General features: G+C 42.7%; 4 protein-coding genes across 4 annotated transcripts; 2 read left to right on the top strand and 2 right to left on the bottom strand.

The window, feature by feature from the left end:
• Window positions 1-11,449: 11,449 nt before the first annotated feature.
• On the bottom strand, window positions 11,450-32,392 carry hic2 (hypermethylated in cancer 2). The gene is made up of 2 exons (XM_088935805.1): window positions 32,331-32,392; window positions 11,450-14,197 (listed from the first exon to the last, which is right to left on the bottom strand). The coding sequence occupies exon 2, from the start codon at window positions 14,165-14,167 to the stop codon at window positions 12,479-12,481; it is 1,689 nt and encodes a 562-aa protein (XP_088791931.1). The 5' UTR covers window positions 14,168-14,197; window positions 32,331-32,392; the 3' UTR covers window positions 11,450-12,478.
• LOC148818939 (uncharacterized) lies at window positions 23,203-38,392 on the bottom strand. The gene is made up of 4 exons (XM_088935959.1): window positions 37,542-38,392; window positions 27,587-27,685; window positions 27,206-27,340; window positions 23,203-23,317 (listed from the first exon to the last, which is right to left on the bottom strand). The coding sequence occupies exons 1-4, from the start codon at window positions 38,390-38,392 to the stop codon at window positions 23,203-23,205; spliced, it is 1,200 nt and encodes a 399-aa protein (XP_088792085.1).
• Window positions 38,393-46,636: 8,244 nt separating this feature from the next.
• Window positions 46,637-48,971, top strand: LOC148818938 (uncharacterized). The gene is made up of 2 exons (XM_088935311.1): window positions 46,637-47,502; window positions 48,902-48,971. The coding sequence occupies exons 1-2, from the start codon at window positions 46,637-46,639 to the stop codon at window positions 48,969-48,971; spliced, it is 936 nt and encodes a 311-aa protein (XP_088791437.1).
• Window positions 48,972-52,473: 3,502 nt separating this feature from the next.
• LOC148818937 (uncharacterized) lies at window positions 52,474-53,343 on the top strand. Its single transcript, XM_088935291.1, has one exon. The coding sequence runs from the start codon at window positions 52,474-52,476 to the stop codon at window positions 53,341-53,343; it is 870 nt and encodes a 289-aa protein (XP_088791417.1).
• Window positions 53,344-55,628: the final 2,285 nt, after the last annotated feature.

The following is a 55,628-nucleotide window of genomic DNA, read 5'->3' as shown; positions in this document are numbered from 1 at the left end:
TTTCCCTAATAGATGCACTTTAGAACTATACAATATTGCAAAGAAAATGCACTTTAAGTATTAAAAAATACTTAAAATACTTTTTCACTTTAAGTGAAAAAATGCACTTTAAGTATTCATATGAGCAATATAGTTGGTACCAGGAAATGTCCTGACTACACTTTTGCTTTAAAGGGGCACGACTTAAAAATGACAGTGAAAATGAACCTGTTAGAAAAGGTAACTAGTTGCACGTGTTCGTAACTGGAGACGTACAGGTTACGTAATGCATTTCAGAACAGCGATACTTGATCCCAATCCCAGCAGGGATCATCTGCCCCTAGCTTTTGTAATAGTTTGGCTCTAAATCTAGGTTTGGCTTATTGCTGTTTTTAAATAGTCTGCTTGCTTGTTTTGACTTAGATAACTCTGTATTCAGACCTGAGCTTCAAAACTACTTTCACTTTATTAACAGTTTCCACCAGCTTCAGCATACAGGATGTGAAACAGCCTCTCCTGGACTTGTTTATTCCTATTTCGGACTGAACAGCTCTTCACAGATTAATATCTGATCAACAGACACAGGTGGGGATGAGACACTTCCACTGTGAAGGTTTGTTTCTCCTATAGGTCCGATTGATTAAATTCCAGACTATACACTCTTGAGGGAGGGAAGCAGCAATACTCAGAAATCAGGTACAGGGATGATACCAATTCCAAATCCCATTTGGTCTGTTAAGAGAGAAAAGCTAATTTAAAAATATGCCCCAGCTAGAAAACTGAAATCAATTAGTGCATTATTAAAAATTCAGCTGGAGCAAAAACCAGAAGCCAGTGTTCTCCCAGGAGTAGGGCTGGGAACCACTGCTCTAAGCTGAGGCAATTAAAGAAAAATATTGGTCTGACTCGCTTATTATTGTCTCTTGTTTCTCCGATTCAACGGAGACTTCAAACACTAGGGCCATCTCTGTCTGGAGTGCAGAATTCTGGCAGGAGTAGCTACAGGCATTAAAAAAACATTTTAGAAAAATTTGCATGTGCAGAGATGCACTGCTCTGATCTCCCGAGAATAAAACATACCCTTGTTTCTAAGACTTAATAAATGTACAACCTAGCAATGTATGGGGAAAGTACACTGCAGGATGTCCCTGCTTCAGCAGAACTGAAGAACTGGCAACTTTGAAAAAAAAAACATCATTACACTCCAACTGAGCAAGCCTCCAGAACTCTTGGGCACTGTGGGTTTGAAGTCTGGCAAATTCAGCTTCAGAGTTTTGGGCTTCTTTGAACGATGCATTCTGGTGGTCCACATGGGAAGGATTTTAGTGGAGGATCTTCCAACAGTCTTAATGCAAGGCCACTCTGAAGCTGTCGAGATGGGTTCACAGAAAAAAAAATTGCAAAGCACTGATCCGACGAGAAACATTCCTTACAGGTTTCAGAAATACAGGGAAACTTTTCGTAAACGCTTTCCCTGATCCGCAAAGCCTGTGCCCGAGAATAACCTGAGCAAATAAGAACAGCTACTGGGAATCGTTGCGGGTCACATTTTTCAATTGAACAATTCAAATTTTTAAGTGAGGTCTGTTTACTGCAACACTGTAAAACACAGTTAAACACACATTTACTGCAGCGGGACCTTGACCAATGAAAACGTCTTGCCCAACGGGAACTTTCGGAAGAATCCTGATCAAGCACTCACAGGGACAAATGCAGCTTCATTGACTGCCTGTCAATACTGATGTTTTATTTATTATTAAACCCTTCCTACATAAAAAAAAATGAAAAGCTTTGATCTGCTTTGACCCAGTGTGTTGAAATTCAGTCCTTGGTTGAGTGTGTTGAAGTGGGGGAAAAACCCCAATTCAAATGCAAGGTACATTGAAGGAACACATACATGAAAGCAGCTCTTCCCTTGAACTAGCAGGAGAGGACCCTACAGAGACTCTGTATGCCTACCGTGCTCACCTGGGTTGCAGTCGATTGTATTTTCAGATGCACACCCTAACAAAAGATACCTCACAATCCCAGTCAGCTAACCAGCCCGCTGGTTTGTCAGCTGTTGTGAAATTGTCATTTTAACCAGCTGCAAACTATAATTTACCAAGTTTCTGATTATTTGCCTAGTGCAATATCATGCACCAACTCACGGGAGGGTGCTGAAACTGTTTAGTATTATGTACAAAGAAATACTTCAAGTCAGTGTTAAACAACTCCTAATTAAGCACACGTTTCAGATTTGAACAGAATTCTGGGCACTCTAAAACCAGCTGAGGACAAAGACAGGCTGAAGTAAAAGATAAAAGCTACTTTGTTCCCATCATCTGCAATGGCCTTTTCAGAAAGCTCGAAATCTTTCAATAACTGGGTGGCCAACCTTGGTGCTGGAGAGCCACAATCCAGCTGGTCGTACTGTGCCCGTCAGCCTTAAATCACCAATTTAGAAGAACGTGTGGGTTGGGATCAATTTAGTAAGTTAATTGGTCCAATCAGGTGACGAAAAGCTTCCTGTGGTTCTTGAGTTACAGAGTGAGATTTTCATTTCCAAGGATTTCTAAACTACGTGCTTGACCAAACCTTTTCCTTAAGTCTTTGAAAACAAACTTGTTTTAAGAGAGTAGAACAGGGCCTGAAACTGCTTGCTAGAACAGGCGCAGTTGAACTACAACGATGAGCTGTACAGAAAATGCTCAACATCTATCACTCCAGAAAAAAAGAATGTATCTCCACAATGACCACAATTCTTCCAGTGTTTCACATGGTGCCTGCCTTTCATCAGGATTTTACCAGCATGAATTTTTGGGCTTATAACTCATGTTAAAAAGGGTTTCTCAGAAACACCAAAAGCCAACAGAGCCAACTCAAAGTAGTAAAATAGTGAAGAAAAGTGCCAGAAGACGCAACAGTGATCCAGTTGACTTAGCATATGAACACAGCCGTGTCCCATGGCTGGAATTATTAAAAGCAGATTTAAATCAGGCAAGCAGAAAAAAAAATCACCAGGGCTAGAACAACAATGCCCACACAGAGCAAAACAAGCAGAAGCATCACTCCCAACACAAAAAACACCTGGTCAATTTCTGTGGCGTTTAGACTACTGGAAACAGGGGGGGGAATTAGTGTTCGACTTTTCTGAAGAAAGAGTGTGGGAAAAGGTTGTAAAGTTTATTACCAATATTCTCCATTGCTTTTTATCCATTTCCAAGCTCGACTGCTTGAGGCACAGTGAAGCAAGCACAGGCTAGTCTATTTGTCACTGGATGCTGGTGGGAAATTCCCACTGAATGTCTTCCTTTCCGCAGACTGCTGTATAATATACATCCTCAGCCCAGGCTGCTCATATTCCTCTCGACAATTACTGGCAAAGGATACATTGCCGGGAGATTTGAGCCTTTGGCCTTGATATTCGCATTTTCAGTCCAAACACATGTGAGTAACATGCACCACAGCTTATCGAGTGGGGGGAATTTTTCAACTTTTCATTTTGCTTATTTCTTCTGTGCCTCACACATAAATGCAATATTTTTTCCCCGACAGAATCAACACAGAAAGAACTGCTTTAAGTTCCTTTCTGCATTAAAATCCAATATTTCCTAATTATACAAAAAGGCAAAGAACTCCGACACTCTACTGAATACTATCATGCACAGTAAGATCTATGTTACTGTAGGTTTCCTAGGAGAATTTTACAAGAAAATAAAAAAAAGGCTTAAACCAGCCTCCATTAGGAATTTATTTCAGTTTTCAACCCATGACAGTCCTGTACCAGTACAAAGCATCTTTCTGACCGCTGGCTTCCAGGAGGTGTGGGGGTGTGTGTGTGAGGAACAGACCGTCCACACCCTGCTCATTGTTCTTAAAAGTGACCCTATTCAGGGTCATTTGGCATGTGACACCACTTGGGGCACGGCTAAGGGGTCTGCACTGCACACTGCAGAACGAACCACAAAAATGCCAGCTCGCTTCTCCCAAAGATAACCCCCCCTCCCCGAAACACACACACACACGCCTCCTCCACAACACCAAGGCAAGTACAAACAAAGAAAATCCTGCTTCTCTGGGTTCAGCACCTCCAGGCAGGAGCAGGGCTGTCTGCACGCTATCTCGCGGGGAGCTCTGCTCCAGCTATCTCCCCAATGTGCCCCCGTTGGTACAGAGCAGAGGCTCTGGGAGAGACAAGCCCCTGTGGCACAGCCCACACCCCCGGCTGGGAAGGGGCCCCACAGCCTATCTTCATCTCATCAATCACAGGCAGGCCAGACACAAGTGCCCCAGTGGATAAGACTGCAGAATCTCTTCCCAAATTGTACACCGAGGCGAAGCAAGGAACGCAGTGAGATTGGAAGGAAATGCATACTGTAGTTTAGTAGGGCCACAGCTTTTGACCACAGCTGGTCTGCAGAGAAGTGCGCGCACGTCCAGCATAGTGTATGGATATATACTCCTGGCATGATTTATAGCCATGTATATCGTTACTGATTTTAAACAGCACATATTAATATTGGCTTCCAAACAGAAGTCCATAGTATTTCGCTCAGAAGCAACAGTATTCAGATAAGGAACAGTGTCTCATGATGTGGAATACTTGTTTTAGAATTCCCACATTTTAAAGTTAAGTGCACCAGCTTACATTCAGCTGTAAAGGGGGAACTAACTTGTATAAAGTAGGTTTTGAATATAACATTGCAAGGAGAAACTCTCCCCCCCATAAAAAAATGCTGTTTGACAGCTGCTACACTCCAGCTTTCCCTTGTGTTGGCTCTACCCAGAACCCAGAATTCAGTTACCAGCCTGAGCCCCCAGCAGATACGAGTGTGGTGTCCTCTTCTCGTTTTTGGTCTGTTTTCAACTCTGTTCAAACGCATTCCGCGTAGAAGCCTCACATTTTTCTCCCACATGATACGTCGGCAAAAACAACAACTTTTCAAAAGCAACGAATGAAGACCTACAAAAAAACCCCACGGTTTAACAAAAGCAGCAGGAATGTTAACTGCACAGACGCACTCTCACAGGTACAGACAAATGTGATGGGCATTACAAAAAAGCAACAGATGAGTGCTGGAACCAATAGGGTTAGCTCTAATGTCTCGCAGTGTATTGGGGTGTTAGGCTACATGTGTGGAAGACCTTTTCTTTGGCTGAAGAGCTGATTCATTGTCTCTTCTCACCCCGCCCCGCTGGTACACTGCAGAATGTGTGTGTGTGGGGGGGTGAAATGACTCTGGGCAGTGCAGCAGACATTCCACTGTTTGAAGGGGCTCATGAGGCTCTCAGACTTCGTGGTCTGAGAAGCACGGGGGCTCATGGTGTCTACAGGTTTTTGCTCTTGATTCTTTTTAAGGATGGGATTAAACACGCTCATCCCTTAGATATATTTCGTCAAGGGTGAGCCGCAAGCTCACAAGTCGGCATCACGTGATGAAAAGCAAGCAATCTGTAGCTAACCTTTCCCAAATCGAACAGCAGAGTTAATCACTTCAGGACGGAACCGAAAAGCTGTACCTACCTTGTAACTCACAGGCCTATCCCATCCTTGAATAGCAAGATTAGACTGGTGTTCTTTATCTATATAGAAAACAAGCATTGACAGACCTCAGGGGTATCAATCACTAACTGAGGTAATCTCTAAACAGACTTTAAACCACAATTTAAAACACTTAAATACCCCAGAAACATTTACAAAGGCCGAGAGACAGTCAGTTCACCCAGGGGGACAGCCACGTTAAAAGACATTTTTGAGCAGCAAAGACTCACCGCAACTGAATTAAAGCACATTCTCATGTGTAAAAAAAAAATTGTGACCAGACATGTCATATACACATTCACATCTTTCAACAAACACGCTCACAGGATACGTCCAAAGCACACTTTTTTTTTAATAAAAGGCTGGTTATTCCTCCCCACACGTATCTCTGTGAACAAAAGCAATAACAACGCACGCATACCAAGGAGAGGATTCTACACGTTCTGTTTTCAATCAAGCTTTTAATGAAAAGATCATAAAATAACAGTTTTTTTTCTCATTGCTGTACATTAAGACTGCAAGACTTTGAATGCTGAGATCAGCACAATTCTTATACTGTACTCTATTTTTATGACACGTTGAGTTGTAAGCCACACGCAGTATGCAGCTCTGACCTGAATATAAGCTCTCTTAGGAGTTGGAACTGAACTTGAGCAGCTTGGGTGTTGCCAACAGCAAGTCTACTTCAAGGCTTAAGAGTCGTCTTTTTTCCTATTAAAATTATTTATGGTCAAAATACCATCCAGTTCTGTGCTTCCGAACGACAAAATCTTCATGCATTATTTACATTCTGATCTTTAACTTCAGAAACGCACTTCGAACCAACACAACTCTCTTCCCTCCAGACGAGTCGGTCTTTTGGATCTGCCTTGCGATTCGCAATTCTTCAAGTACAAAGCTAGCAGCTCGGTTTGAACCAGTGTGCGTTTCGCAGATCCCACCTTTTCATGACCACGAAATAACGTGCGGAGGGACGTAGCTAAAGGTTTCAACATGCTTTTCTTGCGAAGAAGACCAAAACGACCGGCTTAAAAAAAACAAACCGAGCATGGAAACTCATAACCAGCTGATAATCTGGGAAATTCCAACGGTGACACACAGGTCTATCATTAGTTCACGTTCAGAATATGTGGATGTGGCAACATCCAAGGTTTCTGAATACGAGATTGGCACAAGGCTTGTGCAAGATGCGCAGTGCACTGAAGAGAACCCTGGTGCTATCTGGGAAGTCTGAACACTCAGAATGGCTGACCAAGGATAGGTAGTGTGTTCATGGTGGTGGGGGGAGGGGAGGAGACAGTCTTGAGCAAAGCAACAGAACAGGGAAGGGCGAGGTCAGAAGGCACCTGACGTGTCCTAGTCTTTGTTTTTTGTGGCGACTCCGAAGCCAAACAGAAACCTGCACTGTTTGCGCTGCATGGTGAAGCTGGCTTTGGTTTTATTGGACAGGTTAAACAGGGAAACAGGGCCACCCTTCCACTTGGGATTCAGGATTTTCATGAATGCAAGGAGGCAGGACTCCAGTTCCGAAAATTCCCGGGGTTAAAGAAATGATATGCAAATGGCTCAAAAGGAAAACAACAACAACAAAAAAACACTGCTAAGCGCACAGGCGAACCAAAACGTCCTATGAAGTCCAAAACGCAAACGCAAATGAACTTGATGTGGATTCGCTTTCGTCAGTAAGTGAAAGCTACAACAGAGTCCCTGCTATCTTCCAGGTCATTTAAAGCTTTGTAACACTGAACGATGAGACAAAAAACAACATAACACACAGACACACACCTATAACACTAAAATGAGGTAATGAAACATTAATTCATGAAAACAGGTAGATGTGACTTGGGGACTCGTTCCAAACATAAAAAGTGCAATTTATAAAGCTATTTCAATCCACATCAGTACAGGGAAACAGAACAAAAAGGTTTTCATTTGGAAAGCACACAAATTTAAGACCTAAAGACGGCATTACTTTTAAAGAGGCTTTGGCTTTCTGAGGGAAAGGCTTGTTGAGATCGCCTTCATTTTTGTTTTGTCTTTTGTTTTCATCACAACCCATCTTGGGCAGCTATGCTGTGGCAACACCCCTGCTTCTGGTTTAGAAATCGCATACAGCAACCTATGTTCGGAGTCAGCATCTCGTTGCCTCACAGTTCCGACTCGGATGATGGAACACTGGCAGTGACAACTTAATTACAGGATTCGTCTTGGTGCCGATTGTAAGAGCACAATTTGTTTTACAGAAATCGACAACAGAGAGACGCCAAACGTAGGTTGTGTAGTTTTAGGCTATAGTAAAATACATCAAAACCGTACAAAGAACGTCGTTTATCTTCTTTGAGAAAAAAAAGATACAAAAAGGTGCATTCCTTGTACTAACTTCACAGGTTATGGTTTATGGCTATGTTTTGAGTAACAGTTTATTTTAGCTTGAAATCCTGTAAAAAAAAAAGTTACAAAATAAAAAGAAACTGACCCTGCGAACACCTTATTTCACACACTGAGTGAATCGCTAGCAAAAGTGAATACAGGATCTGAGAAATAAATACATTCATTACTGACAATAATAGACATTTGATAAAAAAAACACTGTCAACAAAGTGTTTGCACCATCTTGGTTTGAAGTGAGGCCAGCCAGGACACTGCTGCTTTTCCTAGGAATACCCCCCCAAAACATCACAGAACACAGTGAGCGCAACCTACCAGACTAGAGGAGAAAATCACTTCTAGTTTAAAACCAAAAGCTATCAATACGAATTCCCATCTGATACATATTCACATAAGATGTTACAAAAGATCAACTACCACTGAATTACCCCTCCCCCCACCCCAAAAAATATTCCTAAATAGATTAATTTTAGGTATCATTTTACCCTTTAAATAAAGCATCTGGATACAACTGTAAACATTTAGACGCCCATACGTATGTACTACATATGAAAGTCAAACAGGCGTTTGGGTGGCCATAGAAAAAGACGTGACCCTTTCTTTAAAAAAAGACGCAGCTCTCTGCCAGATCCTCGGCCTTCAATTAGATCACTTGAGCCAGGAAATGCTGAATGACAATAGAGCAGGCATCTACAAAGACGCCACAGCCAGCTGGAAAGGGGTCCTTAGAGAGATCCCACTCCCATTTCAAATAGGATCCAACCTTTCTCAGGGTCACAAAACCATGATAATAATGTCTTCACTTTGGCAGCAAAGCCGCAGAAAAGCAACAACTCTGGCTGGTCTCACTCCTGCTGAGGTCTGAAACTGTAGAAGTTTATGTAAACAATGAGATAAATACATAAGTATCTTTTTTTAGAGCCACACGAGGTTCCATAATTATTCAAATGTGCTTTGGTTTAAAAAATAGTTTGTGGATTTGGGTATGAGCTTTTTTTAATTCTTTATACAACTTTGCTACTATTTTCTGAAAACATTCTGGAACTAACGACTAAAGTATAACTTTTTTTCTTATTTTTGAGCTGCCCCACCTCTTGTTGAGGTTTTTTTTTGTGTTAATTGAAAAAAAGTACCCCCCTCTTAAAATCTTAAATATGAAACTAGTGTTTTGCTTTTTCATCATTAAAATACAGAAATTGATACAATACTATGTCTTACAAATGTAGCTGATGGCTCCATGCACAGAAGAATGGAACCTTCCCTGAAGTTTTGAGTAGTACTATTACTGTCACAGTTTGGAGTTTTTTTTTCTTTCAAAAGTTCACCCTACTGCACACGTCTACTTGTTTACTCAGAAAAAGAGAGATCATGCCGCACAATAAACCCCTTGCTTAACACAGACATTATGCTGTACTGATTAAGTGCTGACAAGTACAATGGTTAACAGCTATACATCATGGATTCCTCAATGACTCTACTGAAAATAAAATCCTGCTAAGTAAAAAACTATTAACGTAAAACACAAAACACAACAAAGACAGCACCCATCTTGTGTCCTTAGATATTGAAAAAACCCCCGCAAACGATGCCTTCCATTTAAAGCTAGATTCAGCAGAAACCGAGAAGGGTAGGGAAAAATCTAGTCTTAAAATGGCTGTTCACACAGCGCAGTTTGCAGCAGATATAGCTGGTGTTTTTTAGGCCCCAAGACCACGAGGTGCCACATGAGTTTTTCATTAACCTTCTCCTGTGTAAGGACACATCTGGCCCAAAACTACAAGAGTAAGGAAATTCAAAGAAAAAAGAGGTCTGAATTGCACCAAATCCAGTGTGGTCTTTGAATGCAACTAAATCTTTTACTAAAAGCAGCAATGTCAAATACATATATATGTCTTATTGAAAAACAAACTAAAATAGTATCCTCTGACAAAAAAAAAAAGTCTTCAACATGCTTTGAACTTTTGCAAAGACGGTTTGGTACATAAGGAATCCAAGATGCAGATGCCTCAAACTGCACTTGTTAGTTCAGAATCTGACCATAGCTGCATCCCAACACTGACTTTACATGCGCAGAAAAAAGGACGAGGACTTCGGGAGAAAGACAAAAATAAGGAAGGAATGCCTACACCAAGACTTGCACTGAAGGTCCCTCTATGGTCAACACCTCATGTGATTTAAGACAAACTGGACGATGTCTTTACCTTCCGTCCAACAACAAAAATGTCTGGTCAATGACTGGGCACAAGGTTTTATTATTCTTTGTCTGCTAACAGCCACCCTTGCCCAGTAAATTTCAGTAATTTGCCTACAAGAGGGACAAGTGTTTACTATCATCATTGCTAATATGTTCATATAAACTGAGAGAGACTAGCTCCAGTGTTGTAATGAGGCAAGTGAACTCAGTGGTATAGCCACTGGCAGAGGATGCAGATCCAGTTCAAAAGGTATAAACCCAGAAACGAGAGAACACTTGTCTTTTTTTTCCCCCCCAGAACTGATGTCCAGTTATCCTACACCTATCTCTTTCAGGGCTTCACAAGTCTAACCCAAACTAACAAGCAAATGTAAAACTTCACATCTTTAAATTCAATTACATTTTTTTTGGTCTGAACTGAAAAATCAAATAAAATTCTGATAAAGACATGTCAATAAATTCATGACAAGGACCCCTGTTAACAAAGCAACAACGGTTTGAGGGAAGATTGTAAACTCTTGAGTATTTGAAAGTTTACAGTTTTCACCAGCCCACCTAACAACAGAAGGTTTTACTTACAAATCAAAACAAAAGACTTTCATTGGTCATAAATACAGTGGTTAGCTAGACTCCCACCAGGCCTCACTGTAGAGTTCTTTGATTAGAAGTAGTATCGAGTCCATACAGGAAAACAAAACAGCTAAATAACTCCGCTACATTGAGCATTTATGCACAGTTTAACTTTGGTTATGAACTTCTCTAGTAAGTTTGTTGTTAGTCAGTCCTCTTCTCCTTGGAAATTGGTTCTTTGGAAAATACTTCCACACACCTAGTCCAGTGTTACCTATTTGTTTCAGACAAGGTAATTACAGTACTTTTTGAGAAGGGCGCCCTGACCCAAAAGCTATATTTTCCTTGAAAAAAAAGCCTATCTAACAATGAAAACCTGTGGTGAAAGATGGGCGGGATAAAGCATTATGTTAAGTTCACTGTACTCTACAAACTTTGTACATTTAATTACATTAAGGAACCCCTAGTCTTCCACTAACCAAAGTATTGTTCATAAGAATAATAAAGAGGTAGCAAGGTTACAAGCCTGTTTCAAAGGACTTGTCTGTTTTTGTTTTTTTAGTGAGGGGAGGAAAGCGATACATACACGAAAAATGCAGAACAAAAAAAAAAAACTGTACCTACAGAACTTGCAGCAAGTCCAACCTACACCAAATAAAGCACCCCCCCCCCCACCCTAACCCCCCCTCCCCCCACAAGTAATATCCCAAGACCTTCCAGTTTAAACATTCACATAAACATTACAACAAGTTTTCTTTTACTAAAACAAGTACCTCTAGGCTCTCTTTTTTCTTTACTTTAAGGAAATACCCCCTGTCAACTACAAAAAGAAACTAAGGACCCCCTTCTCACTCTCAGAACTCCTGTAGAAGGAGAAGTCAGCAGCTTCTAACCATGGGCAAGGTGAACGGTATCGTTCCTGGGACACAGAAATAACCATCAGGCCAGAGCAGGGAGTCGGGACAGTACTTCTCTTCAACACCCCTGAGGGAAAGAGAAGGCAGGCCAGGCCACAGCGGACCGATATGAACCTTTCTTCTCGGTCTGCCAACAGATTCGCTCACCTGTCTGTTCGAACTGCCAGGTGGGAATCTCTGAAAAAACATCATGTGGTTTTAGCTTAAATCAATCAGAAATTTCTATCATGGAATCGACATGCATACAGCTGTCCCTTCTCGCACTGACTGCCGTGGTAATGGGCCCCTTCCTGCAAACTGCCGTGCTGTTTGTCAATGGAAACCTTCTCCGCTCTCTACCACCCCTCCTGAAAGGCCACAAGAATGGCCAATTTCAAGCCCTGTCCAAGACTCTACGGCAGTGAGGAAGGGCGATATGCATGCACAAACGAATCAAGGTACCAGAATTAAGTGACGCCATCTGAAGAATTATCTTCAAAACTGCAGTAAGTTGCATCTACCAAAAATTTGGGCAAATGAGATAAACTTTGCTTGATCTCCATTTTGCTGCCGAAAAAAGAAAGCAGCAAAATGAAGAACAAGGTTGCTTTCTTTCAGATGTTGGGGATCCGACAGACGTCTGCCTACAGTGGTCATGATGCAATTTCAGTAACCCAGTCACTTTCACAGCAAGTATTAAATTAGAAGAGTTGCTGCTCCATCGCACCCATGGTTATTTCTGAAGCAAGACAACCCCTTTAAGAACTCTTTCAAAAGCTTCTCGTCTTGTTCTGTTGGTTTGTTTCATCTTCCTGCTGCAGAAAGCAGAGAAAGCACATTCTCTGGAAACCTGCATACACCCTTGATGGGCGTATGGACGCGTTTATTAACTTAACTTTTTGTTATTAGCAAACGAAAGTCTTTGGCTTATGTTGGGGAGGTATGCATTCGCAGGTGGCTGATCAGGTTGCGCTGCTGGGTGAACTTGCCGCCGCAAAGCTGACATTCGTACGGTTTTTCGCCTGAGTGGACTCGCATGTGCTCCGTCAGTCTGTACTGCCGCGTGAAGCGCATCCCGCACTCCTCGCAGGCGAAGGGCTTCAGGCCCAGGTGGCTGCGCATGTGACGCGTCATGGTGCCCCGCTGGGTGAACATCTTGCCGCAGATGTTGCAGGGGAAGGGGCGGGTCAGCCAGTGGGTTTTCTCGTGCTGCCGCAAAGTGGCGGGATCCTTGTAGCTCTTCTCGCACACGGAGCACTTGAAGGGCCGGGACTCGGTGCCGAACGCCGAATTTTGGGTGGACAGGTCCTCCGCCTCCTCCTTCACGTAGGAATCCTCCTCCTTTATGTAGAGCTCCTCCTCCGTGTGCGTCTCCACGTGGGCGTTCAGCTGCTCCGAGCTGGGGAAGCCCTTCCCGCAGGGGATGCACACGTACAGGTTGTCCCCATAGGCCACCGGCTCGAAGCCCTCCTGCCGGTACACGTAGTTGGCGCTCGTGTGCCCGCTCTCGTTCTCGCTGTGCCCGCTCTCGTCGCTGTTCTCCTTGCCGTTCTCCGCGTCCTCCTCCTTGCACTGGAAGGAGTGCTCCGAGCTGTAGCCCGCGCTGCTGCTGCTGCCCCCGCTGCCACTGCTCGACTTGGGCCCCACGATGACCCCGTTGGGCACGGGCCGCTCCTCGTCCGCCGCGCCCTTGCCGTCGAAGGCGGCCTCCTTCTTGGGCCACTCTTTCTTGCGGGCGACGTGGCGCGAGCTCTTGCGCGGCTGTCCCGTGTCCGGGAGGGGCTTCGTCTCCTCGCCAGCCCCTCCCCCCAGGTCCATGGGCTCCCCGCTGTCCAGGCTTTGGGGGTTCGTGGTGGAGTCTTCAAAAGAGGCACTGTTGGCTGTGGACACTGAGGCAGATTGGGGGGATTCCTGTTGGTGGTTGTTTGGGCTGACCTCGTCCGGGGCAGGACACACTGAAGGGCTCTTTTTGGAGAGGTCCAGCCCCAGCTCCTGATCGCCGACGCTGCTGACGTTGCCGTTGCTCCCGCTGTTCCCCGCCGCCCTCTTCAAGGCCTTGGCGCTCTCGCGGTTGGAACTGCCGACGTAGACCTCGTCGTCCGACAGCTTGTCCTTCATCAGGTCACCGTGCTGCTTCTTCCCGCCGTCCCTCGACCCCGAGTAGCGGTTCTGAATGACCGGCGTGGAGGACAGCCGCTGGTTGCGAAGCGGTCTCCCCGCGCTGGGGGTCACGGGCTTGCTGGGAAGAGGTTTGCCGTTGCGCTTCAGTTTTTTCCTACAGAGGGCGGCCAGGTCGTGGAGTTGGAGGTAGCTTGCTGCCGTCAGGAGGGCGTTGAAGTTCTGGTCGCTGGTCTGATCCGTAGATAAAAGCTTGCCGGTGTAAATGAAGTCCAAAATCTGTCGAAACACGGACGGGTTGACCATGTCTGTGTCCAGGTTGATTAAGTTGTCGTGAAGGACCAGGGATTTAAAGTATATGCTGCTGGCCGCCAAAATGTTTTTGTGTGCCCGAAAGAGGGCATTTTCTACCACTATGATAACGTCACAGAGAAAACCTTTGGCTCTTTGTTGGTTCAGCTGCAGCAGCAATTGTTTGGCATGATTTGGCAGTTCCATTTCCACCCTCTCTTCACACCCCTGTGCTACCTGGAGGACAGAAAAACAGAAGAAAATCAGATCTCGATATAACCTTTCATGAGCAGCAATGACGGTATAAATGACCCTGCCAGACTGTAAATAGCTCTTGATGTACGTACAGTTTTGTGCACCTCTACCTTCACAAAGTGGACTGACAACAATGTACAGAAAGCATGCCTCTCTCCTTTTGCCATGACTTTGTCTTAACCTCCCTGCTGGATAACAATAGGAGGTAGACAGAATCCGGTTTAATTCCTAGCTGTGCCAAGAAAAAACTTTCAGTGAATCGTTCAGTGAGGAAAGACACAAGGGCTGAAGTTCTACAATGACAGCGCCCAGATTTACAACTACTCCACCACCCCACCCCTCCATCTCAAGGGCCAGGTTGTCACGCTGACCCAATCGAGACAGCCTCCTCTAAATCACAAAGGCATCTCCTGTCCACAACACGAGACCTGCTGCCAAACAAAGCGTATTAATAAACGTGCCCCTGCACAACTGAACACTAACGGGGAAAAACTCAAGAATCACTGTTAAGCATCTCTACACAGTAGCCTCTCTTCCTTGATTCATAAATGTATGGTGGCAGCAGAAATCAGAAGTTAAACATTTACAGAAATATTGAAACATTTGAGTGCTCAATCAATAAGGCCAGAGAGGACGCTGGAATCAAATTAGCTACTTGATCTCTGTGCTCCACAGAACGTGGCACTCAAGATTAATTAGGATATTACAGTACTGAAGGAATTAAAGCTATTCACTAGTGTGCCAGGCTGAAAGGGAGGGCACCGTAGTATAGACCGAGTTTCAAGAAAGGAACAGATACAACAGAATTTAAAAAACCTGAAACTTAACAATGAATGGGTAAAAAACAACGGAGACAGACATCCAAGGTTGGGAAAACATAAAAAGAGTCAGAAAAATATGGATAAATCCTGAAGAATAATTATGTTTATAATTGAGGCATCTATTGTACATTCTTACAAATTACACAGCTTAGTTACTACTTTCTATGCTTAAAGTGAGACAAAATTCCACTTTCTGTGGGTTCATTTCAAACGTGTGAATGATATTGGGATCACTTTCTAAGTTTAGCCACTATACCCTCTCGACCTCGAAGAAAAGACTTTACTCATGTTTGACTACACTCGTGTTTTCCAGGCTGCTAGTATTGTTCTTTTCTACAACGTGTGTTCGGAATGCTGCTTGTGCTATCCATTAGCTGGAAGAAACAGCAGCCCGAGAACTAGCCCATTGTTTGCGTATGGGGGTGGGCACAGCTCACAGGCGGTGTTCAGGATTAGGTGTAACCTGATCAGGTAAACCCGCTACAAAAGACACAGCTGGGTGTGGCAGAGAGCACTGACTCCGACCTGATCCTGTGACAAGTGCCCCAGCAGGCCTCAGCTTGTTGCTTGCTTCCCCACTGCCATACAGCCGTACAGCGATCCTGAGAACTGCGGGGCCTTTAGGAATTCTTGAGAAAACCTCATTCTTGTGAAAAGTGACTCGACAAGAGCAGTACCATCTTCTCTTTCCTACTTTCTCCAGTCAGCACAGAGCACAGCTCTTCCGTTCCGGGTTCAATTCTGGCCTGGCGCACCTTGTGTGTGGAGTTTGCACGTACTTCCCTCCTGTCCATGTGGGGTATCTCCAGGTGCTCTGGTTTCTTCCCACCTCCTCAAGACATGCTGGCTGGGTTGACTGGTGTCTCTTAATAGCCCCAGTATGTACACGTGCCCTGTTTTTCACCGACGTCCTGCCCAGTGAGCAATCCTACAATGTTTTAAAATATCTACCTGTGCTATAGTATGCAGACAGCGAAACAGATTGCAAACCCATTAAAACATCTCCCAGATTTACTGACCTTTTACCAAAATGTTCGTGAAACAGAAAAAAGCTTCTGAAAATGAATCAATCTCATTTAACAAAATGTCATGGGCAGCACAAGAAAGCCATCTGTAAATCTATATAGTTGTAATCAATCTATTAACAGTGGTTTGACTTCAAACTACAGAAGCAACAGGCCCACCGTGATCCAGGAGAACCACAGTCCACAGAAAACCCCAGTTCGGAAATCTGCAATTTCCAAGCCCTCAGAACAACTTCCGTTCAGCCACATAACCGATTTTAACGAAGCTGTTTCACAAACATTTGAAATTAACATCCAAATGTCCTCCAGCTCTCCCAAGAATCACAGCTGGCCACTTGTCACCCATCAGAAAAAGTTTACACACTTTTTTCTTAGCTTGATTTATGGACCTGCGTTTTTACAAAATGATTATTTGAGGGCCATGGATAAGACCCACTGGAGTGTGGCTCTGAAAGCACAGAGCAGGTCACCCCTGCAACAGGTTAATTCTAATCACTTTCTATTTACATTATAAAGAAGACAGAAATGTTATATCTGTACCATAGAAATAAGGTCTATAACTCTATAGAATACTTAAAACTTTGGCTATTCAGGTGGGTTTAAGTTCCCCTCGAAGCCATATTAAAGGAAGCAGATAAAGGCACCCCTTTAGCTTGCAAACAGCGCAGAGCAGAGCTACAGCAGCGAGGACAGCACCTGGGATCACAACCTGACCACAGCAGCAACAGACGCCGGACGTGGTCAGCTTCAGCTGCAGTAACACACCCAAAAAATCTATTTGAACATTCAACAAGGGCAGCCTAGCACACAACGAGCAAAGTCATTTCGGCAGAAAACAAAAACAAAAAACATTACTGGAGGACCCAGTCAGGAGAAGCACAGCTTCTCCCTTCCCCAAATCGTTTTTTTTTTTATTGTCTGCCTTCTCTCTCAGTGAACTCGCCCCCACAATCATTCGCTTAGTACAGGCATGACCCCAGCATCCCCTGAGCTCAAGCCCATCCTTGTGTGACAATCGGGGCAAGTGCATTACAGCCCAGCTACCAGCTGGGACCCTACCCAATGCACAGCACAGTCAGCCAGGGGAACAGGCAGTTAATCGGCAGCAAAGCAGGGGATGTGTGGTGTGCATTGGATGGGCACAGATACGTCTAGCTCAGATTTTGTTTTTGAGGACAGTATTAGAAAGTTATGGCTCGATTTCAAAAGATTCTTATCAAATAGAGAAAACAGGGGTATGTGTATGTGCTTGTATGTGTGTGTAGGGGGGAAACTGTAAAACAAGCTCTCCTTATCTCTCTGAATACAATCACAAAACATCACAGCAAATTTTAAGCTGCCAGGCTACGCGTTTCATTCTGGGAAACTGGCAGTGCATCTCCACATCATTTCAGTGACACACTGAACCTTCATTGTGCAATCCGTGAACTGTTCTTTGTACAGCGGTCTCCATTAACACAGGGAAGGACTCCATTAAGAAAAAAAAAGGGGGAAATGAACAAATCGAATCCCGATCTATTGTCCGTGCAAGGTTTGGAAAGCCGAGCGGTCCTGTCAGGCAACACGGATCGCATCCCTTCACATGTGGCCTCTGGCAGCCTTTCAAAGGAAACAGCGCGTCTCAGTATCTGCCTGCTCCTGCCATCCCACACGACACCGAGCCGGAGTGCGGCTCTGCAGGAAGACCGATAGCAATCGGTTCATTGTCTGAGCAGCAGGCTTCAAACAGACCTGCTAGTCTGTAAACAGTGTCTTCTTTCGACTCCAGTTAGCCTTATCACCGCCGTTGAAACAAGAGAAACAGGTCTTGGGAGATGGCCAACAGTTGTGAAAAAGAAGAATTCAGGGAACAGGCCCCGGTTTTGTTTTTTTTAAGGAAACGGGCCTATTTAAAACTGACACACACACCCTCCGAGCGTCGGGCTTGGCCTGTCAGCTGCCACGCTCCCTCATGGTTAGGAACAAGCACTCCGCCGAGTTCAGCTGGAAATCAAAATCCCCTGGACAACACCGTGATGCGCTCACCGCCGAAATACCCCCCTTCCCCCCCAGAGAGGAGAGCAGGTGAAGGGTTAACATCGTTGTGATAGCTCCTGCCTTCACCTGGGGCCTCTTCACACCTGATTCAATTTACAGGAACAGCAAGTGAGCGAGTCCGCACACCCACAAGGGGACTCGGTAGCTGCGAGCTTGTGGAATTAATCACTCCGGCAGCGTACCACCGGGTCAGAGGGCTGAACACGGGTCGCAGAACGGATAAAAAAACCCAAAACATTGCTGCATCTCGGAGACACTGCTGTTGCGCAATAGGTTTGTGGGCACTCATTTTTGTATTCGTCGTTCCTCGTTCATATGGAAGGAGGAAAAAAAACAGAATTAAGCACTTACAGCAAAGGCTTTCGAGCAGGGGTGTGCGTTTGTCCCAAAGGCGGTCCTAACTGTCACACGGGGTACGCAGAACCAATCAGTAATGCAAAAATAATCCAATTTCTGTGAAATTACTTTTTAATTGTATTGTATAGTCTATTATCTCTACATCACTGCACATTTATATTTAAATTAAACAGTAATTTAATTTACTGTATATTCAGCAGCTCATAGTTTCATTCTCACTGTGTACTTTTAAAATCAGTATTCCGGGGGTGTGCACAGCTAATTTTGTCTCAGGCAGTTTTCCACCCAGGCAAACTGGCATATTTAAATCACTTGAATAGAGAAAGCAGGTGGTTTGTTTTTTTTTTAAGCGAAACTGGATAAACTCGTGACAGACAAAAAAGGACTAAGAAAAGAAAATTCAAAGTGACAAAGTTCGTTAAGTACAGTGGAGTCTACTCGCATTCTGGATTCAAAGAGGTGGGTCAGGAAGATGAACCTTTATGCAAATGTGTTTCTAATTGAACAAACCTTCTAATTACGACAGGGAACCATTGTTACTAAAAAGACACGTATCTGAGCAACACTGAAACGTATAACGCTTCCCAGATGACTACAAGTGGTCTATAAAGTCGTACATGTGATCATCACTCTAAATGGCAAAATCCAAGAAAGACAAAAAAGTCAAATCTTTCTTCCTCCTGCACCCAGGCATGCGCAAATCAACTTCTGATAGCAGCTGGAGTTGGAAAGATTTCAATTTCACAATCCAAAGCTTGTGGAAAAATATCCCAAAAAAAGAGGAACAATATGGAAACTTTGTGCTGTGCCTAACGTCAATTTCACCCCAGAACAACGAAGCTGAGAACAACGAAATCCACAGATGAGCAAAACAGCTCTTGGCTGTTCGTATTTCTCCTACATTTAGAAAAAGTAAACCACTGTTCATGAGGGTTTGGGGCAGGAAAGCCCAACTCCAGGCCTCAAGAGCCACTGACCAGCATGTTTTATAGTTTTCTCTGAACCTCCAACTTCTCAAGAATAATGTGCGACTTCAGTTTCTCCAATAAAGCAAAAATTTTAATTAGGCATTTAAGGGCTCGCATGGAATGATAACCAAAACGTCTTGGGCCCTCCAGGGAAGGAGTTTTGTACCCCTGGTATCTATAAATTAAGGAGATTAAATTTATTGAAATGCAGGCTATGTTAAAAGGCAGACATACATAGAGAGAAGTCATTACATTAAACACCATTTTGAAGAGTATCTCCGCCATATGGAAATGTTTTACACCCGCAGACCTAGATAAGAACAAACGGCAAGTAAAACATATATTTAAATAAGTACTTGGACTGTTCTATCAATTTTAAACTACAGCAGCTACAGTAGGTTATACTCAAGATGACACCTTGAGACAGACCGGGGCACAACGTTACAAAAAAAAGTTGAAAACCACCAATTTACATTACAGAAGAGCAACACCTAATCTGGGCTTTGTGCGCTGAGCACAAATCTTGCGAAATGTCCAATCTATGGGCTTTGTACTGTACAGCAGAGGCCAAAACTGAATATGGCTGTTTAACTTCCTGGAGTACATGTAGGAATACAAATCCGGATGGTCTCTGGAAAAGTTCCAGAGTCTCTTTATACAGTCCTCTTAATCTCTATTGCTTGATCTCTTTCCTTCTTTCACTCTTTGTGTGCATTTTAAATGCAAATGGTGAAAGTGAGATATGAATCATTCACATCCTGAATGTTGCCATCACTCCTACCCAGGCTAAACACAGCTGTGACCGCCTAGGACTGAACTATTGGACTGAGACCTCCTAGTGTCCCTGTGAGCAGGAATACTGAATATAAGTGGCAGCGTAAACAGCCTGAAGTGCCCTCTTTCAGTCACAAGAAAGCACAGAGCACAAGGCGAGGCTTTTAAACTCACAAAACACACTTTGTATACAAGCAAGTCAGCAGCAAGAACCGTGTGACCTCTCCCTGTGAGTTTAATGCAGGGCAGCGACAACGCATTAGGGCTTTTTCAAGAGACCAGAACGCCAGCAAACGCGAGCTGGAGATTAAAACTCTGAGGACTGGAAGGGAAGACTGGAGCCATCTGTTTCTTCCAAAGCCATCACAGGACACGCTACACACTATGAATCTAACCCGTCACCCATTTTCCTAAACAAGCAAGGGGAGTTTTACACTTGATGCATACAAGTCCTTAGTCAGGAGCAGAACTGTGGACTTACTTGGTGATTAAAGTGAAAGGACAGTAAAAGCTGAAACTAATGCGCCGCATGTGATTTGATAAAGAAGGTTGCTAACAGTTTAGACAGTTGCAAATTGTTATGACACGTGAAGAAAGTGTGCACCACCATTAGTCAGCTACTCATGTCCAATAAATATTTTTGAGTTAAGTGTCAATTGGATCCTTTGCCCGACATCTGCTTGAAGTACAGGTGGAGTTAAGGGGGCTCAGATTGCCCTCTCTTTCAGGAACACAGTCCTTTGTCCTTGATGCATTTCAGATGGGAAAGGGTTAAATAATCCTTCAAGGAGTGCAGACCCAATGACATGCTGTTACTGAGGCAGTGCAATCCTAAACAAGACAGCAAGGACAGGGAGAGACCAAAGGCTTTTTGCCAATTTGTACTAATCAGGCTACACTCGCAATAAACCCTGCTTGCGGTTCTGAGCTGCTACTAAACTCCAGTGTGGTTTTCTGCCTGAAACAGGAAATGATTAATACTGCATCTCTTAGCAGGCTCTCAATTCAAAAATGAGAAAGGCTCCCAGAGTTGCCCTTTTCTCCAAACCATTCAATTTGGAATAGTCAAGTGCGCAAGTTTCTTTACAGGCAGTCGGCTCACAGTTGTAAACCTCACCTCCGCACACGGGGAGAGTGAGGAGGCACAGACAGGCTCCTCTGAGCCCTCGCAGACAGCACTGCCCCGTGCTGGAGGGTCAGAGCTGATCTGAGGGGGGTGCGTGTCCCCACACTGAAAGAGCCGTGAGCCTGCAGGAGCCGAGTGCACCCTGGGTCAAATAGACTATTCCCGCCACAGCCTCTAGGAGAATCCTCGACACAGTCGGCACAGTCGAACGTGACAGGCTCGAACCTGCGACACCTGGATCACAGTGCTCAGTTTCACTTAAAAAGAATGAGATGCACCTAGACTCAGGACAATGTTTAGCTCTGAGTGGAACATGCTATGCAAACAATGACTAAATATCTCCCTTCTCACCAGTAACTATTCAGCAATTGAGGTCGGAGCGAAGCTTGAAGAGGCTTCATGAAGAACTTGCTGAATCTTGATATACAGAGGCAAGTAATTCTGACTGTTTGGAACTAAAAAGCCTTTTGAAAAAAAAATCCTCATCCCTGTTATCTATTTTAAAGCAAGAATCTGACAGGCTCTCAAGAGGGACGTTCCTGCTGGCAATATAGAGGAGTGCAAATCACCACAGTAAATGTCCACAGGGGTGTGAAGAACAGTTAAACCCAAAAGCAAAACTCACTGTTGATTTCTCACTATATAGCGGTGTACTGGTGCTCAAAACCGCAAAGGTGGGGAGCAGTGTTTTTATTTAAAGCACCAGCATAAGTTTAGACTGAGTGTAGCTGGACACAACCGAAAAAACATGGAGAGATATCGTGCTTGTCGCTGGAGAACGACTGACCACTCCAGATGATAACAAAGCCTGTTATATTTGAAAGGAAGTGTGACAGGTCAGTAGAACATCTTGGCGATCTTAATTCCCTGCACGAGCAGGATGACAAAGTCTTTGCCCGATTATATCAAAACAATATCACCAGTGTTTTGATGGTGAGGCAAAGAGCAGAAGTACGAAATCACAAGAGAAAAAGGCTAAGCTATAGGCAGCAGACAGGCAAGTTAAAGAACAGACGATACCAGCTGTTAATTGGAAATTGACTAGCTCAGGGAAAACAGAAAGGAGGTTTTACTGCAGGGATGGACAGTGCTAAACAACATTGTCTCTGCTCAGACAGAACACTGAGGAGCTGCCTGAGTGCTGAACTACATTCCTGCTCCTAAACACAATTGTATGAGCAATTAGAGGCAGGAGAGATTTGGATACACTGATAAGGGATAAATGTGCCCACTCAGATTTATGACAATGGAATTAAGATGAGTTTTTCTTTTAAGCCAACTGACCATTTTTATTGGCAGTAGTTCATTCATAATTCATGAATTCATGAATAGTTCATTCATAATTCCCCCGTATGTGAAGTAGGAAAACAAAATTCCTAATGGGTTAAAGCACTGACCTTATAACAATTTGAAAGGCTTTTAGATCCTGAATGAAAACATACAGGAAAGGTAGACTGGACATGCTAGGAGCAAGAAAACCATGAGGCTAAAAAAATGCTTGGCAATACCACTGAAATGAAGAGACCATGAGTACCAATAATAAAGGGAGCAGAAACGAAAAGGACAGTCCGAAAACAACTTGGAGAATTAGTCAATCCTGACAAGAATTCCTTCTTGATGATCAAATCTTGGTTGCTGGTGCATATGACCATATGGTCAAGTAGACTTTATGCCTTAGATAATACTGCGTTTTTCTGGATGTATCCCCTGGGTTACATCCGGAGCAGCCAATGGATCTGCTATACTGGGCCCAACAGGAGAACACCAGCTCATTACATAGCTGTACAGCAGGCTCTGACTCAGCTACATGAGCAAGCAATAGCAGAAGTTTAACAGGACCAGCACTCTAATTAATTTCTTCACGAATTTAAATGCCCGATCAATTTGGAAGCTCCAGTCCCGTCTTCGCATCCAGGCTCATGACGATGACCCCTGCAGCGCCTCGGAACGGCATGAGGAGGTGCCGAGGGGCTCCTCCCTTCACTTTTGAGCCACTGCCAGCAGGAAAACAGGGGGGGGCAGCTCTGGTTGCAGGAGAGGTTGCTCCCTTATCGATGTTGCTGCCACGCCCACCTGCCCAGGATGGTGCTGGGGGGGTTCACCGGACCACCGAGAGCTCAGAGAGCCCCGGCCGACTAATCACAGTCAGCTAGTGACATGTCCCGGGTTCGACCAGCTGGGTCACAGAATTCAACCTGAGTTCGGAACAAACATCTGTACTAGCTCAGCCACCCAGGAGTCGCCCCTAAATTCACCAATGTCAGTTTGGGATGCATCTTAAACCCTCAAGTTTGCTTAAAGAACCTTACGCAGTGCGTGGCACACTGGTGTGCACTTCTAACACAGGCTATATATAACTGCCAGCAGCTCTGGGATTAGAGCTTTTAAATGTTTCCAGTCATTTTTTAATTAGCCATTTCCAAAATTGACTGTAAGTTATTATTATGCTTTAAATGACGTAAAGGGGATCTGCACTTCTAACAGCATTCTAAAATTGCTGTAATTAAAAAAAATCTGTCATGCTGCAACAATTTAGCCCACCAATTCTCTGACTGACTCGAGGTTTAAGCGGAGAAGAACAGGCTGTTTCGAAGACAAGAAAAACTGTTTCGAAATCAGTCTGTAGGACGGGCCCTCTTGTAGGTCTTTTCAATTTCAATGAGGTTCTTTTTGGTCGTGCTCAGGCTCGCTCAGACGAGTTCAGGGGCTTTCCCTGAGTGCAGAGATTTCAACAAGTCTTGGCGTTCGGCATGGCTTGATCAGAAAGCATAAAAGACTTCAAAATCAGAAAACAAAATGAGGACTCCGGTGAAGGAGATGAAGCGCTCTAGAGAGTAGAGCACGCTCAGTGTTAATGACGAGGAAATCCCTCTCGTCCAGCTCTCGTCCAGGAAAAGGAAAACGGAGGGATCGGAGGCACAAAACATGAAATTTGCTCCTGGGCAACTACAGTGACTACTTCAGGTCACTTCTAGCACACAGGTCAGTAAAACACTCAAAGTAACAAATGCAGCACATCTTCAGAATTATCTTCCAAGTTCCACCCTTAAGGTACCACAACGAGTCGTGCAAAACCGATAGTGGGGTGCACAACGTGCACTGTTACACTTCAGCACGACACTAATGCACAAGAAGATGCAGCACAAACCCAAAGCTCCCACAGGCGTGATCTGACTGCGAAGTGCCAGACGTGCAGCCGTCATCTTCACCGGTGGACTCATCTGCCCTATGCTGTGAGAAATCCAACTGCCTCCCGCCCAGCGGTGGAGATCCCAGCTGACTGAGCTGCGCCCGGCGTGCAGATGCGTCTGCACTGCCCCTCCCCGGCGACTCCGCTGGGTCACGTGAGCCAGTGATAGATTAGGGTTCATTTCCATTCAGCTGAAGACACGTGGGCGCACACACTACATGGAGTGCATACACAAGTGCCAGACCCCCACAGGTGTGCAGGTTTTTAAGGCACAAACAGGGTACAGAAGACAGTGTGCATTCGGCGCCGTTTACAGAACCCAGTTAATGCTTCTAAACTGTCCGAAATCACAAAAGAACAAAGGAAACTATGAAAATGTGTCATTACAAAACCGTAACGTGGAATACTACTAATCTAGATTTCAACAATTTCCTCCAGCAAATGTTAAACTTTCTACTCTCTCACCTGGTAGATCCACAGCACAGAAAGAGCAGAGAGACTGGAAATGCTAAAAGTAACCCGTTAAGTAAACATGAAGTGATGAAATGTGAATCGGACTGCAGGATTAGAGTTAATTACTCCCACGGCCAGCGCCAGCGAGCTTTAACACCACAACTGTTGTGTAGCAGACTCCGCCTCGCAACACTGTTGTCTACTCTCTGGAACAGCACGCAAAACATTCACGGTGCGCTACAGATGAGCCAGAGCTTATTCCTGGTTTTAAAACATCGCATGTCTCGTCAGGAGATAAAAGCAGCTTTAAAAAGCCCTTAACATTCCTGCCCGTTTTAAATGGACGACAATATAAAAGCAATTCCCTTCATGTTTGCCAGTGCTTTTTGAAACTCCCCAGCTAAAGACCATGAATTTGTTCAACATTCCTAAGTGGCAAATCCAAGATTGATTCATAATTATTCAACAGTCACAAGACTGATACAGAGGCTCAGTTCAAGAACCAGAGTCCCATCCAGTTCTCTCATTGCATTCAGTTTTTAGCTACATAACTAAATTAAGCTGCCTAATTAAACCAGTTCAGTTCTCCTCCCAAAACTTGTGCTGCCAACACTTCAGTAAGAACTATGGAAATCTGCAGTCAGAAACACCCATTAGGTGTTGAAATAGGTCTTGTCTGTTAGTTGCCAGTCCCTTGCTTAACAGTATTAACTTAAATCCTCACGAACATGCACGCTGGCCAAGACTTTCAACAATATTAGAAAAAGTCAAATGCACACACACTTCCTTGAGATGGAAACCTTCCAGCCATAAAAACGATGGACCTGACTTTCAAAGATCAAAGATTTCCTCTCCAATTCAAACCTTCACTTCAGAAAAGCTGTTGCTTGGGGTGGGGGGGGGGGGTTTGATCAGGCCAGAACAAACCACCAAATTAAAAAACAAAACAAAACGTGATTTTTTGAAAAACCTTTTCTGCTCTACTGCTCGTGTTTTTTGCGCTTCGAAATGAATCACAGCACACTTCAAGAATTCAAAAAATTCAAGAATGAAACTGGCACAACCGCCAAACCAACTTAAATTGTACAGCCAGCTGGGAAGATTGCTGTGGTGAGACTTTAAGAGTTGTAACCATTCCAGACCGCATATTAACGTGCTGCCTATTGGCGAACACAGCGAGGGAGGATGTCAGGTTGTGGTGAAAAAGAAGTCTGTTTGGGCTGTGCATCACTAATGACAGGCTTGCGAGTATCATCACAGACTCCCGTATCATTAAAAAGACTTGCATCTGCACAGCAGAAGCACTATTTACTGCCACCTGGATCCGAAATCAGCTTTCCAGAGAAATATTCATTTTACCAATGATCTCTCGTCAGCTGATCTTTCAATGATCCGTCTTTATAGCTACTCTCTAAAAAAGGCTGTGCAATAATTTATATGTGCTTGGTAAACTGTCAGAGATTCACCTTTGGCGTTTACTGAATACATTTTGGCCTCACAAAGGTGTAATTACACTTTCTGTAGCAAATGAACTACAGCTGCCCAGCATCTTATATTCTACAGCCGTGTAAATCAAAGGGTGAGGGTTGAGGTTACTTCAGTGAAACGCATGGTCAGGATATTGAAGTGACTTTTTTTTTTTGCATAAACAGGACAACACTGCATTGCTCCATTTCTATATCTACTGTATAACAAAGAACATGCATCCCCATTTTTCTTATGTTATAGGAAAGAAGCCGTAAAATAAAGGATATTCAAAGTCTTCCAATCGTGCTAAACGGAGAGGTAAGCTTGGAGGACACACAGGCTACACCTGCAAGCTAGTTTAAGGCAACCATCTAATGCATCAGACACCCTCAGCTCTTCCCTGAACGGCGTCTTCAGGAATACTTATTGTCCCGATTTCATGACTTAGAGCTCCAGCTGACACAAGCTCTGGACCTGCACCTACAATCGAAACCAAACTCGCTGTCCACCACCTCCCAAACGTCCCGTCTGGACTCTGCTATTCCTTAGAAGACTCCTAATCTTATAGCAGCACTCGTACTAAACATCGAACTATCCCATCCGTCCAGTTAGCCTTTTTCTTTTAAACAAAGGCAGGTGATAAATGCCAGAAGCTTATTTTAATACTGCTCTTAACACTCGGGTACAAATAAGGAAAATTAAAAAAACGGAAGCCCACAAAAACTGAGAATAACGTGTCCATGAAATAGAAACATGTGGGCACATCTGGTACCATACGAGGCACAGTCTTCCCTTGAGTGCACACTCTGATGGGTGGCTACAAACGGCATTCACCCGGACACTGCGGGCACGAGCAATGCAACGAGGTGGGCACAGCTGCCCTCCGAAACTGGCACGCGCCACGAGGCTGCGGAGCATCATTCACTGAGGTCAGCAGCCGAACGAGTGCCCCCTTCACCACGTTCCTCCTGCCTGAGCCCTAATCTATGCTGACATCACAGAAGGGGGAGGGGGAGGGGAGGGGTGGTGGGTTGATACAGCAGCTCGGAATGAACTCAGCCACGGAGCTGTGGCAACGCCAAGCCCAGGTGGAGAGGAAGAGGAAGGGAGGCACCCGAGCAGAGCTGCAGAGGTGACCTCTACCGGCGCTCACAAAGCCCCATGGACTGGAACAAGGCGCACATCAGCTGCATGGCTACTGAACCACATCAGCGCACGGTCGCGCACACCCAGAGCAGGCAGCAGTTCGGCCCTGCACAGCACGAGAGAAAAAACCTGCAGCAGAGTGAAACACTACAGTAGTACCACACACAAGCTGGGAGCTGTAAAAGCTGGTATTTCATCGTCTCGGCATACTCTGTTACTTTCTTAGCTTACCCTGCGCAGACTCTCTCAAAATCCCCATGGCCAAGCTCAGAATAGCATCTCATACTGAAACGTCCAGAGACTGGCCGAATGAGGCGTTTTCCTGCCCGCTACTCCAAAACGCGTTACAAGCCGTGTGATCACAAGCTGTTTCTGTTTACTATAAGAAGGTGCGCTCCTGCAATACGAACGCACGGGGGTCCTACAATTCAAACGCACGCTTTTAGAACCCGCAAATAACCTCTAAAACATCTGGCTTCAGCACATTTCTCGTTGCAAATGATGTGAGGAACTTTGCCCGTTTGAAGTCCACTTTCTCCACGGACGATCCCCTTGAAAGAAATGGAAAAAGGAAGAAACAAAACCAGTTCACAGCCCAACACCAGTCCAGTGCCTGTTCATTCATGTCCGTTTTATGAACTGGACACAGCTGTTGTACGGAACTGCTGTACAGCTGCCTTTCTGGCCAACGGCTTTATACGTTTTTAAAAACATTCATTTACGTCCCACTGCAGCTAAACTCTGAGACCGTTTCCGAATCTCTAGAAAAGTTTGCTTTTTAAAAAAAAAAAGTTTAGAAAAGAAAAGGCAGCACAACCAGGGACTGTACCTTCAAACAATAATTTTCAGATTAGAGCAAACTGCAATGCTATATTCAGTAATTAGACTTCTTACAAGCACTGAGAAGGAATATTGATTTTACACCCCTACCAAGCACCTTGGCATTAAACCGACAGAAAACTGCCAGGTTTCTGTGAAGATTTCCTGATTGAAAACATTTTCTGCAATACACTGCATATTTCACCAGCTATCACTACAAAGTGGGGTGCAATGTATTTAAGGGGGCAGAGAAACGCTACAGATCTGAAAGATGCGAAGCTCTGTTAATCAATTTTGAGGACTGTTAAATCCATTTACATCCCAATGCTACCATAATTACAATGTCTCGCGATCAATATCAGCAGTGTAGGTTCTTCCATTTCCTAATTCATGTGCCTGTATTATTAATGATCCCTTACAGTTCCTCCAGTTCATACAGAAATGATGGAAATAGAATTTCAGGAGGGCTCTGGAATTTCCTCTGTAGTGACATCACACGCAGAAGGAAACAGCTGGTCAGAAATCCCGTTTTTTCTTATGTTATCCGCCCTGTCAAATAAAGGATCGCCAAAGTTCCAATCATGCTAAATAGTGAGGTTATCTTGGACACACACAAGCTAAACCTGCAAACTAGTTTAAGGCAACCCTCAAAGTGTATTTTTGGGAATCAAGGGGAACAAGACCTAGGGCAGTTGATGAGGATTAAGAAAAGTCTCCCATGCAGCTCATGTACTGTATGAGGCTGAAGATTTGCTAGTCAAAAGAATACTGACCCTATATAGGCCTTGCCATTTAAATCCTCCATGATTTCCCTATTCAGCCTCACCCCAACCCATCCTGCAGCTACACACAGACTGGCGTCACATGCAAAGTGTCCAGAGATCCATGCACTTCAAACACACACACACACACACACCAAAGAGCTCTGTATACCATCTCCCTCATTACAACCTCGCAGACAGGCGAAGCGATTCCAAACAGACAAGACGCCTCTGAGTGCTGGAGAACTGGATGCCCCCCGTTAAAATTTAGGAAGCATCCCAGTCTTCCAGAAACATAAAGGCGAGTTCTGCGGGCAGTGGGGGGGGGGGGGGGAGTTCGTATCCTCTCATGCGGCCTGACTGAGTCCTCTGAGATATCTAGGATGAACAGAGCTCTGTACCCTCCTCCTCCAAAAAAGACAATGCAAGCAGAAATATCCTTGGAGATTGCAGAAGCAAAGATACTTTTATACCTTATCATTCAGGATAGCTAATAATATACTGGTAATTGGGAGTCTCCCTACAAAACTGTTAAAATACTGCCCATGAACACAGCTCAAGCATCATCACGCCTACTGTTTTTATATGTTATACTACAGTACTTCTTCTGCTGGAATCTGCATGGTCCTGGTATTTTATCTACTTTGTCTGAATCGCGTAGTCATGTCTGAATGTCAGCTGTAGCCCTATCTAAGCGATCAGAAGCGATATACTCTCTGTAGAGTCACACGCCCACATTTTTAGAACCTAACACCTGCTAGTGCGTGTGATGGGGGGAATTTCTTGTTCCTTTTCAACTCCTACTTCTTTGCTGATGAGATACGTTATCTGTGTCTTGATACCAGACCCGTGACTCTAGTGACAATTCTCCCTCTCTGTCCTCCTTTGCTAGTAAAGGAGAACAGCAGTTGTGCACCTTCTGAGTGGTGGATAACGTACATATCAGGAATATAAAACCTACTGAGCACCAGTTTCCACTGGGCCTGAGGCAGACTAGGACCAAGCACAGTCTTCTACATGCTCAGTGCCAAAGTTATACATTTACATCCAAACAACAATCAAATCAATATCTATGAAACTTGAAATAATCAACTCGTTTGGTGGATTGGCTTGTAGCGGATTATGGAGCGGAATGCAGACAATTCAGTTCTGAAGCCGTATCAAAGTGTTATAAAATAACGTTACTTTTAGACTTAAGCTCATCAATTCATAAAGCCTTTTCAATTATTTCAAGCGCTAAATAAAAGGCTGAATTATGTTAGAGGCAAAAGTCTATAAGGCGAAAGAGACTTTCATCTCATCAATTAGAGATAATGTATTAGTTCAATTAATGTATTAGACACTGGGCGTTAGGTTCAAACACCGCTGGGTTAACCTGTGTGCCTCTGCTCCTAGCTCATATCAAACAGACCACAGTGGCAAACATAGTTGAAGCGCAAGACACTTTTTTGTAACACTTCCTCCTTGATGTAATATCAGTAACACTTCCATTTTTGTCATATTTCAAAATGCAAAATTAACATCTTAAAGCACACAGGGTTTTTGGCGGCATATAGCACCTTTCATAAGCTCATCCCAAGGAGCTGTACAAAAGAAATTGAACAAAAAGGGGCTGATTAGGCAAACCTCCATTACACTAACATATATGCGATTGCCAATCGTTGTCTCCAAAGACCTCAAAGAGCCCAAATGTTTGGGTCTAAATCCATCTACCACTATGCCTTTCAGAATTCCACCAAATATATTAACGACAGATAGTGCTGGACTTCGATATACTGCAAAAATAAGACGATACCAACAACAAACACTGTACCAACCCATTGTATATAGGAGTGTCTCAAGCGGAGGGGTTCAGTCAGACAATCCTATCCCACAGAGCACTTAAATGTAAGTTCCTGAAGAGCATTCGTCAGTTTGTTTGGTTGTTATAGGAGGCCTCTTTACTATCAGTTTCAATTCCAACCTTCTTCTGCGACGGGAAAAACTTTTTAAACCCCTTTTTACTTTGAAAAACTCGGGTACGCGTAAACATCGAGGTTCAGTCATTATATTTCACTGTACGATATGAAACATATAGACGTATTTTCTTTGGGAAAAAAAAAACATCCGCACTGTATTTACAGCGTATAAAAATATACTCAGCGAAGTTTTGCCACATAATTGCTAGTTCATACGGTCTATGTAAACAATATTCTTCATGATTAATAAATATGATTGGTGTGCCAATCGTACTTAAAAGACAAGAAATTGCTAATTCCTTCGGGTAAATTCCTCCATGCAATAAATACACCAGTATTTTTCCCCAAAATACACATAATAACAGGGTACGATTTCTAATACGGACAATACTGCTGCCCCCGTTTCAAACTAACAATTGGTCTTAACGTTTGGCGGAGAAAAGTAAAACTATCAAATGAAAATATTGCCACAGTCGTGTTTCCCGAAATATTTTTTTAAATCCATACTTTACCTGATTCAGTGAATGGCGCCCATAACAGCGTATTGTAATTAAATTATCCAATTAAAAAAAAAGGCAGCGTCGATTGTATTAATCGATTACCGTTTTCGTCAGGTCTGGCAATTTGGAAGCATTTCGATGATCACTTCACGTTAAAGCTTTAAAAAGATTCATTTCGAAGGTCTAACAAACAATTCGTGTACAAAAAAAAAATCACCCTTTACTGGATCGCAAACAACGAAAAAAAAACCCAGATCGTGCCTTAACAGGACAGCAGGCTTGGAATTCAATCTGCCCAGTACACCTATAAAGATTATTGTTTTCCTCGAGGGGAAACTTCATACCGCAGAAAACATATTCAAAATGCATTTAAATAAAAAAATACCACGCTTGCAAAGGGAGAAAAAACAAGGTTGGATCACTATGCTGGTCGAACAGGGGGGAAAGAAAGACCTCGTTGCGTTAGCATTTGCACTGCAGGTTTAGCAAAGACAAAACGAGCAGATCACATCCTGCCAAGCTGGTATTGCTGGCTCTCCAGGAGTAGGCACTACAGACGAGACCCTTTTTGTTGGCATTCGCTTCCCACAAATTGTGCAAGAACCGAGCGACGATTCGGGCGGCCCACGCGGAGTCCGACCCACGGCCGCGCGCGGCGAGTCACGGCAAGCTTAGAGGCTCTGAAAAACAGAGCCGGAGCAACATTTTGGTACCTTAATACATCTGTAGGAGCGTTCTCAATTTACCAGCCTGTGTCTCATCTCACAGCCTTCCGAGCGCCATCTTGCAAGCTTGTGACGTTGGGAACTCACCCCTGACCCAAATTTGAATAGAAGCCAACCGAAAAGGGGGAAAAAGCCACTAGCCTCTTTGCCAGCAAGAAGCGTCTCATCCAGTCCTTGGCAGATACTTTGTACCCGATTTGTTTTCCGCGTTTACCACCCTGTCCTGTAATCTGAATTTCAATGTATCGAGCTCCAGTAACGCGTTCAGAGGTGTGTAGATGTTGCAAATATAATTACATGTATAATACAAATATACCGAGCCGCCCCATACCCTCCAGTGCGTATGCACTGAAACCGATTTCATGTGTTAATGAGAAATATGCCCACAGAATCAGTGAAGTCTTTATTGATTCACATGTAAACATCTCCATTATAAGATGGACCGAACATTTGCAAGATTTGCCCCGAGTGTTAAGAAAAACGCAAAGAATTGTTACATATTTCGAGGACGAAAAGGAGGAAGGTTTTCGCCCTAGATGCATTTATACACCCCGGTCACTCGCAAAGAAGCTGTGAGAATCTTTCATTGATATATTCAGTTTTTATATCACATGGGCAGGGCTCATTACAAACAAAATTAATCCAATGCAGACAATACCCTTTCCATCAGATAGCCTGTGACTCCGGCGGAGTTGGTTTTGGGGCTGACGCTTACTTTATTAAAAATACTTTGTTTCAGTGTTGCAATAGCCCACTGTAAGGGCCGAAGAATTGACCTCTGGACAATGTTAAATACTGAGCATAGAAATCTTATTATCCTTTAAACATGTAGTTCTTAAAATAATTCAAGAAACCAGAAGACCCCGTGTAACACCGGGTTAGGTCTACTAAACGTCATTTTACGTCCCATGCTTTTGAGTCATTTTCTCAGAGGGTCTAAATTGAAAGCAGTCAATATGAGCTGCAGAAAAATGTATCTTTTTTCTGTTTTTTCGATGTTTTGACAAGTGTAATTATCACATCGGCGTCTCCGCTGAATTTCAATTCGCTGCACATGTCCGTGACGTGTACGTGTGTATTATTAGCGTGAGAATTAGAAATACGTGCCGCCGGCCCAGCTACGAGCTACAAACACCACTTCTCCACAAACAAATATATAGAGCGCGACGCAGGGCCGGCAATGTAGTTCAACGGCTACGTTTTAGTTCCTGTTTCACTTGAGGCCCAGGAGCGCTTGAAACCCACGCAAGGTCGGTTTTGCGGTGTGTTGTAGACACCTCGGCAGAGAGGAATTGCCTGTACTGGACACGGACACGCAGCTATCAACGGGCTTCATTAACGTGAGCTCACCCACAGATCTCCCAAGCAGATGTTTCTAAAGGAAGTGAGGTCACCACCCAGAACACCCCCCCTCCCCCCTCCACTATAAAAGCTCGGCCCAGTAAAATCTACACGGTTTTCTACTATTGTCCAACTTCTCGCTCCGATTTTTGATTTTATTTTAACCAATGGCTACGGAGTGGTGTGCGTTTTGTGGTGCATGCGAATTCCAGTAGCTATGCATATCAACTTTCGAATAAAAAAATAGTATTTGCAGGGATACTGTTTAGGGAGAAAAGTCTATACAAACTGGTCTGTACAGACATCCACTAGTTTTATAATTCCTACATGACCTGAAAATCACATATTGCAAACGGAGTTTCGGAGTAAATATGGATCTGCAAGGGTCTCACCTGGAACGTGTCGACCAGTCATTAATGTAAAATAACACAAAAGTATGTCAATGTATAGAACCGTCCAAATATATGGGTTTATATATTTTCATACGTACACCATTTTAGGTGCTTATCGCAAGGAATACAAATCTTATATGGTCTTCACCTTCATATCGCTTTTCACCTGAGTACGGTAGAATAATGTCGCCCCATAGCGACCCCTAATGAATCGTGACAGTTTTTTTTATCGTACCTGTGCGACTAGTATTTGCAAATGCGCGAATAAAATAACTATGACACGGAATATAATAGCACAGAAGAGATTTAATTAATTTCGCTTTCTTAATAAACGTGCAGCTATCAGTGTGTTGACATTTTATTTTGACGTTTTCTTTTATCTTCACATACTTCAGCTTCTTCTCCTGCTCTTGAGTGACCCCTAGACGTTCTGCTTTTAATTTCCACTGGGACCCTTAATCACCAGTGCTAATTGGTGTTTATAAATGAGCTGCTTGCTTGATTAGACTTTTTTATGCACTCAGTCCTTTTATAACTGACCTAATAAAACACGTTATATCCAACAACGCCAAAATATTGAAATGTATGCAATCGCCCTTCAAGTTGGTCATTAAGAACTAGCTCGGACTGAAACGTTCTTAAGAAGAGATAATTTATGACGAATTTACAGACGGGACTGACAATGTAGAACTCGCCTTCAATGTGTGTGTTTTTTATTTCCTTCTACGTAGGTTCACTTGATAATGAGGGCAGCTCTGGAACTCAAGAACGGGCACTCTGATGATACCAATTACAATCCTCCTCCAGGTCTTTCAGAGCTGAGAGAAAATGATAAAACGCGCCTGTACAGAAAATCGAAATCTGTTTGCTGGCGATTAAGAACTTGTCGAGAGCAGGAACCAGAGAGCAGCGTTATTATGATGCTTCACTTTTTGTTCGAACCCTTGCTTTTGTTTTCAAACACTCTGAAGACTGTATTGAATTTACCCCCCGCTTAAAATCTCCGAGAGACAAAACTCGTTTCCAGCACTTTAAATGCAAACTAAAAGGATTACCGTTAAAACCGCATTTTCACTGTGGAAAATATACGCGACTGATGATGTCGGTGTGGTGAAAGTTTCAAGGAAAGTCTCTCAAAGAAAACGTGAAGATAGTGAAAGTCTGTTACAAAGATGGCCTCTTCCGACACCTTGTGGTTTCTATGTAAACTGCATCTTCGTAGACACCATTCGGCCAATGGTAAAAATGACCACACGGCGAGTTTGTTACTCATCCATTGATTCTCCTGAACTCGGTGACTATTGGAACAGCCGCCGGCATCTGTGGTTACAGACGTACGCTAACTGTATTAATGTGAGAGTTGTCTGCTCAACAAGTAAAATATCTAGTTCAAATTGGATTCCGACATATTTTAGAAAATGCCGAGACGGCTTTACGTGCTTCAGAATACCTAAACGAGTCGCAGAGATACTTTCACTTTGCTTCAAAATGGCTACAAGTGGCTCAGAGACTTTGCCGGAGAAGCTGAGTCTTCTACGCCCGAGGCAATGGGAAAAAAAAACCCCGTGCCCCGCCCTCTGTGCACACTCACGCTTTCACACCACTGCTGTGAAACAAAGACAGATGTTCGGCCAAGCTGGGACTTGGTATTGTACCGAAACCTTCTCCCCGCTGTGAAGAAACAGTGTTCGGGTGCTGTGTGCGAGAGGAACAGGCAGGCCCAGCCCTGGTTGGTATCAGGGCGTCTTTCAAGACCAGATCATGGGATCAATCAGCTACTAACCAAATTGCTGCTTGTACTATTGAGAGAGAGACTTTATCCTCCCCAGGAGGGGCAAGTGGTTTTACAGCAGCAGTGTTGGTGTACAGACGGACGGAAGAAAAAACAACAAGATACATATTTACATAGTGTTAAGGAACGATACGGCCACAGGTATGAACACGCATTGTTGTGCATGTTCTTTGGGGAAAGTTGGAAAATCACCAGAGGCTGAGCCAGAGGCAACTGCAGGCGTCTTTCCATCAATAACAACAGGAAAAGTTCAGATCCCTCACGTAGCTGATCCAGACTACATAGAAGAGACCAGTTCTTTACTCTCTGACACGTCCCTAAGGACAGAAGGGCAAACAAATCCCATATTAGCTATTAGCTATGAATGTTGTAGAGAACATTAGCAACCAGCTTAGTTGTCCAGTTTTTAACACGGCGTTTTATTAGTTCCACATTTAACATACACACGATGACATTTTAAAAGGTGAAGATCAAGTACATCCTCCGACAGAGACCCGGCGCGTAAGAACATACGGTTTGTGAATGGGTTGCACGTCCATCTCTTTTTAGTTTTTATACTTCTTAAATATTTCTTCTGGCTTCGAAATAGTTCAGCTATCTTTGGAAAGGTCGGAGTAGGTGAAACAAAACAAAGTAGTCTAAGCATACATAAGCAACAAACAAACCTGTTTTCTGGAACGCCCAGTGAAAGACGAAATATTAACGAATTACAAATTAAACGCGGCCTGTAGACCAAAAAACACACTGATTTCAGAAGAAAACAATGTTGCTCTTGCAAAATGTGCTTTCTTCCTTTGAAACAGAAAAGGAATTTGCAGTAATACAAAAGACTCCATCATCACATTAACGTAATAACTAAAGCGCCCCCACATCTTTCTTAAAAGGAGGTGAAACACGTATAGATTCTAGAGAGAAATTAACCCCAGATCAGGACTGTGCTCTGGTAACATTAACCACATTGACAGGTGATCCACTGGCAGCCTCTCTCGGTTCTGGGTTCACTCTGAAAAAACAAAGACGTTGATGCTATTAACACACCAGTTAGGAATCAAACAGCAGACATTGGAGTTAAATGATGGGGAACGGCGGATGGGATTCTGGATTCGTAACCACAAGGTTGTGGGTTCAAACCTCAGCTGAGACACAGGCGTTTAGGTCGGTGCTTCACCCAAATGAATCCAGGAAAGAACTCAGCTGTGTACGTGAAAGCCGCTTTAGATAAGAGCGTCAGTCAAAATAAGTAAAATAAAATATTTAGAACTAGATAAGGGTAGATTTTCAGTGGAAATCAGCTCTTTTGCTAACTCATTAGACTTAATCACAGATTTGTGAATATTTCATAGCTATAACTCACGAGCTACAGTGATACCAAAGTTGACTCTCGTCCCGTCTAAATTTGAGAGACTACAAATCGATAAATCGTCGAATCTCCTACACTCGGATGTAAGATCACTCGCCAGTGCTAGGCCAGCTGTCCAGAAGTTGTGCAAAGTGAGAAACGGTGGATAACTCCACTGCTCTTTTAAAATGAATGGAAAACTGAGATCAGTGTGTTAAAGATGAACGGCGAGGTGTACTACAACTGGTAAACCATAGTCCCGGTAAGTAGACGGAAACATAGCTTTTCTCCGGCGAAGCTGAGAACGGACACAAAGTTTAAAACCTGGATTTTACCTTCTTGTTGGGAAGAAAGCTTTCCAGACTTTGGTGTACAAAGTTTCCCTCAGCGGAGCGCAGCCCCGAACGTAGAGCAGAGGCGTGATGACAGCGTTCACCCGGGGCAGAACTCTGAGGGGGTCGCTCCCTTCGTTTCTAAACGAGTAACAGCTGGACCCCAGGAAGTTACAGATGATAATGTGCAGGAAGATGGGTAACCAGGTGGCTAGGAAAAACACAGCCACCACAACGATGAGGTATACGGATGATCTCTTGCTCTCTCGCTCAGGCGAAGGAAGCTCCCGCTCCAGGTGGTACTTGGCGATGACGTATAGTCTGATGTTGAGTCCGATCATAATGACCACCGTGACGACGTTGCAAACAAACGTGCCGATACTGGTGACCTTTTTGGCCGCGCCGACCGTAACTAGATTATTCACCCCGACAATGAAGAACGCATAAACCCAGATACATGCGATCACCACCGCAGTCCGACCGCGGGTCATTCTCCGGCCGTACGCGAAGGGCGCCGCCACCGCGTGGTACCTGTCCGCCTGCGCCGCCAGGGTGACCATGTACGACAGGCCGAGGAACGTGGGCGCGACGTAATACGTTCTGGTCGGGGAGTCGTAGTGGTCCTGAACGTCCAGGACGCCGACGTAGTAATACGACAAACCCGAGCAGACGTCGCTGAAGCAGGTGCTTAACATGTACATGAAACGGTTCTCGTTCCTGAGTGCCCTGTTGATCGCAATGGAAAGAAATACAGAGAGGTTCAGAGAAACTATGGCAGTAGCCAGAAATATGTTAAAGAGAAACAGCAGCACGTTACCAAAGCTATCCAACGGCAACACCGGCGAAAGTGACATTATTATCAGAATTAGTAGTAGTAGCAGCAGTATTTGTAGTCGTAATGTTGTTGCTGTTGACGTTGTTGTAGAAACCCGGATGCCAATAACAACATCGTATATGAAACAGAAGATTTTTGAAAAGCCAGCTACTCACCCCGAGTTTGGGCTCTTGATTTGCAAAGGGGCCACCTGGGAGCTGAAATCCCATGAAGTAAATTGCAGTGGGCTAAACCCCATCTTTTTCCTCAATAGAACTTTGTCTCAGGAGTGTGTGTTGAGCGAGAGGCGACACGGCCGCCTGTCCCTCGTGAAAAGGAAACCTTGCTTGTCTGCAGGCGAGAGGTTCAGTTTAAGAACGAGGTGATCAAGCTGCAGCATCTGCCTGTCGACTTAGTTACAGTCACACGCAACGAGGAGTCTCTCACCACAGAGGAGATCCATACGGTGGCTTGGCGGTTAGTGTGGAGTTAACACTTTTTCCGTGTGCTCGGGTTTCCCAACAAAAAAACACACGCCTGGTCTCGACCTACTCGTATCTCCTGGTTTCCAGGCCCTTTTCAGGAATAAGCAGCTCTTTGGCGATGGACGGACAAACCTGTTTGCTAATCCGCACGGTTTAATTGTAATTGAACTGCAGGGTTATATTTCTCGCGTGTATATTCTCAGCAGGAACACATTCTCAATGAACAGGATGCGAAAGTCTATCGATCTGCGCTTAATTCGGGAAAATTGTGCGTGTTGCTTAAGCGGTATTTTAGAAGTACTGAATGATGTTTTTCTTTTCGATTTTGCAATTTTAAGTTTCTTAATACAACATCTGGCAGAATAATGACATCGGACACTGGCACAGGAAACCAGAAACATATGGCCGTTCTGGTGGAATCTTATCTTAATTTCAGACCGAAATTATGTCGTGAAAAACATCGCCAAAGCAGTCATGGACCATCTGGAATACTGTAACAGCCTGAATACTTTATATTTCGTTATGTTTATGATTTTTAAAGTTCGAGTGCATTTTTGTGAGTCCTTTATGTATCAATTCGTCTTCGTATCTGTACTGAAGCGTCCTATATTGCCACTGTTTTCCAAGTATAATTAAAAACTAACTGATAGGAACAAGAATAAGTTGTTTTTTAGACCGAAGAATGTTTTTATTCAGGCGTTTGTATGTGATAAATATCTTTAACTCTGCAGTTATTAGAAAATAGACCTTACTTACAGAAAATTCGAAGCGGCAATAACAGGACACTGCATATTATATTCCTTTCTCTGTTTAAATGATTTCGGGATTACCACCCAAGATAAATTTCGCCACCATCGTCACATCCACTTTGTCTCGCGTTCCCAAGTTAAAGTGAGCTGATCGAAGGAGCTCTCGAAAGTAAAGCCTGAAATACTGTAAAATTAGTATTCTATTAAACTGGATTTTGATTGCTACAATTTTTAAAATGATCCTGTTTTAGGAATAGTCGCCCAAAACACGTTTGTCAGTATTAACATTCTATGGAATGTTTTCTCGGTAAAAACCAAAAGTAATTCGGTTGTGAAACAGGTAATTTACAATGAAACGTGGCTCATTTTCCCATAAAGCGAGATATTTATTAGCTGATGTTTTATTCACTTTTAATTTTATTAAACATGTAGTTAACACCCGGCAGTTGTTAGTTTAAATTAGTACGGTCGTTATTTTAAAGAGGATGACCTCAGACTTCTCCAAATTCGCCCGAAATGACAGTAGGTAACAGGTAAAATGCCAGCACTACGACAAAAAGGCAATTACGGTAATTTTTGTATTATTCATTTGAACCATTTGCATTTTGATTAATCGCGCAAAGCGTTTAAAATACATTCATCCCTCGCTATACACAGTTGGTTCCCATTAAAATAAACCTCAATGTCTCCGATTTGTTCCACGTTTTCGTAACTTGATATAAGCCAGTTGAGTTGGGTACTTTTCCGATGTATTTAAACAGTTTGGCGCCATAAATGACCATTGTAATCATAAGTTAAAACAACTGGAATTTCCGACACTTCTCTTCGCATGGTCTCTATAGTAAACGTGAACAATAAATATTGCATGTACCTATCACAGTTTCACAAAATCACAAAAAGTGCTCGATTAAGGAGGGATGAATGTATAGTAAAATAATATATAATTTGGTGCTTTCACCTCCACAAATAAAACTCTGTATCATTTAGTTCCCTCCAAAAGTGTTGGACAAAATTGTGATTTATTGTCATGTTTCATGGCCATTGATGAAGTAGCTCATATGCCAATGAGCCAGCATTAGTCACCTCTTCAATAATACAGGATGGCTGGATCACTCATCTGTATGTTATTATTTTTTACTATATTATTATTATTTTACTATACATTCATCCCTCCTTAATCGAGCACTTTACTTATTATTTTTCAGTAAAACACTCGACAGTAGTCGTCTTAACTACCGTCTATGACTGGAAGGTTGCCGGTTCAAATCCCCCAGCCGGCAGAGGAATCCTACTCCGTTGGGCCCCTGAGCAAGGCCCTTCACCCCAACTGCTCCAGGGGCGCTGTACAGTGGCTGACCCTGCGCTCTGACCCCCAGCTTCTCTCCCTGTCTGTGTGTCTCATGGAGAGCAAGCTGGGGTATGCGAAAAGACAAATTCCTAATGCAAGAAATTGTACAGGGCTAATAAAGTGATGTTATTTTATGTTATGTTATTGATCATGTAATAGATGCTGGCAGCCGCCGAATGGAATCTGAAGTGTGTTGCCTTAGGTAGAAGAACATGCTCCCATATTTAATTGGATGCGCTTCGCTTTGCAGCACGACAATAAGTCAAAAATACAACCAAGGCAACCGAGGAGATCAGCAGGTGAAAAAAGTGGAAGATCTTAGATGAAGTCAAGCTCCACATTTAAATCTAACTGGGCTTGCAATTTACCTGCTGAAGAAAACATTGAAGTCGGAACACCCAATGAAGAGATAGAAACTCATAGTGTCGGCGCCAAAGAATCTCATAGGATTATACAAATCCTATTGACTTTAACTCTCTGAAATGATATGATCAAATGTATGCTTGGCACTAACCAAAATAAAATTATAGTATATTATACTGCAAATTATTATTAACCTACGTTTTCTCCGTTGTTAATACATACAGGACCCAGGGAAGCTCAACGTCTTTGGAGACACCGTCTATTAAAACTGGTTTGGAATTCAAATACTTTTATTTCAAGATTTGTCGCAGTGGTGTAAACGTTTTTTTTTTTGTAATAACAGGTAAAAGTCTTGAGCCCAGAAATCGGTTTTGCGAGCTCAATAACTGGACGAGTTAATTCCGAGGAATTATAAACCGTTAAAAATAAATGATGGTTCAAATTAAAGTATGTCTTAATTTAAAAAATAAAAGTTTATATTACTACTAATTAAAATGTAATGTCATTACACAAGTGTACAACGCCCAAAATGTCTAAGGCTAATTTTGCTTGTTTGATGTTCCTAAACAGAATTAGATACGCCGATATAACGGGGTCTTTACATGGATACCACAGCGATAATTATTGTCGTTGTTCATTGTTTCCTTACCAACGCCTTTTCGTTAGTCTCGGGATTCATTCAGCAAAACGAAAAAATACTAAATTAAAACGTCAGAGGTGCCATAAGAGGTATGTTTGTTGGTTATTAGATCATTCACCGGAAAACACAAAGTCCCTGGAGATTTATTTTGGCCTATTTTATTATAAACCAGACAAATACATTTGCATTTTTAGTTTCTTAAAAGAGAGAAACTTGCAATCTCGTCATTTTAATCCAAACGCCTTATACTTACAGCTATTAACTACTGTACCTCTGTAATTCCGTCGTTTTGTTCGTTTTTAAGACGATTTATGCTGCCTGGGGCTACACTAATTTGTTTTAACGTTTTGAAGTGTCGCCGCAATTCACAAACGCAGGAGGAATACCCCGCCATTTTACACACCACTGGAGACACATCGTGAATTTAAGAGGGCTGGAATCCGAGGAATAAAAAGAAACGCGGAAAGAGAAAATACTATATTTGCGTAAACCGTTCTCAGTGAAGCTGTTTGACAGTGGAAACTTCGAAGACGTAGTGCCGTTTCTGTGATGAGCTGTCCGAGGTACTGAACTCTTCCGCGATTTTTACATTACCGACACGACGACAACTGATTGCTTTGTTTGCTAAATCATCGCAATAACGTGTTTTTCCCCTCATAGATACAGTACCCATATTTGTGTAGAAACACCCCCAGTGTCTCAATTTCTGCCAGAATGTGTGATTCTTAACCCTGCGTAGTAATTAATATCCTTCCTCTATTGCTCGTTTTCGTCAGGGGATGGTCAAAACTAAAAACGTAAATATGAAGTCACCTTTTTTTGTTTACAGTCTACACTAATAGTGGGGGATTCATTGATCTTTTCAATTATAGCACTGTCCTTCCTAACAAAGGTTATTCAAGATCAACCAAGACCTATGTTCACAGAGCCTTTTGCACATCTAAAATGTTGGCAGAATCTTTTCTGAAGGTCATAAAAGTCCGTCTTGAAATTAATGAGGACTAAGTAGTGTCAACCACCTGTTCGAGTTGGGACTCACTGTTACCTTGTTCTAGGTTATTTGGCATGAAATATTTCATGAATACAGGCACATGGCTATTAGTGTTGGTCAGGACTAGTTTATCTGTTTTGAATTCAGTCCATAACATTTATTAAAAAAAAAACACAGTTTAAAATGATGTAGGTAACTCAAGATGGCTTAATGTTTCTGTTTATGTGTGGAACTAACCAACATAGCTAATGAAACGAGTGTATTTATATACATATATGTATACTGTATGTATATGTATAGGCAGTAACACAGCCAAAGACATTACAATGTTGGGGAAAATGAGGATGTACAGCACTGATATGTAAACTTCTTCCAAAATGTAAAATGGTCTGCCTTTAAATCTAATATCTTCCACATGAGAGTAGAACATCTACCCCTAAATTTGAAAAGGTTTCCTTCACCTAAATTAAAAACCTTTAAAAACTGTAAACATTTCTCAGTCTCCTTTTTTGTTGTATTTGAGTCCTGCCATCCTCTGGAACAAAAAGGCACCTTCAACCATGAAAAACCACTCAACTGAGTTCATTCTAATGAGAAAGCATATAGCATGTTGTATCACAATGTTCTTTGAACTACATAGTCTCTATTCTCCTACATGCTCAACAATGGTAACTTCCAGTTTCTTATTGAATCTTCCATTCTTTGTATTTACCTACTCATGAGCTTTATACAATTCATTTAATTAAAGTAAGCGGCAGATGTACTCTCCCAGAGCTATTGTAGCAGTGTGCACATTCTATCAAAATGAGTTGGGGCAAATAGTGCAGAAAGTGCACTTCACACAGTGTAATGGCTCTAATTACAGCCATGTAATCATCACTACCTAATTATTCTCACATTTTGGGACCACAGCTAATTGATTCAAATTGAGAGCATTTGAAAGTGTCACGATCGTAAACCCCTCCTCAAGGACGCTCCAGCCCTTCCATGTTTTATACTCATCTCCCGCACCTGCCTCTGGTTCCTGCCCCCTGTCCTATAAAAGCCAGATGTTCCTGCCAATCTGGGCTCAGCTTTGGAAGATGGAAACCTGAAGCCCGCCTACCCGCGAGTCCAGGAGCGATTCGACGGCATCGGCTGCATCACGGCGTCCTGACCTACTGAGTCTGGGATTAGGGAGCGTCTGGTCCCGTTACCCCCTTTTATTCCCCTGACCCTCCGCCGGATACCGCTCCGGCTTTTAACTCTGTTTGTCTGTCAGGATGGATTACCCGGTCTTGGACATTTGCTTCACTCCTGGATTTGCCTTGGACTCCCACGGTCTGTTTGCCTCGGCCACACCTCCCCTGAACACCAGCGCACCGTGGACACGCCCCCTCTTTTCCTTCCAGCCCCTTGCATGCCTTTTTCCCAGTGTTTTCTTCACTCCCCCCGGATTGTGTTGTCTGCATAGGGTCCTGGAAGAACGCTTCATGACAGAAAGACCATGCATGGGCAGATGAGTGAGAAGATGTGGGGCAGGGAGTTCAAGAGTAGGAGTACAGAGTATTGGATGTGATGTTACACCTGAAACCAGGCCAACAGTTCACATATAAATCCCTTCAGGCCCTCTACTCTCCTGCCCTTAGGATATTCTTGGCCTGCCATTTGTTCTTTGCTTTTTACTTTAAAAAACTGGCTCCAGTGTTCAGTGCTGTCAAATGGCAGACACACCTCTCCTCCAATCAGCACTAACCTTCAGCCAGGTGTGACACTGGGTACCAGCAAGTCAAGATAAATTGATGGACCCTATGCAGGTGTCGAAATGGCAAGGAAACCGTTTAAGGGGTGACCCACATTTGTGGTCAAAAGGGAAAGCAAAAAAGCCCAAAAGCCAGAAAGTAAGCAACAAGTCTTCAATATCTAGTGCAAGTTCCAAAAATTGAGGTCCAAAAAAGCAATCCTAAAGTCCATAAACAAGGGAGCTGTCCAATAACAAGAAGGCTCTGATATGAAATCCACAAAGCACAACCCAACACTGAGCCAAGGTAGAGGCAGACAGCAGGGTTTAAATATACAGGAGGTGAGGCGTGGTGATGGATTAACAAGGCCTGGTTAACCCACGCCTCCCCAGAGTGGATGAAGTAAGCCGAGACCGTGTAGGCGCCCTCTGGTGGCTGGAAGCCAGTACTGTAACACCAGGAGGCTGTGTTGCCCTGTGATGTGTTAAAGGACTGGTCAGAGGAGACACTTCCTCATTCTCTCCTGTGTACAGTTGCAGGGGTTGTAGCTGTGAGCCAAGTTGTGAAAAGCATACAGTTGGCAATTCCCAACCATGTGGGTATAACAAAAATAATATGAGTTTTTAAACTTAAAGGAACTCAAGCGATTCCTCTAGTCAAGGTAAAATACTCTGAGACTGGTCCATTAGATCTAAGGCTATTCCTTCATGACACACAAGCCTGTGTACCAACTTATAAATTCACTACAAAAGCCACATTGTCTCTAGGTCCAATACAATACCATAGTGCCTTGTCTCCTGCCTGCCATCACTGGGCAGAGAGTTCCAGCAATGATGCACATGGTGGCATTCAGCTGGGTGTCTACTCTGAGAACATGTGATGAACTTGACCAGACAGGAGCACGGCATTCTGCTGCTGAGAAAGTCCCAGGGCTGAGGTCTGGAGAGTGGTATTGGCAGCTCCTCCATGTTGCACCAGCAAATGTGGAGATCAGATTGTTCCTTGTTTTGACTTTGGCAGCTTTTTTTAGCTTAAAGCATACTGCCACAATCACAGCAGTGGAGCCTTTTAAATGATGAATGAAGGTTTTGTGCAGATCACCCAGAGGAAAGACAAACTCTTCAACCTGGTGCAAAGCGTGCATAGCAGAAGTAACATCTTGTGCTGCTTCCAGCGGTGGTCACACATAATACCAGCCTGTGCCTTTCTGCTGCTGACTAAGCCTGTTGACTGGTTTATGAGTCAGTTAAAAAACAATGCATCTGTTAGGTCACTGTTACCATAACACCTTTGTGAGTGGTTCTCATTTATAAGCAATAGGTGTCATTAGATGTTCAATATTTATTAAGATTTATTTCAGAAATACTGTACTTGTGTATATATACTTATTAGTGTATATATACTTATATATATATACACTATATATTATTAGTGTATATATACTTATTAGTAGGGGAATCGATAGACCTATTTAAATGTGAGGACTTTTCAAATCATTTACGAGATTCCAAACCTATAGGACAACTAATCTGAACATTAAAGGGTCTTTTCAAATCGGCGAGTGTGCAGGATACACATTTGAACTGCAGAGCTACAACAGACAGTCTGATCAGGATGATTTTGAACACAATCTGAGTTTGGGATTATGATGCCATCATGTGTTAAGAAAAGGCATTTGTACTAGATGAGCTGCCAAGCTGAATTCTTCTCAAGTGACTTATTACAACGATAAATAATTGCCCCATGCTACACAGCTTTCCAAAGCTCTCAGTAACTCAGATTGACTAGTGGCACACTGAAAGTTGCTTATCCATTTATTATAATTTCCTGATAAAATACAATCTGACGAAAGATTTGCAGCCTTGCAATTTAATTGCACCCCAGAGGACCAAAGTCCCTGAATGTCAAAGCTGCTTTTAACACGGGTACGCCTTCTACGTTAACTTAAAACCTCAGCTGCATTGCCGCAGTCCTACATGAAGCCACAATGGTTTCATTCAACCTGACGGTGCCCTTAGCAGTTGACTTCGAGACACCTGTAGATTACTTGATTTTCATAATCAATTTTATCATTGCCACCACCTCTGTTATCGTGGCTGGCTCGGTCGTGCTGGGCATCGTTTGCAAAAGGGCACTTCGAGCACAGAACCGGTTCCTCTTCATGCTGAACACCAGCGTCAGCGACACGCTGACGGGGTTGAGTGGTTACTACGTCGGCCTTTTTGACGTCTACGAGGGCTATCCGTCCAGGAACGGCACTTATTACATATTACCCGCGTTCCTAGGTGTTAACATTTTGACCATGCTGCTTGCTCAGGTGGACCGATTCTTTGCTGTGAGCTACCCATATGCTTACAACCGCTATGTATCACGGACTGTTATTATAGAAGCTTGCGCTTTCTGCTGGTTTTACACGTATCTTATAATATTGATTCAGAACGTCGTTCCTCTCGAAACGGCTGCGAAAGTCAACGCTTATTCTATTGTGTGGCTCCAGGTTCTAATACTCATAAAAGTGCTGATGACCGTGAAACTGTACCTCATCGCTAAATACCAGATTGCTCGCGAGCCGCCGGGTCCAGAGAGGGACAGCAAGAAAGAGTCCCTGAGACTCATCATCGTGGTGGTAGTCTGCTTCCTGGCGCTCTGGAGTCCTCGCTTTTATTACATTTTAGTGGTTCAGATGACCAGGTCACGATACATGTTCAAGAACAACGCCAGCGACCCTCTGAGCATGATGATACGTTTTACTGCGACAAGTACCCCCGGACTGTACATCTGGGGGAGCCCCGCTCTCAGGGAGGTTGTGCTGAAGACGGTGTGGGGGAGAGTCTGTCCGGTACTGAGAAAAAGGTAAGAACTGTATCATGAGAATCTTCGTTGTCTTATATATGTAAATATGAGAAACGAGTAATAGTTAATTACACGCTAAAAACAGAAAGAAGATCCTTCAGGAAACGCTTCACGCCTGAAGACGGTTCAGGTGTCGAAACCTTGTTCCTCTTTTCTAGTTTTCAGCTTGGAATCAACCTTCACTTACTCCTGTGCTGCCAGCTCCCCATCCGAACAGCATAGGACTCCTCTCCAGATCCACTCCGCTCTTTCCGATCTCACCCTGTTAGTTTTCAAACTGTGTTCTCAACAGCTGAATTTGACGCTTTATCGGGGCTTCTCATAAATGATATATTTCGTTCTGGATTTTTTATTTGGTTTCATAAGGGAAAATATATGCCCATGGCTATAGAATCACGGGACACCGCAACTACAGGTCTGTTAGTAGAATCGCACTTAAACTAAAAATCACTTATTCATTTTAGCCTGTCAACATCAAAATAGTTTTTGAAATTCAGAATGCGTATCTGAATTAATCAATTTTTAAAATATATTTATATATGTATTTTAATTTTAAAATTGTTTTTTTAATCATTGATTTTTTAAAATATAATTTTCAGTATCACCCTTATACTCGCGGACAGGAGTAATATTAGCTCCTTACCTGACCGAGACCACTCATAGCGAACAGCCGAGTGTCGCTTCAGTTAGGTGTTCAGCAAAGCTGTTTGATTAATTACAAACAACGCTACATTAAAACCGAGGACTGGCAAGGAATGAGCAGATTAATCAATGAACTAATGCTCATTGCACACAGGCATAGACCCGACATCAAAAGCCTGTCCTGTCTTTAGAAAGTATATATTTTTTGGAGTTCCATTTTCCGAAATTAGACAAAGAACGAATATAGTCCGCAAATTAAATTAAACTGTTAAGACGAAATAGCGGGCTTCTGAAGTTTGCACCGCACGATAAAGAGAGTAAAACACATATTATTCAACGACATACTGTACTAAATCAGGTTTAGTCTTGTGTTTAATTTAATTAATTCATAAATGCTTACACTGATGCAGTATAGCGCTTTTCTGGACACTCCGCTCAAAGCGCTTTACAGGTAATGGGGATCCCCTCCACCGCCACCAGTGTGCAGCCCCACCTGGATGATGCGCCAGTCCGCTCCCCACACACCAGCTCTCAGTGGGGAGGAGAGCAGAGTGATGGAACCAGTTCAGAGAGGGGGATTATTAGGAGGCCATGATTCGTACATGCCAATGGGAAATTTGGCCAGGACACTGGCGTAACACCCATAAACGAATGGCTCTAATGCTCATTTTCATATCAGTCACCTAATAATCAGGACATAAGATAAAGGTCAAGGCATAATACGAAAGGTCCAAACCCCCCTTTTCTTTCCTTGCAGGATCACTCCAGACCTCAAACGAAACTGCAAAAATGTTGAAGAAATACCGAGTGTAACCAAAGGGAAATGAAGAATTCAACAGCATCGTGATTGAACACCACCCCATAGAAAGCACGCACCCGGTGTAACTTAGATACTTTCCTTTATTTTATTCACTTTCTCTCCGCAAGATGTACAGTACATACATTTAATATTTCATTTTGGTTCAGAATATTAAAAGGATATAAACCTCTTTTATTCTCTTTTATGATGGTTTTGAAAATAAGGAATTTTATGTCCTAGATGGGTTTTGGAGCTAACGGTCCTGAATGCGCTACATTCATTGATTCAGACATTCCGTTTGCATTTTCAGTTACTTTTGTCCAGTCTCACGTTCTCCACTGAAGTCAAATTCTTTTCTTAGTTTTGCAGAACAAACTACACCCGGAGTCAGGATGGGTCGGTGTTAAACAATTTCTTGGTTACAACACTAGTCATTTGAAATCCTCGATATTTCGTTGCCTAACGTTTTACCCTCCGCTAGAGTTAAACCGTATTTCCAAACTATGAATCATAAAACGGTTTTTAAGTGTATATTATAATATTTTAATATTGATCTGTTTTAAACTCGTTTGTTGCGGTTGAAAGAGCTCTCGCGTTCTCCGAAACTCAGAGCAGCAGAGCTCAAACTGGACAGTTTTCTAGAGGGAAAAGAAGTACTTTAAAGTCTTATTTATGTAACCGAATATCTGTCTTTAGAGTCTCAAAACTGATTTTAAAAAGTGCCCGGTGTTATCGGTTGCTTAAGGTAACACATTAGAATTTGCTGTATGGCTCTAAGCAACTATAATGAGATTTATGACTCATAGTTAATTTGAATACTATATATTTTCATTACTGAAATGGCTTTTTACTGTACACATTTATCTATTATTTCTATTCTTAAATAGATTGCTGATGCTTTTAAAATGAATAATTATGGAATAATGGTATTACCCAGTTTACTTCAGTAATTTAATTAGGTTACCTAAGGGATCAGTTCTCTGCATGAGCCTGACCACAAAACTCAAAACACCACAGACCCCGGAGAGACCTGTCTGGGCTGCCTAAATATACATCACCAGTAATTTACTATCACAAAGTGTATGCATCTCCAAAGAACAATCACTGCTTTGCCTGTTTCACTGTGTGTTTAAATTGTTAATATTAATTATTTTTTAGACGTTTTTATATCATCTTAGACAATGTTGTCAGCTTTACTGTTGAAACTCCGAATGATAATTGTTGTTGAGGAGAGCATGGTTGCACAGTGGTTAGGATTGCTATCTCAGATTGCTGGGGCCCTGAGTTCAGGTCAGTTCAGAAAAAAAAAACAGATTTTGACTGTGACACCTTAAGAAGTTCCGCAGCTGACATAATGCTTTTTTTCCTCTTTTTACTTTTGAGTGCTGAATCATTTTCTACATGTTCCCTTACAAATAAAAATATCCAAGAAAAAAAACATTTATTTAAGTATTTAAACACATTTAATTAAAAACAATATCTGAATTAAGAATATATTATATTAAAAACAATATATAATTATAAACAATACAAGTTATGTACCTTACTGGGTAATGTAATAGATGAAGCACAAGACTTACATCAGTCCTAATCATAAACAAACTCTTACATTTAAAAATACCTACGAACTCAGAATTAAGAATAAATGGAATTATTAGGCTGTCCTCAGGGTTTGAAAATCAGTGTTAAAAATGAAATTCAGAATTTGGAGAACCAACCTGATTAAAAGAGAAGAGGGAAAGGTAGAGTGTGCGTCCCTAAAGAACGGGTTTAATTATTGATTATCTTTTGCCGCCAATAGAAGCGAAATTAATTTCACTCTCAAGTAAAACCTTTACCAGCTTTGGAATTTCAAGATGTCTTTTTCCTGGGATTTCTTTTCCCACCCATGAAAAGACACCAGGACTGCCTGTGCTGCCTACAGTGTATGAGTAGTCATTCCTGGGAGAATAAGGAACCACCACACACACAGAACTGCAAAGCTGTGTAAAGCCTTTGCAAGTAAAACAGGGACTTTAAAAACAACTCTAAAGTGATTTGGTTACCAAGAGAGAGACTCACATGCACAGGTCTGTTTATACACAGATAAACAAGAGACAGCCTGCACATAGGGAGATTATGGACCACAAGCACCAGACTGCTGCACTTTGGCACAGGATGGTCTCATATATCCATGGTGATGCAGGTTCACACAGCCAGTGGCACTTATCTTACCCATCGCATCTGAAGTGACATTCCAGAACAGGCTGGGCTGTCTCTACCAAAACATTAGCAAGGTCTACTGGTGCCTTTCGTGATGCACTAGAGGGACCCAGCACTGTCAGTCCATTCCATCAGCTTGCTTCCACACAGCACGGAACATTAGAGGTACAGGCCTGGTGGGCTACTGCTTTACAGTCCTAGATAAGATAAGATCACTTTATGAGCCCTATACAATTTCTTGCATTAGGAATTTGTCTTCTCGCAAACCCCAACTTGCTCTCCATGAGACACACAGACAGGGAGAGAAGCCTGGGGTCAGAGCACAGGGTCAGCCATTTATACGGTGCCCCTGGATCAGTTGGGGTTAAGGGCCTTGTTGCAGGGGTCAAAAACCGCTCTCCGAACTCAATTTTGAAGTAGCAACAATAAAAGAAAATATATTGTCTAATTTATGCAACATAATGTCTTTGTTTACTTTACTGATCGCTCAACAGGAAGGTCACGATAGGAAATCTTGTTCGGGATATTCACATTTTTGTAATACGTATGTAAATCGGAAAAGCAGAGTATTATCTCAGACAAGCGGGGCACTGTGCAGGAGCAGGTAGACAAACCGTGCCTCAGATTTCCATGGAATACCGAATTCGGTTGAAACGTGAATCTGTTAACTTCTAGTAAAACTCTGATTAAAAATATCATCATTCTTTAAAATAATCGCTAGGTAAAGATGAGGCTATATACACTGTATATTCACTTCATGTATTTGATCTGCCCAGCTACAGGCCTCATTTTCATTTTGTGGGAAATACACAAAGCGTTAATGAGACTTATGTGGCTATCTTATGTTCAGAAAAGGCAGTCCACTGGACGTGACTGCTAAATTGAAAGTCGGTTTGTAATTAGAAGTAATTAGAAGCAGGATGAAAAAAAAAAACGTATGACGAGATACCCCAAAACCCCTTTTCGTAAACACAAGAAACGCTGAGGACAGGAAGAGGGTATTGTGCAAAGAAACGAGCGCGTCACGGATATTTGTTTATTTAATCAGGTTTGTAATTGTTGTGCTTTCTTCAGATCGGGTGCGGTAACTGTAAAACTAATTTTCCCTCATCAAATAAAAAGTCCTTTCTGAAAGCTATCTTCCTCTCATCCTGACAAAACGCAAACTCTGTGAAGACAGATTCTGAATTAGCAACGTAATTATACACAGGAGGCCAGAAGCCCCAGAAGTGCTGCTACCGAATTAATACGTACAGTAACATCCCCTGTGTTATGTTCACCCATTAAAACTCAAGGTCGGCAGCTCGAGATACTAATTTTACCAAGCGATGATTTCTCTGAACCTCACTGTGCCGTTAGCGGTGGACTTTAATGAAGTTGCAGATTATTTCATTTTTATAACCAATCTACTACTCGCTACCAGCTCCGTTCTCATAGCTGGCTCGGTTGTGTTGGGTATTATTTGTAAAAAGTCACTGCGAGCACAAAACAGGTTTATTTTCATGCTGAACACCAGCATATCTGACACCCTGTCCGGAATAGGCGGTTACTACATCGGACTGTTTGATGTGCAGGAGGGCTATCCGTCCAGGAACGGCACCTATTACATAGTGCCTTCGCTACTGGGAGTCAATATTCTGACCATTATGTTTGCTCAGGTGGATCGATTCATTGCGGTTGCACATCCTTATGCTTACAGCCGTCATATAACTAGGACTGTAGTTTCTGAACTTTGCGTTTTCATTTGGTTTTACACTTACTTCATATTAATGATTCTGAACATCGTTTCTATCGACGTGGCTTCAAAAATAAGTGCATATAGCACTTTGATGCTCCAGGCAATAATAATCGTGAAAGTGATGCTGAACGTGAAACTGTACCTCATCGCTAAATACCAGATTGCTCGGGACCCGCCGGGTCCAGAGAGAGACAGCAAGAAAGAGTCCCTGAGACTCATCATCGTGGTGGTAATGTGTTTTCTCACACTCTGGACTCCTTATTTTTACTACATTGTGATTATTGAAATGACCAAGTCCACATATATCTTCAAAAACAGCGCCTGTGACCCTCTGGCCATGATGATAAGATTATCTGCAATCTGTACCCCCGGACTGTACATCTGGGGGAGCCCCGCTCTCAGGGAGGCTGTGTTGAAGACGGTGTGGAGGAGAGTCTGTCCCCCACTGAGAAAAAGGTAAGAACTGTATCAGGAAGAAGGGATTCACGGATCTTCTACAATCTTGTACTTGTATTTTTCTCTGGTCCAGTCAGTCTTGCAACAAAGTAATATAACCAATATCACAGTTGGATTAAACATAATTGCGCTTTCCCGATGGTGCCAGAGACAGCCTTGGGGTTATTGATTAATTGACCTATTTATTAATCCAATAACGTTATTTTGTTTTCGTGGGGTTTTGCGGTGTTAAAAAGAAATATTAGCCAGACCAGAATTGTGCTGGTATTTTTCAACCTGTTCTAACGTGGAGCAGACTTGATGTTCGAAGTCGCTGTTGTATCTGGACGGATTTCCACAGAAATAGGAGACAATAAACACTTTCATTCCTTAACAGATACAGCCTGCAGGTAATAACGACAAAATATGTTAAAGGAATGTTAATTTTGTTGAAAACGTGTACTTTTATTTCATTACATTACGAATGTAATACTACATACTGACAATGTGTGTGTATAATGATTAGCATATGATTAATTAGCACTGAGTCTTGGGTACAGCACACCTAGAGAAAGGACGGACCATACGTCTCACATTATCGTCATTCCCTTTTATGAAATTCGAAATAAAAAATAAAATATATTAAAAAACGTTCTTGTTTTTTTATATTCTGTAAGTGAACAGCCTTTATCTCAGTTACCTCAGGGACAATTATCACTATCACAAGAGACGGGCAATATTGTTATTAAGACGAATTCCAACAATAAAATGCGTGAAAATTAAATAAAATACTGCATTTTAAAGTTTATAGACCAGGGGTAAGTTTCCCGAAAGCATCGTAGCGCTAAGAACATCGTAAACTCGCTCTTAAGATCGATCTTTAATTTACAAGTGTTTCCCAAAACCCATCGTTACTTAAGTAGCACGTTAAATCTTTCGTAATCTACGTGCTCCCCGACCCACTCGTTAATCACTAAGTGCCTCTTAAACTGGCTACCTCTTGCGCCAACTTTAGCGCCAGAGATCGCCAGACAGAGCACATTCCATTCACGTCATGGGAATTCTCTGGAAATATAGAATACTAAGATTTTATATTAAGGATTTTGATATTTTGTTGTACTATGTAAGAGGAAAATTTGAACAAAGAACATTTATTTATACAGTAATGAATTTATTAGTCATCTAGGGTAAATTTCATATTCATAAATCAAATGTTTTAATAATACTCCCTCTTTTAGTACTTTTGAGGTGGGGTTTAAATTGTATTTAAATTCCATAAAGAACGTGAAAAATGCCAAAGCAAGGAAAACATTTGATATATGTAAAAATATAACTTGGTTACATAAATATTTACCTCATTACCGCTGGCAGTTAATTGTTTTTTGTTCTTTTTATGTTTTCTTTCTTTTACCTGTATTTTCTCCTCTACTTGTATTTGTTTGGGAGCTGCGAGGGCACATGCCCAGAGAACCCCAATCCGTGACAATACACTTAATTAAACAGAAAGGCTAAGTTTTATACTTGACTAGATTATATTATTTTCAGGATGAAATGCAGCAATGCATTATTTAAGTTAAATCATTGGGCCTAACATGTATTTATAATGTAGCGCCACGCAGGGCGCTTTAGCCATGCGCATGAGAACAGCACCTGGGGACTACCGGACTGTATATAGTGGGACGGAGGCTGGGATACAGTCTCTTCCCTTCGTGTGTGTGTATATTACTGTACAGTAGGTGCAGCGCTGTAACCCCTGTCTGTGTGTGTGTACCTTTCCCGATTCGAGTTAATAAATGTGTTGTTCAACCCCATTCCCTGAGTCCCACGCCTGCTCCATTCCGTACAGAAACCCGCGGTCGATACAAGATTTCAAGTTCAAATACCGTTTTATGTTCTGTCGTGATTGTTGACGGTAAAGCTTAGACCTACTTGTTTTAAAATGTGATTATAGATCCTGTATTTGTTGAGTGACACATGCCAAGCTTAGTAGTTAATTTTTCCGTTGAGTTCCAGTACACCCAATAACTATAAATAAAAACAGTTTTTTCTCTTGAAACACTGTGATTCTTAACAATGGCAGCGCGCCAAAAAATATTGCTTTAAATCAAAGACGTCGTGCAGGACGCATACACTGTCCACGCAGTTAAACAGTCATTTATTTTCTTTTCTCTTAGAAACAATAAGGGTCCCATTTTGTGCCTATCTATACGCTTTCGCTTAAATGGCTGTTAAATTATGATGTCATGTTTGCTTCATATTCCTTTACACAACTTTATTTCATCCCACTGAAGGACCAATACCAACACCATA

Source organism: Atractosteus spatula, chromosome 17, assembly GCF_055471065.1.
Source record: "Atractosteus spatula isolate fAtrSpa1 chromosome 17, fAtrSpa1.hap1, whole genome shotgun sequence".
Classification (NCBI taxonomy): Eukaryota; Metazoa; Chordata; class Actinopteri; order Semionotiformes; family Lepisosteidae; genus Atractosteus; species Atractosteus spatula.
This window is presented reverse-complemented; position numbering and strand designations above follow the sequence as displayed.

Excerpts from the sequence above, each read along its gene's own strand:
- hic2 (XM_088935805.1), bottom strand. The coding sequence starts at position 14,167 with ATGGAACTGCCAAATCATGCCAAACAATTGCTGCTGCAGCTGAACCAA.
- LOC148818937 (XM_088935291.1), top strand. The coding sequence starts at position 52,474 with ATGATTTCTCTGAACCTCACTGTGCCGTTAGCGGTGGACTTTAATGAA.
- LOC148818939 (XM_088935959.1), bottom strand. The coding sequence starts at position 38,392 with ATGTCACTTTCGCCGGTGTTGCCGTTGGATAGCTTTGGTAACGTGCTG. Across the intron at positions 27,686-37,541 it reads GCTTTCTTCCCAACAAGAAG|GGCCGAACTGCTGCCTGCTC; the intron begins GTAAAATCCAGG and ends CGTGCTGTGCAG. Across the intron at positions 23,318-27,205 it reads GGAAGACTGTGCCTCGTATG|TGGCTCAAAAGTGAAGGGAG; the intron begins GTACCAGATGTG and ends TCCTGCTGGCAG.
- LOC148818938 (XM_088935311.1), top strand. The coding sequence starts at position 46,637 with ATGGTTTCATTCAACCTGACGGTGCCCTTAGCAGTTGACTTCGAGACA. Across the intron at positions 47,503-48,901 it reads TGTCCGGTACTGAGAAAAAG|GATCACTCCAGACCTCAAAC; the intron begins GTAAGAACTGTA and ends CTTTCCTTGCAG.